A 72,089-nucleotide genomic window follows, 5' to 3' on the forward strand; every position below is an offset into this window, starting at 1 on the left:
TTCACATGAATAAAATAAGGTGCTGTCATATATTGAAATTTTGTGGGCAAAAAGTTCCATTGTCTATTGTCAACAGTTTAGTGATATATGAAATACAGTCACTTTCAAACAAAGCAGTTTTCTGTTGGTCAGTGCGGCAGAACCTGTTCTGAAATCTGCATGGAGAAATCTTTTATCCTCAAGTAAAATTCCTGAATGCACTTATTCCTATTAAAATGACTCAATTTTAATCTTTAAAAAATTGCAAAAAATAAAAAATTAAAACAGTAAATGTGACCACATCTTTATTTCATTTTGGGGTGAATTTAACACTTACCTTTTTCTCAAAAGACACCAAACTAGTGTAATGATCAGTAGCAGTCCTAGCATGGAGGCCATTATTATTGTTGCTAGAATACCTGTAAGGAGAATTAATCTCATAATTAACAGTGTGTTTAATTATTTTAAGAGTTGGTTTAATGCAGCATGCCTTGTATTTGTTTTGCATGACTTTGTAAATATTATGTTTACAAAGTGCCATTTTTGTAATATAATTGTGAACATTTTATCAAAGAATATGATCATAACCCAGATTAAAATGACTTTTAAGCATCAAATGAAAGTCAGTGACACTAAAGTCAACATGAAATGGTATTTGCAACCCATTTGATTTCCATAATGTGACAAAAATCTTAATCTTAATCTAAATAAATATATATATATATATATATATATATATATATATATATATATATATATATATATACATATAATTTTTTTTTTTTGCATTAATGTTCGCTTATAAATCATGCATATGATTGTGTGAAGAATGTTTTGGGTAAATTCTGATTTCATGTTGACTTGACAAAGTTAAAAATAACTTTTCAAATAAGCCCAGATTAGATTCTTTGGTTAGCAGTTCTCAGTATGATTAACAGTCATTTCACACTAATGTTACACAACCAAATTAATCCACAAAAAAACACAAATGTGGCTATGATTATACATGTGGTGTCAAATGAGACACGCATGCACACATATAGGGCACAGTGGTTTAGAGTAAAGATATCTGTCAGGCACTGCTGCACTACAATTAGAACTAAACCATAGATATTCAATGATAAGGTCCTAAAGTCATGCTAAGTGCACAAAAATGCCCTGTCCATATGTTCAATCTTATGTCAACAGCAATTATGTTGTGGTCAAAGACAGTGGTGACGCAACACTGCAGCTACACGTCACTGCATGGCCACCAGCTCCTTGCCTGTGAGTGTCATAACATAAGACGTCACGTCTGTTAGCCAGAAGTGAGGAAGTGTCTGACATCACACACACACACACACACACACACACACACACACACACACATGCACAGACTGGTTTACTATAACATACCCCAGCTCATCCAAGTAAAGTCTCCTTAGAGGAAAGAAAAGAAAACTATGAATTAAGAGGAACGTTTTATGAATATATTGCACATACAAATGATGTGGGACTATTCAAGAAAAACGAAACAAAACAAGGTATATTAAAGTGTGTTTTAACAGTTTTGTTCATAATGAAAGTTGGTAGGGTCCAAAAAAACATTGGACCCCACTGACATTCTTTGTTGGGACAAAAAATATCTTCCGTGCTCAGTAAAAGAAATAAAGCCAAACAGGTTTGATATGACAAGAAGGTAAATAAATAGAATAAACTGGGGATTTTTGGGTATAGGATCAGAAAATGTATTACTGTGGATCATACAAGGTCTAAAGATTATGATAAATGTAAAACTTTTAACTCAATACAAATACAGATATAAACATATGCTATTTTTTAATATTCAGACATCACTTCTGAAAACCATTTAGAATATAAACAGGGACATGTTTGTCCTTTACAAGTGGAAAAAGTGATAAAATTTTAATCGGCATTATGCTTTTATTTTACAATCCATGATCTAGACATTTCACAAAGAATTATATAGACCAAAATCTGAGTCAGTGTCCAAAAAAGGGTTATGCTGTCTGCTGTGTCTCTGGGTTCAGATCACACCCCAAAAAAAGAAGAAAAAACAGTACCACACAGCGTTCTAAAAAGTGAGAATATTAAAATGCTTTAAGTGCTAATTTTGTCCCTTTTAATTTGCGCTTGACTCTTTTCAACCACAGAATGCAATTACTGCAATATACAGCTCAACTTTTCCCAATAAAATGTAAAAATATGCCCTCACCATTGTGGTCTTCTGTCTTTTTGTGCATTGAATATCATAATTAAGATTGTTTGAGTCTCACAAAAACCTCACTAATGCTTAAAACAGACCAGCTTTTAGTCTAGACTAATCATTAGACAGTTAATCTGGATCCTGAAGGCTGGAAATTTTGTGGTCCTGTTGACATCCATCTAGCAAATGTTGTCTAGCATACTGTTGGAAAGTAACTACAGACTTTTCATAATCAGCGGCATAACATATCATGAACATCATTTGCTCAACAAGTCATTTCATCTACTGCAAAAGCAAAACTAGTTTGAGACAAAGACTGTCTGAGTCTCAGAGACAGTGTTAGAGGGGTACTGTCAAACTAAATAAATATCATTCAAGTGACGTGCTAGCCTTAGGAGCTGAGTTGACTAAATATTGTGCGTGACAGCATACTGCAGAAATTTAGGCCCTCTGGAAGGTTTGCAGCCCTCACTGGGTCTAATCTTCCCATTCAACACGTTGAGGTCTGTGGTAAGTCAAGGCCGAGTTGAAGTCCTTTGGGACTGTGGCTTGAGGATGCCCTATGGTGGCTTCCATTTTTGGATTTTTATGCTGGTTGATTTGCCTTCTCATCTTCTTCAGCATGGCTTCAGCCAGTGATTGTTCGAGCTCGGTGGCCTCATCTCGAGATCTTCCTTGTATGAGTTTTCTTATGGTCTGAAGGTCTAGATCAGAACGGCAGTGCAAGTAACTCCTGAGGTTCAACTCAGGAAAAACGACCTCTTTCAGAGTTTCAACCATCAGACCTTTTGCATGGTATCTCTCGAGCTGATGCATGACATTCTCCTCCAGGGATACAAAGCACATCTCTTTACCCGTATCAAATGTTCCCATATTCCATGGTGTTGGTGTGTTCTTCCCAACGGATAAGGAGTAGCCAGAATTGCTTGGCACCTTGTTCTTCAACCACTGCTGTTTCTGAGTTGCCTGGCTCCAGTGTTCCTGCTTCTTGGTCTTCTTCAACTTCTTAACGTTTCCCGATTGGGGACTCAACTTTGGCAGAAGTTGGTAGAGTCCCTCATCGGCCAAGTCGGCAAGGTCACCCACCAGAAGCTTCTGGATGACTTGCTTCCTCTGAAAGGGGGACGCCGCTGAAAGAATACCGTGCAGTCCTGCACCAAACACAATGTAAAGAGGTGTTCAAGCTTAGCATTGCAACGAAGGACTGCTAGGGGTAAAGCCTGACTAGTGCAGGGGCTGGAAGGAAAAATGAAGGACCGACCTTTCTTCTCCATAATTCAGCTTCTTAGGATACATTGCCATGCAGTAAAGAATGCAGCAAGCGGTAGACTGAGATATCGATGGATTGAGCCTTCATGCAAGGATGTTAGCAAACAGCAAGACTGAAGCAGATCGCAAGCCTCAGGCGATGACAGCAAACCCAGACTTCTCTCATAGCAACAAAATGCCTGACATTTAGAAGCAAAATCTGTGGTGTACCAACTCTAAAACCAGGTTTAGAGGGAAAGATTTATGTCAGTTGAAGCATCTAATTTAAAACCCAACATTTGTTTTGAAGGAGCCTGCAGTAGCAAAGGTCTTTCATTGAGGAAAAAAGGTAACAGTGCATAAATTGAGGCCTTACACAGATGTTGAAAGAAAGACAAAGCCAACTTAAAAGCTCATATTCCTATCACTTGTTTGATAGGAAACAATGGCACTTCTGTTCAAGCATTGCAGCAGATATTTAAGCACTTCAGGTTTAGCACTTCATTAGGCTTCCTGGCCATATTATACACAATCAAACAGCAAACTAGACTCAACTTACCATCCTTGAAGGAAACCAGTACCACTCTGTTATCTGCGAGTTGTGGTTTCCGGTAATTTCCGTGAAGCGGCACAGTAGCAGACTCTTGGGCATAAGAGGCGTACAGAGCTGTGGCCAATGCCAAAAACTGCAAAGACACAACAGTAACATTTCTACACACAATATGGACAGCAGAAACTATTGCCTCAGAGTTGCAAGTCACAGACAAAGTGTCAAGGTTTGGCTAGTTAGCCATTTGCAGTTCTGACAACTCTTGGAGAGTTTAACATGGTAATATACATGGCAATGTTAATGCGCTTGGCATTCTTGGTGGAATAGATCTGCTAGCAGCAGCAGCAGCAGAGGAAGTACCGAGACTTGCTACTGCCAATACATCCACAGACATATAAAGCACCCCATCGCAGATCTATACAGGTGGAGCTGGGGAAGGTGGAGGGTTTCTGAACCATTCGGCTACAGCAAGCAATAGCTGAATATTTGAATGTTGAGCAGTAAGCTCATTGGCTGCTGATATGAAAAGAAACCAGCTGAGCCATGTAAACAATTATTTCATTATGTCAGATTGAGTTAGAACTTATTGGCCTTTGGATTTATGGCATAACTACATGTACAAAATCCATTCAAAAGTAACTGTGTATTCTGGTGAAATAAACTTTTTTCCAAGCAACTTGTGAATCATGTCTGCTGCTAATGGATAGATCAGCCTGAGGTATTATAGACCTACCTGGTCATACTAACAAGCTCATTATCTTGCATTGAAGATAAAGAGTATATTTAATAACAGTTTCTCGATTTGATTTCTACTAAACCACCTTTTCTTGAAAGCAAAGCATCACTGTTGACATATAAAGTACCTATTTTTGTGAAATACCTGTTTTTGTGAAATGGTAACTGGTCTCCTGAACACAGTCCATAGCACACTGGGATAGCAGGGCGGTGTGGTCAGAGAACCATCGTAGCGGTAATATTCATCCAAATGGCTTGGTAGCAGCGCATGGATGTTAAATGCTGGGACCTGTATTTTCTGATCTGTTAATTCACAGATTAGCAATAGGATAGAGTTAGCATACTTGTGCACATCTCAAACACAGATATTTGAAACTATATGAAAGTAAATTACCTCTGTACTTTATGCCATTCAGGTATTTGAAGAATTTTTCGAAAGCAGGGTTGAACTCTCCAATCTAAATTATATGAAACACTGACTAATTAGAAAAGAGAATTATGCTGGGAGAATTAGTAGATGTGATTTTCAACCACTTATTACAATAATTTATTACAGGGACGATCACCCTAAAGTGTCAAGAGTTAAATGCCTTGCAGTTCATTGCTTAGTTCTTGTGGGAATCAAACCAGCAACCTTCCGAGAATCAAGCCCGAGCCTTAACCACTACACCACATCAGTCACAGTGGATTGAGGTCTGGACTCACCGCAATGAAAACTCCCAGCACTGCCAGTCCATCATGCTTGTCCACTGCCATTGAGATGTTGGGGTATTTGTCAGAATTGAAGTGTACTACATGCATCTGGATACAACAGAAAAGGCTCGCTTTAATGAGGAATCATTAGTTAATCTATCTATCTATCTATCTATCTATCTATCTATCTATCTATCTATCTATCTATCTATCTATCTATCTATCTATCTATCTATCTATCTCCCTCCATTTGGTTCACTCAGAATGGTCAATAGTATTATGTTGTACACAAATGCAAGTAATATTTACAGTCATGTTTGGTGTAATTTGAATTGTCTCAGGCGACTGGTACAATGGTCTCGATCTTACAAAAGTTGACTTATATTTTGCTTACTGTAATGGGAGTGCCCTTTCCCAGGGTATTCCATGTAAATTAACTTCTGTTCCCATTGAGTCACACAGGTCTGGGACCTGGCTTAATGCAAATTCCAATTGTTAGTTCCTGTCTCCATCTCGGGGGATGTTTGTCTTGGTCTGAGGTACTTAAAGAAATGTTGCAAGAGGATCAGGGCGATTCTGTAGCCAGAAAGCCCGTAGTGTGGTGTGTGTCTCTGCACTCCATACTATGTATTTTCCTGAAGTCAGGTATGCATCCTTTACACTTAGATTTATCCTTAAGAATTTGATGTTGTGTGTTGATTTGATAACTTGAATTGGCATAATACTTACCTGACTGATAATAAATTGTTACATTTGATTTACTCTGACTTACTCTGAAATTATTTTCTCAAGTAGATTAAGTGAAGGCATATGTTACCGCAAATCTGCGTCCAGGGTTAGTGCATACTAAATCTCAGGCTAGATGGAGCACGAGCCACATCAGGTGAGATTATAGATTTCTGACTAACTGCTTGACTTTAATTAAGTTGTTATGCAGTTACATTAACTATGGGGGGCTAGACAAAATGCTATTGGAGTATTAGCATGGTCTGGGCATATTTCATAGTACTAGCCATAACCTCTGGTTATTGTCTCACTATATTCAAGTTGTTATATAATTAGATTAATTATAGAGGGCTAGGTAAAACACGATTGGAATAGCATATTTCACAGTGCTAGCCATGACATCTCATTATTGTTTGAGCTTTAACTAAGTTGTTACATAGGTGACTGTAGGGGGCTAAACAGAACCACTATTTAAAGAATGACAAGCATGAGGCGGCCTAATAAGTTGTTTGTGGTTAACCTTTTGAATAGTGTTAGTAATGGAGTGTTTGTGATGTTTGGGTTGGTGTGTTTGTGGTTTTGGGTTATATGTATTGATCGGCATGGATTATTAATGATGGGGTAAATCTAAAGTAAATAGTTTAATTAGAATAATCAAATATCAGAATAATAATAATAATTAGAGACAGACAATCAACCAATTTGCCTTTCAACCTAAATTCGAGGTCGTATTAAAATGGAGTCAGATTAAATATTAAAATGGAGTCAGATTAGAATTGGATTTAAATTGAATAACTCTACGCGCTGAAAAGACCAAATAGCAAGAAACCTTCAGCCAGCACTGGATACCTTCCTTGGACCGAGTGCCTAGACCTTACAAAGTGGTGAACTGGCGACGTGATCTCCCAAACAGGCGAGTGATGTCTTTCAGTGGGAGGTGAATGGGAGGTGTTTATGGCCAAATAGTAACACACAATTAAACATATCACACCTTATATCAAGCAAATGGCTATGGGGTCTTCATATAGTCTTTAAACAGACTATATTAAATAAACAAACCTTTGAGACCTAAAAACAGTGATTGTGCATTGCATCAGCCCTGAGCTTGCCCAGCTCCTCAACACCTTTTCATTCAAATGAATTGACATGAGAATGCAATTTGTGACAACTTAGACCTTATTGCAGATGGAAAATTTCTGACAAGTTGTGATTTGACCGTGTACTCCAAGTATGCATGCAGTCATTGGATGTTAACAACTTCAGAGTCTCTCATTGGCTTTAAGAAGGACTAGTTGTTATACATACAATGTACATGTGTGTACTGCTGTGATTACATGGCCAAATCACAAGGTCTTCTCCACGACGAACAAATTGACAACTATATTATTCCCAAGACTCGCCAGACACCAGAAATAATATTATTTCAATATATACTATTTTAATATAATATAATTATATTATAAATCAATTTATAATGTACATTATATTATAATCGCCAAGCATGGCATTACATGGAAAAATATGATTTGCTAACCCTTACAATTAAATTTCATTGGTCTGCTACCCAGTGCCCAAAAAGGGAGGAGGTTAGTTTTCATTTCAATAGTGTGGCACAAGCGATAGCAAACCAATTCATCCTTCGCTGAGGATTAGCAATTAAAAATTTAATCTGATTAGAGAGAATGGCTAACATTATTTGGAAATTGAAACATCCAAATTTCAATGCAGAATTCAGACGCTGTGAATTTGCACCTAATCTTGCTCATTAAAAAATAAAAAATATAAACCTTCGGAGGCTGGTTACCTGTTACAGCAACAGGACCAAATTTACATCACAATTGTAAAACTTCCTTTCCTTTGTTTGGAGGATGACTGTATTTACACAAAGCCACAGATGAATGAAGCCACACAACACCATTTGATCTTTTAAATTTACTTGAAAAATAATGAAAGGGGGGTGTAAAATACTAAACATCAGAGCAAAATACCAGAAGTCTTTATGTGCCATAGAGATCTGCATGTGTAAACAACACCATACAACACCGAAACAGGTGAACACATTTCTGCCCACAGATCTGACTGTAATGAGAGCAAATGCAGCTAAAGCTACGGACACTGGTCCATTGGAGTTCATGACGACATGGGTGATAAAAACACCAATTAATCTAAAAAATGTCCCCAGCAGAACTGGGGTCTCTAATGCTCATGACACAGCAGACTGTGAGGGCTTAACTGCAAGAGCAGCATCAGGAGTTACACACTCAGACTGCACTGAAACAGTAGCAGTAACTCAGATCTGACCAACGGAACTCAGTTTCATGTGACATTTGGAATTAAAATTACAATACATGATGATGAACGTAGTTAAAATAATTCCACATGTCTGAATGCGAAACTGATGAGAAGTTCAAAATTAACTGTGGTTCTCTCTGTATTTGTTTCTGTCTCTGGTTGACCACTGCAATTCTTTGGAGAACAGATACCAGGAAGGCGCCTCGTCCCATCTGCATCAGCCAGGACAGCTGAATTGTTAGAACATAACCTGAAATGCGGGAGAGGGAGGTGAAGACACTTGAAGGGGCCATTCACACCTCACAGTAGAACATTACTACACGAATATCTATATGGGCTCCCGGATTAGCACCAGAACTAAATTTCTGCAACACAGATTGATAAAGATTAGACTCCGTCCATCTCCCAGACATGAGCACAAAACACACACCTCCACCATTGCATCACCTCATCTACACTATACAGTCTGAACACTACACATCACAGAAGACAATGATGGCTTAGATTACAAACGTGGTACTCCACTAAAGATCTATTTTCCATCTTCACACTGACAGAACCACATAGCCTCACACACAGGACAATAGAATTAATCCCATGCTAAAATAGACACACAACATACTATTTGCAACTGTCTGCAAACTCATGGAACAACACTGTAACACACATTTGCATGACTAGTCACAGATCGATGGCACAAATTTTGAAAACAGAGGCAGACGAGCCTTTACAATTAAAAATATTTAATCTTTCTGATTGTTATTAGGGTGGTTGTCAAGCCAGAGGGCCCCTGGTTTCCCAACACATCACTAATGACAGAAACAAATGTGAAGTGCCTGCACTTCATTTCTATAAATTAATCATAACATGTACAATTTTACCAAACCATCAACTGTGACTTAGCCTGCATATCAGATACCCATTTACACACACACACACACACACAAACACACACTCACACACACACACACACACACGCACGCACACACACACACACACACACACACACACACACACACACACACACACACACACACACACACACACACACACACACACACACACACACACACCTGTTATTAGGAATTTAGGATTTCCATTCTAGAAAAACTCTTAATCATGCTCAAAGTCATTTCTTAGAAACCCTGGATCTACATAAGTGGTTTGCATTGGAAGATTCCTGAATGAACAGTGAGATTATTATATATACCTTCATAATTGTGATTGGATTATTATTATTATCATATGTTTTAATGATGCATACCATTTTTATAAATATGTGAGTTACACTGACCCCCTTTTTTTTGCTGCTTTTCATTTAAGCCACTTTAGACCAAGCATTCTTAAATTCCATTACCATTAAACTCCATCAGAGTGGTAGTGGGGAACTGGCTGTTTTAAAATGGAACCACTTTACGACATGAGACCTCAAGATACCTAAGACCTAATGTACCATTCGCACCTGCTTAAATGAACCTACCTTACGTTTTTTGTTTTGCTATGTTCTTGTATTGTATCTCACAGTTTTCTTCCCACTTTTAAATGACATCCAGTTTATCATTGTTCAATCAGTGAGCCATTAAGATGCTGTTTAGGTGTCTCACACAAAGCAGTGTGTAACCAGTGAGAACCCTTCACCTGTTGGAGTCTTCCCAGAAATCTGCACAATTGGAGGTGACAAGATTCATCAAAAGAGGCAAGAAAGTCAGAGGGATGGTGTCAATAGAGACAGAAGTTTCTCCATGATGGAAAGACACGTCAAGCGAAAAAGGCCTGGACTGATTCAATGAACTATGCACTCGGGTTGTTCTCAACCAGACAGGTGAAACCCTGAAACCCGTGCATCCACCTGCTAAATTCAAGCTACATGCACCTGTTGAGAATGGTGTACACAAAGGCCTTTCTCAAGGCCTCTACAACTACAAATACTACATCACAAGGACTTCAACAAGTGTCTGAGAAGTGACCCCTATGGGAATCATCTGGATTCATGTGGTCAAAGGGCGGACTGTAAGAATTACAGAACCTCAGACACTTTGATCTTCTGAGACATACAATAGACACACAGTGCATTAACATATAGACATCTGTTCCCATATCTCACTGAGAGAAAATGCAGGAAACGCCTCTCTCACATATGCAACAGTTCCTTCCCCTCACCCATTCTCCCTCCATTTGGTTCACTCAGAATGGTCAATAGTATTATGTTGTACACAAATGCAAGTTATATTTACAGTCATGTTTGGTGTAATTTGAAGTGTCTCAGGGCAACTGGTACAATGGTCTCAATCTTACAGAAGTTGACTTATATTTTGCTTACTGTAATGGGAGTGCCCTTTCCAGGCTATTCCATGTAAATTACCTTCTGTTCCCATTGAGTCACCCAGGTCTGGGACCTGGCTTAATGCAAATTCCAATTGTTAGTTCCTGTCTCCATCTCGGGGGATGTTTGTCTTGGTCTGAGGTACTTAAAGAAATGTTGCAAGAGGATCAGGGCGATTCTGTAGCCAGAAAGCCCGTAGTGTGGTGTGTGTCTCTGCACTCCATACTATGTATTTTCCTGAAGTCAGGTATGCATCCTTTACTCTTAGATTCATCCTTGAGAATTTGATGTCATGTGTTGATTTGATAACTTGAATTGGCATAATACTTACCTGACTGATAATAAATTGTTACATTTGATTTACTCTGACTTACTCTGAAATTATTTTCTCAAGTAGATTAAGTGAAGGCGTATGTTACTGCAAATCTGCGTCCAGGGTTAGTAAATCTCAGGCTAAATGGAGCACGAGGCACATCAGGTGAGATTATAGATTTCTGACTAACTGCTTGACATCGGCCGGCATGATACACCCTGAGTGACATACTGTAGATTCCTAATGAATGAGTAAATCTAAAGTAAAGAGTTTAATTAGAATAATCAAATGTCAGAATAATAATAATAATAATTAGAGACAGACAATCATCCATTTTGCCTTTCAACCTAAATTCGAGGTCATATTAAAATGGAGTCAGATTAGAATTGGATTTAAATTGAATAACTCTACGCACTGAAAAGACCGAACACGCAAGAAACCTTCAGCCAGCACTGGATACCTTCCTTGGACCGAGTGCCTGGACCTTACACAATCGAAAGCAGTTTGATCCTACACTAAAAGTGTTCATAGTAATGGATGAGGTCTCGTCTTTGGGGGTTGAGTGTACATATTTACTTTACCTCTCCAGCAAACTGTTTGCCATTAACAGTGTGTTCTGATCCAGTCAGCTGGTTGGAAGAGCCCCAGTGGAAGTGGAGCTGAGCTGCTGAATATTTGTGAGGGAGGCTGGAGATGTACATGTGAGATGGCAAAGACAACTGCACTGTGGGTACAAAGGAAAGAAATCATAACTTTCATCTTTAAGGTATGGTCACGTGCAAGACAACAAAGGTTTATTGTGGCGGGTGCATTAGATTCTGGTGAAAAACTTAACCTGACACGACATGGCTCTTTGGAGTGAGAGTGAATAAAATAAAAGAGTGTCTTAAGTAAACAATCACAGTCAAGAAATGGTAAATGCAAGAACTTCAGTCTATTTAATGCACTTTTGACCATAAATATAGCTGAAAATACCCATTACCTAGAAAAGTAGTGCCTGTGATGTTAAGACGTTACCTCGAATCACAACTTTGCCCTATTTTCCAGACTAAAATACAAACAGGTTTGTTTTATCATAATAAGCGGGTGATTACGGGAAATTGCTATGGCAGACATGAAAAATAGATCCTTCTATCATTTCCTCCACGTTGACCTTAAAATTAAGCTTGAGAAGAAAGACTATTTTACCTTTATGTGTGTCTCATTAGTTTAACAACCACAAATCCTTTAATCTATTGTAGTGAATGAAAGGTCTGTTTTCACTCAGACATTACAATATGAGATTTAATATCTAAAAATGTACGTTTAAAAGGTGCATAATAGTTATTAGTTGTCTTTAAAAAACAAAATGCTCTGTAATCATACTGCACTGACCAGAGTGTCCATTGTTGCTGAGAGTGAGCTGTTCATTGGTCGACAGGTTGTAGTTCTGGACCTGGATGGGCGACAGGTTTGAATCGTATCTCAGCAGATGTGTCTGGAAGTCAATAGGCGACTGGAATGCCCCTCCGCAAAATGGATAGTTGCTGGACCAGTTGTGTTCTCCATCAGGTCCTGAAAGCAAAAATCAAAGAAAGTTGTGGTTACCCAAGTGTCCTTCCCTGACCGTTTCTTATCTGGTGGTGCATGTTTGAACATTTGATGTGGCCAGAATTGGATGGCATTAAAGTTTTGCTAAGACACAGGCTAAGGTCAGCGGTCACAGAACACTGCCTTACAAAATGAATGCCCTTACATGAATACCACACCCAACAATAAAAGATAATGTTTTGTTGCTTTAGGGGAGGCTTCAAAGTCATTCCAACAGAGTATAAACTTGTCTAAGAGACATTTCTGGTGCATTGTAGAGAAGAGAGTACAGAAAAAGGATTTTTTTTATACGAATATGGCAAAGTTTCTAATTAAAATAATATTTTCTAGGCTTTTTAAATGCAATTATCATTGTTTTCTACTACTGAAACAGTGGCAGTAAAAGTGGTTTGCTGTTGCTGTGGGCTTAAAGCATCATATTAAGGGCTTGTGTATTCTTTGTCAATGATGATGTCAATCATGGTTTTGTGGGCAGCTTTTGTTTTCTGGACTGCTGTAACTGCAAGATTTCAACACAGTGTCTCTTGTAGGAGCTTAACATGTTCCTCCCTTGCGGTCGTAATTACTCGCTGCTCAGTTCATTTCTAATCTGGACTAGCCTCTCCATCATAATCACATCAGGTGCCTGTGGCCGGTTCATAACCCTTAAACCATAACTGCAATGTAGACATAATGAGCAGACCTCTGAGGTCATGCAACTATTTGCAACAAAAGCATTAAGTTAAGACATCCTTAGTGGTGTTGCTTTTTAAATTAAAATAAGTTACTTATTAAATACATTTAATTAATTTTAAATAATAAAATTAAATACATTTAAATACTATTATCTAACTAGTATTATTTAAATAGTAATTTAACATTTTTATATAATAAAAATTAAATTATTTATAAAAAAAATTTTTTAAATAAAGATAACATGAGGTTTGTTGCAACTGACTCCAAGTTCCTGTTCACTCAAGTCCAAGTTCATTCTCAATTGCAGTCCGAGTCCAAATCCTGAGTCCAAGTACCCAAACACTAGTTGCTAGGGTGTTCTAGATGGTTGTTAGGTGACTGCTTACTGACTCAAGTCAAAAAAACTCATCCTAGGTCTCTATGATTTTGACTGAAGTATCATTCATGTCTGTCTGGGATAAATTATTATTAAGATAATAATCTCAGCTAACTTTTTTTGAGCATTTGTGCATCTGTTTTCATCTTAGACCTCAGGCAGTGAGATGTTTGATGTCATTATGCCCCTGTATGTGATTGAAAACGGCCTTGACTCAGCTGAATTCATTCAGACTCAGAATGTCAAGAGCTCTCAGTGTTAGCCGGCACAAAGGACAACACTCATCTGAGTTCTGTTTGAGGGGCATGATAACATCTAAACAACAGCACAAGCACTGCAGTGTTTCTCATTGAGCTATTTTTCATGGTATTTTAAACAGTGGTCAGTTGGACACTTCACTCAATTGTCACATTGTCTGCATCTCAAAATATATTTTTTATGATATACATTAACATTTTAATGGGCAAAAAAATCCCTTTGACTTACATTTTGGGCCAGTTGGGCCAGTATTCAACTACTTAGCAATGGCCAAGCAACTACCATGGCACCCTAGCAACCGCACTGCAACACCCTGGCAACCACCCAAAACACTTTAGCATCATACCTCTGACTTCTGCATGAGTGCCACTCTTGTTTTCTTCAGAAAATCCAAAGATCTAGTTTTAGTAGCAACTAAACTTAGCAATTTGCTTAATGAGGGTGGTTGGGTTGATAATCACATTGTCTAAAATATTTTGTCTACAAGCCTAAATACAGCACATTACAAGGTAGTCTGACTTTGTAGGCACTATAAATTTGCACGCAGAAGTGAAAATTATTTCACAAGTTTAACTGAAGGGACAGAAGAGATTCAGCTTGTAAATTGCAATGAGCCACACACAAAGACAGAATAATATTATGCATTGTTCTCTTCCCAAAATAAAGCCATAACAGCTCTGTTTTGCAGTTGAGGTCCCTTGAGTCGCCTTATATCTTAGTTCAAACCAGCAATAAAATAAATCAAAACAAAACATGTAATTTAATTACATAAAAGTGTTTAATTCAATTATGTGTTACTCAATGAACCTGCAAGAATTCAACCAGGTCTCCTTGCAAAGCCAGTGAGAACATGTGAGTGACAGCGGCATGAGGAGAGAGCTGGGTGGGCAAACTAACAGGAATCACATGGTGAGAATCATTTCAGAGCCATGAGAGTCAAGAGGGGTCAAAACGAGGTCATCTTTGCACCATGAGATCCCATTTTCCAGGAGCAACATGTTCTCTGATACCTCCTTTATGGTTGCCAGAGGGTCTCCGTGAGCACACTGGTATGACATACTATGATTGTTTGAGATAACAGTTAAAAAGCCTGCCCAGGAATAGTCTTGGCTCATGAGGATGGTAACCAGAATCCCGTTTGGTTCCCTAGGTGCAGGCAATAGACCAGAACACTGCGACAGCGGCCGTGATTAAGCATGTTTATTTGAAAGCTCTTCAGCGTGTAAAGAGCACGTTTTGCTGGTCTCTGTAGCAGATGACTGGATGACCTTTACTACCGAGGGGAAACGACTCCATTATAAGAGAAGGCATTACAACTCAATTACTTACAGTCAGTTGATAACCTAAGCTAAAGTTTCATTTCTTGCATTTGATTGGACAAAATCAACATGACCAACGTTTTTTTATTCTTTTTTTTTTTCTACTTTTTGATTGTGAGGAGTCTTTAATAGTGTCTCTCCGTAGCGTGTATGTCATTAGGTTCAATTAATTTCAATTACTTTCTGGAGTAATAATGCTGGAAATTCAACTTTGCATCACAGGAATAAAGTACATATTAAAATATATTAAAATAGAACACCGTTATTTTAAATTGTAATAATATTTCACATTATTACAGGTATTACTGTATTTTTATGTGGGAAGTCTTGGTAAGCAGCATGAGAATCTTCTTTCAAAAATATATTTTTTTCAATTTAATCAATCCAACAGTATGCAGGTAAATATTGCTGTTTATGACAATATAGTGATACATTGGTGCAAAAATATATAACTGTGTTCATTAATTGTGGGAAGCCATTCTTATATTAAACATTTTGAATTCCAACAGTGGTTGTTTGATTGAAATTAAATTTTATATATATATATATATATATATATATGTAAAAAGATCTACTTACCATTATATGACCATTTTGCCCCTGAAAAAGAGACAGAAACAAATTTTTAACGCTTTTAAAGTTCTTTAGGGATCACTCAGTTCAGTCATAAATCAGTCAGATAATGCATTCCATTGCAGCTGGACTCCATTCTTGTTGCAATGCTGCTCTGGTCATTGCTGGCTACTATCGGTCAATCTGACTGACAGGCTGAGCCAGACTCTTGCTGGTCTTTCCCAGAGATTTCTGGTTCACAATGAGATTCCCCTGGAGCATGTATAATCCGTCACTGCTTAAAATGCTAAAGAGCAAGTCACTGGAAATCAAGGCATTCCTTGAATGATTAAAGTTCATAAGTTTAATTAAAATTAAATAACAGATGTTGACACAGAGTCTATAATGAAACGCAAAGCATTTTTGCACAGCTATTTTTAATGTACCATGCATTAACTTTACCCGAGCTATTTGGTCATTGCTTTATTCACAAATGTTAATCTACCTTGCTGCTGTAGGACCACAGGTTTTTCCTGAACTGACCCTTTGGGGAAGATCTACAGACAAGATATTAACAGCGCAGTTAAGTCGGCAGCTGAGCAGTTTGGCATGACAAATGTTTGACCTGTGGTTTTCAATACACTGAGGTCATTCGAGGTCATCTGTCAGATATGTAGACACAGCCTTGCTAATTCAAAGCATTTTGGGGTTCTGCAAATTCATAATTACACATTATGATTTTACATGTTTTTACTTTACTCCCAAGGTTGTTCATTTATGGAAACAGCATTCACCCACTCGTTATGTTAACGACTTAAATGAACTACCAGGAATCTATATTTGATGTTCAATTTTCTTCCAAATTACTGCTTCTACACCAATATGACTATATTGTCCATTTAAAGTGATGCAAAACGTTGCAAGTTTTTACAAAATGTTTTTCCTGAGTCCTTAAAAAATACATTCACAAATATGCATCAGAAATTAAGTGTTTTAAAAGAATGTAATAGAAATAAGATTAAATGTTACATATTTCTGCAGTATAATATGCAAATGTCACATATACAGTCCATTATTCACCAACAAAAACTATAAAATAAGGTATCACATTTATTAGCAAACATTATGTTGAACACATCATTAATAGGCCTAATACACATTTTCCTTTATACTTTTATATGTAGGCAACAATTTTGAATGCACATGACCTATTGATAGGTTATCTGTTTCTGACCAATCAACGGAAGTTAGGTTATTATAAGGAGAGTGCAAGACTCACCTGTGGACGCGAAGAGACACGCGATCAAGATGATGAATGTAAGTGTCATTGCAAGTGTTAAGGTACCGGCTGCTTCTCATGTACCCTCAGAAGTCGACTCAGAAGAGAGAATCCCCGACAAAGCCTAGCTGTCGGAACCAGATTTTATATCAAGCATGCTGCGCTGCGAGTTAAACAAACTGACGTCACGGAGATGACAGAACAGCGCCTCAGATTATCAGTCGCTCGTTTACAGTGAGTGACTTCATCCAAATCTGCGGCTGTGCCTCGAGCGAGTGTGCTGCCTACCCTACCCAGACAGCATTTTGGCCATCAGAGGAGCACAGCTTGTCTTAACTCTGATAAATAGCTGTTAGCCGCAGGTTCTCAAACCTGTCATCACAAAACTCCGCAAACAAGCCTTATCTGATATGAAAAAAAAAAAAAAAAAAAAACCCGGCTTATATGACTGTGATTATATCGCCATATTGCAGCATTTGCTCGGTGTTTACTGTGCCCGCAAATAACATACGTACTGCGTTATTATAGGTGTCTATGTATATTGTGGGCATCGTGTTTATCGTGCAGCTGTACATACATGATCTCGGACAGGTTTTGCTACTATTGCACCATTATTTATCATCTATCTCGCTATACATTTCATGAGTCTTGTTTCGGTTTTCCATTTTTCTCTCAACTATTTTAGCTTTGAGAAGAAAATAAAATAAAGATATAAATACAGGGGGTAAAGGAATAAAAAAAACTAATTAATAAGTCCTAAATGTAAAAAAAAAAAAAAAGGTTTGTGTTTTAATCTTGTTTTCCTGTTGTTTAAATTTTCTTAAAATGTACTTTTAAATCATTTTAAAAACACACATTGCAAATGATTCTGTTTTCTTTAGATAGTATTAAAAATAAATTAGTCAACAAACAGCAGGTTGCTATTTTAACAACTTAATATGCCCTGCTATAGAGGCATGTTGGCACAAATAAATATTCACTTGAGTGAAAAGTGTGATAAGTATAGATTTTCTTCTTTTTTAACTTGTAATATTATGTAAAAATGGTGTCTTAACCAAACCTGACATTATTTGAAGGGGAAAAAATCCATGCTGTAAATAAGGTTCTCACGATTTTGTTTCTGATACACACTGATATACTTTATAATGTCGCTACAATCTAAATTTGTCGAGTCACTTACGTGAATCACCCACTGGAGACACCAAAGGTCAAATGAGTAGAATCCCTCAGTAATTTGCCATCTGAGCCACTCAATGTATGTTACATTTTTAATAGCCTACTTATAAACATGATGGGGCTGAATTATGTTTAAATGTACAGTATGTTCTATAAGGGACGGCCACTGCTGGAACTTGAATCTCCATGCACATCATTTGTGGGGCCTCTTACTGGCACCATGCTGGATACTATTTTCATCTGTAACCTGTGAAGAATTCACCCATACTGAGGTGCACAAAAATGTTCATTATATTAATGTCTTCTGCTATATTTATACACTTTGAATTGAATTTATTTTTTATTTCTGTGCTAGACTAATGCTAATTGCTTTTAAAATTAAACCAAACCAAAATTTTAAATATGCTGAAAATTTACTCACCCTGCAGGCCATGAAGATGTAGATGAGTTTGTTTCTTCAATGGAGCAGATTTGGAGAAATGTAGCATTTCATCACTTGTTCACCAATGGATCCTCTGTAGTGAATAGGTGCCGTCAGAATGAGAGTCAAAACAGCTGCTAAATAAACATCACAATAATCCACGAGTAATCAACACTACTCCAGTCCAATATTTAACAGAAGTGAAAAAGTCATCTCGTCTGAACCCTGAGAGAAATATGCACAGGTCAAGCAAACAAGTAAAAAAAAAAAAATTATAAAAAACTCCTAGTTCTAAACTAATATGTTGGTGGATTTTGATGTGAAAGGACAACAGGGGATAGACTTTTCCACTGGAGGAAGCGTTATTGTATTTTAGCTGGAAGTGATGGTTTACAATTAAACATCTTAATAAGGTTTTTTTTTTTTTTTTTTAACAAACACAGTTTTTCACATTAAAAGATGTTAACTGATGGACTGGAGTTGTATGGATTTCTTGTGGATTATTGCGATGTTTTTATCAGCTGTTTGGACTCTCATTCTGATGGCACCCATTCACTGCAGAGGATCCATTGGTGAGCAAGGGATTTAATGCTACATTTCTCCAAATCTGTTCTGATGAAGAATCTGGGATGGCCTGAGATTGAGTAAACTTTCAACAAATTTTTATTTTTGGATGAACTATATCTTTGAACTTAATTAGCATTTAGTTTCTGGTTGCCCAAATGTAAAAATGCTAGGAAACCATCAAGCTTTTCACTATTTGAGAGATTTAGTGAGTTCATTTTGATGCAAGAGACTTCTTGTGATATTGGCTTCACTTGTCATGAACACAAAGGAGGATTCAGTAGCAAATGTGAAACATAATTTATTGAGAATAGTCCAAGCAATGGAGACGGCAAGAGTCAAATGAAGCATGTGCACATAACAGTCACTTTAGGCAGTGCAGGGATGCAAATGGGCACCCGAGGTCCTCCGAGACAAATCCAGAACAAATTCCACGAGAGATAGGAACAGAATCCACTGGAGACGACGAGCAGGACCAGAGAGACTCAAACAAAGCAGGAACACCAAACTATCTGACAACACAGGACGGATTGCACAGGTATTAAATAGCAGAGCTGATGAGCAACAGCTGACGCTGATGAACCCATCAGCCACGATTACAGACACAGGGACTCAAACACACACACACACACACACACACACACACACACACACACACACACACACACACACACACACACACACACACACACACGATAGAGAGAATGAGTCAGTGAACCCATGAACTGTGACATCACTTCATCTGTCTATGGCAGGGGAGTTCAATTTATTTAAAATATAATAAACATAACAACTGCAGTTTCCACCATTTGAAGTTATAATTTCTTTACACAATTTTAAAGAATATGCTTGACTTTTATTTGGAATAGTAAACAACCGAAGTTACATTCTCATCTTTTCAAGTATTTAGCATTTACTTAAGTCATGACGAAAAAGCATTAACAGCGCTAATTGAGAAAAAAAGAGATCCAAACTTGATATCAGAAATGACAAATAATAAATATATTTAATTAGTTTTAGAACTGTAAAATCCTGTTCATTTTACAGTAAAATACTGGCAGATGTGGTTACCAGAATAATTCTGTAAAATATACACTAAATGACTTTACAAAATAAATTGTAAATTTTAGTTTAAAACTGTTGCAGTTTACAAAAACAATTTAAAACCAGTAAATCCAACCATCACTTTCTGCTGAATTAGCATAACCACACTGGTTCCTGAAAATAAATAAATAAAAATTTACAAATTTACAACTTTACAAACACACAGCCTTTCACAGTGCTTAAATGCCATTTATTAAGTACCGCTTTTAAATAAAGAATGCCAAATAATAAAGATTCACTTTACTGCTTTATAACAGTCTCTGGCAATTGAGTTATTTGAAACAAATCACACTGTTCATCTACAGTCAAAAGTCTGTCGTTCCCTCAGAGTTTATTACTCTTGTCTTGAGAAAGTACAAAGTGCAAATCATCCTCCCCTTCCTGGTCATAATTAGCAAACGTTCATCTACACCAGTTCATACCTGGCTCACTATGAGGGAACTTGGAATAATTTTGTTCATTTTTGCTCTAAACCACAACATTCAAGCCCAAACAACAAAAGCAGGTAAGATTAATAACAACAACAACACATTAAATTGTGTTATGAGTGATAAATAGGTTTATGTCTGGTTTTGGTCTTAGTTTTTTCCTCATTACTCAATCTTGTTAAATGTAGAAAATACTATTCTCGAAGTCAAAAAAATGACCAAATCGCACAAAACACAGCCATGCTTTATGTGATAAAATTATAGTGAAAAATATATAAGCATGACCAAGTTTTTTATGGACAGTGGACGGTCACCCGAAAGTCATTTCGCCGTTGGTAGCAAATGGGCGGGAATAAATATGCATGTATGTATATGTGTATATATTTATATGTGTTTTTATGCAGAATTGCAGTTTATATTTTACTGAATTTTCATACTATTTACAGGAAGTGTCAGTCACATAAAAAAAGTGGTGAAAGAAATGATGAAGATGTACAATTAACAGAGCATGAATACACACTAACAGATTGGGACGAACAAGTGAATAGATTTCACTTTTTAAAAAAAACTGCGTTAACTATATCATGACATGACACTGGGCATTGCAATTGATGTTATTAATAAGAATGAGGCAATTGATTTTTGTCTTTGTTTAGAATTGCAAATTTACTTGGATTTGCTCCACATGCATTCAAAGAGAATATTTAACTGTAACAGATACAAATGAAACCATTGTCTTGAGTTTTAGTAGGCCACTGGCTAGATGTAAAAGCCTAGTAATCGTTAACATACTGTAAAAAAAAGACATTTACAACCATCATAAAAACTAGGTGTGGACTGTTCCAAACTAGTTACACATTACTCATTCAAGATACAAAGATAACTCCCATTTCCATGGTTGCTTCTATTACCTTTGCATAATGTAGAATCATTATATTTGATGCTTTTTATAAATTGTGATTTTCTAAATCTTGGACACAGATGTAATGCAGTGCAAATCACTTTCTGTCTAATCTAGATGTCTGCAGTCTAAACTCAGATGAAGGAACGGGACCTGAAGCCGATATTAAAATTTACATGTACTACAGTTGAAGGGAAGGGATCTGTTTTTGGTTTTGGTTCTTTTGTGTTTTTGGGAATGCAAACCGTTTCCAAACAGAGAAGCAGTGCATGAGAAACTGTTCACACAGAGCTGAAGCACTGTTTCCTATGAACGGTAATTATTCTACATGCATACAACATATGTGCTTTTATATATGAAATACACATTATGATTGATTGATTATGATTCATTCGTCTATTCAGTCTTGCCCAAACAGTGCTTAAAGGGATACTCCACCCCAAAATGTAAATTTTGTCATTAATCACTTACCCCCATGTCGTTCCAAACCCATAAAAAAAGTCTATGGGACAGTCACAGGCCTCCCGGTTTTCATCCAAAATATCTTAAATTGTGTTCCGAAGACAAAAGAAGCTTTTACAGGTTTGGAACGACATGGGGGTAAGTGATTAATGACAAAATTTTCATTTTGGGGTGGAGTATCCCTTTAAGAAACAATGCTTGACTTAAGAAAATACTGCCACCGTGTGGTAGAAACAATATTTCTTTATTTATTTTTCATTTCACTGTTTTTAACAGAAAGACAAGCTTGCACTCTTCCAAAAATGGCAGGGGAATGTGTAGGTCACTATCTCCGTTATTACTACAGTCCTGAGCATCACACATGCAAGTCTTTCTACTGGAGCGGCTGTGTGGGCAACGGAAACTGATTCCTCTCACTTAAATTGTGCAGTGTCTCATGTTACAATGCAGCAGGTATGTGGCTAATAGTGATTTTACCCAGAGATCTATATGCAAAAGCACATGTTAATGTGTGTTTGTTTGAATAGATCAAGGCCTCGAGGACCATTCAGATGAATCAGATGTGCCAGTTGGTAAGTGAAACTTAAAAATTATGTTTTCAACATATTTTAATTTTTTATTCAATGATATTAATGTGTTATTATCCCATCAGGAATGATCTTGGGCATTGTGTTTGGTCTTATTGGTGCCATTATTTTCATTGTGGTGATTGTCTTTGCTGTCAAAAATAAGTAAGTCATTACTATATATATATACTGTATATTTTCTTTTTTGTAAATACATTTTTATCGTGGAATTTTCTAGGCCTAGCTCGAAGAAACGTGGGAAAAAAGAAGGAAAGTCAGTAGAGCAACCGCTGAAAGAGCAGTCCATTGAGATGGGAGGAGGAGAAGCACAGCCTGCCACTCTTGAAGTCTCTACAATCTCTTAAACTTACATTTTAAACCACAAATGTACATTGAAACTTTTGGCCAATCATTTTTTATGTTGCTTATTTACTTAAGCAGCAGTCCATTTCTAATTTGCATTGTTTTATATGTTCGCTAAACTGATCATATCACAATAAACATTTAAATTAGAAATGTCTGTATGGTCTTAAACGCCTTTTTGTGGCATTGCTTCCCTGTCGGTGCTTGGAAAATGAATCCTGGGCCAGGAAACTGTATATAATCTCATAGTGAGAGTCAGTGGATGATGAGAAAGCAGAGGGTTTAAAATAAAAAAATAGCATAAAATTGGGAAAATTAATAAATATATAAATAAGTGAATTTACAAAATTAATGATATCATATTGCTAGCCATCGTTTTATGTTTCTCTACAAAAATGATAAATAATTGCAATAATAAAGATAAAATAAGTGAACATTTACAGAATTAATTGTCATTATAATGTTAGTCATATAGGGTTTTACTTCAGAAATTATAATAAAAAAAAATAATTAAAAATAAGCTGAATATTATATTATATCATGTATTTTTATTATTTAATTTATTTCTAGTAATGAAATAAATACAAGTTAAGATTTACAGAATAGGCTTAAATATTATTATATTGCTATCCACAGTTTTATTCACAGCATCAAAAAGTTTCGGAGCACCTCCAATATAATGACTTTTAAAATATTCACACTATGAGACGTCAACATTTGCTCATATTTCCACTTCCTCTCTCTAATGTTCATGCTGTTCCTACTAAGTTTATTCGCTTTATACAGCACTGATTCTGAATGAATCATGCCTTTTCTCGATTAATACATTAAATGTCCCATTAAAGTTAAGCAAACTCAACACCTGAGATTTTTAGATTGTTTAGTACGCTCCCTATTGAGAATGTGGTTTTGCTGTCTAGGTAGGGCGCTCAGCAGGTTTTGAGACAGCCCGAGTCTGAGCATGTCTGCTCTTTTAAACCATAACAACACCCTGACCTCACTTACCAGACCAACATTACTGCCCAGGCAATTAAACGTTTAAACTCTTGCCTATTAGCACGCACTTTTAGTTTAAACCCCCACAGAAATCACCCAGAAGAGGACAGAGTGGGTGAGCTAGTGCTTCAGCTAGTACACAGACTCATGGAGTGCCCTCACCTCAGCTCCAGTGTCTGTATGACGGTGGATCCGACCCGGTTCCCCAACGGTTCCCCTTCCTCGTGGTGCTGCTCCGGTGAGTTAAACGCGGATCCGGATGATAAAGGACTAAAACCGAGTATCAGTTCGGTCCGTTTCCTGGAAGATACGTTAGCTCGAGCTAGCGGCTAAGAACCGGCTAAGTGCCTCATTGCTCACAGCAGCTCGCGCTTTTGTGCTTTTATACAAATATAACTGAAAACTGAAGAACATATACACATAAATTTACGACGTGGAATGATAATATTCAGTAATTGTGCTTTATTAAATATTAAACCCCAAACCGAGTAACGCTATTCCAGCTAACGTACACACAGCAGTCAAACTTGCTAATTGTTGTTCTGTGAATACATGTTTTGATTTTTAAAAATATTAAACGAACGTCACATTTACTTGACTTTAGTTTTCGCCTGTTTGTTTCTAAAAGTTACGTGGGTTTTTAATTAATTTTTTTCTTAGTGGCTTTTAATATTATATTAGTGTGATTGGCTCTAATTTGTCATTTTCTAACGTTAGCTGTTCATTTAGGATACAGATCTGCTGGTATACAGTATGATTAATATTGATCTTCATATGCAGAGAATATAAAGCAGGCTAGACCTCAAAATAATCCGGAAATAATGCCTGCAAACGTTTTTACAACATTAGTGTAATGTTAATACATTTCCACGTTAATGCATGTTAATATCCATGGCTTTAAATGTGTAAGAAAGTTCTGAAATACAAAGGATCTTTAGTGTAATGTTAATACATTGCCACCCTCACATTTTTTCCCCGATTTGGTCATTTGCTGTAAAACATGAAGAATGGTAATTATAAAAGTGAGGCTACTGTAGATGGTCATTATTCTAAGAAGTGTTGCTTTCTACAGGGGCTTTTTGCTGGAAAAAAATGTTTTTTTCCTGAGAAGATTCGAGGAAGCCGGGTAAAGGTTGAGAGACCTGAAATACAAAGGATCTAAGAAGTTTTTCTACTTTTTCCTCACATTTAAAGTAACCCATTAGGTCTCATGGCAACAAACTTGTGGAAAGAAGTGCAGGATCTAGTGTTTTTCATGTCTAAATAAAAATGAGATAAAAAAAAGTAGGTGTATTAGAGATATTATTTATTGGGGTGCATGATATCGAATTTTGTTTTTATGGCTGGTATTATAAATAGTGGCAGAAGAATATGTTACCGTCTAAAAGTTTGGGGCCAGGTTTTTGAATAGATTTTCTTATGCTCCACCAAGGCTGTAAAATACAGTAAAAAAAAAAAAGCAATGTTATAAATTATTATTACAATATAAAATAACTGTTTTCTATTTTAATACATTTGAAGTATAATTTATTCCTGTGATGCAAAGCTGAGTTTTCAGCATCATGACTCCAGTCTTCAGTGTCACATGATCCTTAAAAAATCATTTAAGTATGCAGATCTGCTGCTTAAGAAACATTTGTTATTATTTTCAATAAAAAGCTTGAAAGAACAGCATTTATTTTAAGTTAATTTTATTGTTAAGTAAACCTTTGTAACATTGTAAATATATTTTCTGTAATTTGATGAATTGTGTGCATCTTTACTGAATAAAAGTATTAATTTCTATTATTTATTTATTTTTTAATTTTTTTAACTTAACAACACAACATTTTGAATGGTAGTGTATTTGGCAAAAAATTGGTTATTTTGAATCTTTACTGAATAAATATATATATATATATATATATATATAGATATATATATATATATATATATATATATATATATATTGTTTATATTTTTTATTTTTTTTTTTTTTTTTTTTCCTCCCTGTTTTTTCCCAAAAATTTATATATATATATTTTTTTTTTCCCAGTTTTTGTTTATTTTTATATTTTGTTTTAAATGTTGAATAAAACACACACCACACACACACACACACACACACACACACACACACACATATATATTCATGAGAATCAACCATTTCTTAGCAACGGCTAATTCAGATGCTTGTTGTTTGCTTAGAGGGAAGGTGATCAAGGCAATTAGAACAAAGTGCTCTCTCCCAGCAGGCCACAACCACAGATAACATTCACATGCGGTTAATATGCCACCTTATCTCTTCTTCACATTGCAAAAGTCTTTATTATACACTAGTTTTCCTGTTTTGAGTATGTGGGTCTGCTTTTATACATCTGTAAAATGCTAAATTATATTTGTAAAATTATTTTAAAAAAATAGTATTTACAACTTATTTATTTGAATCCCAAGATCCTGTGTGGGTCTAGTATAGAGCTTGAAAAAAATATGATTATACTTTTTAATATTTTATTATATGTATATTACTTATTTCATTGTTGTTGTTTTTTAAGCATTTTAACCCTAAGAGAAGCAGCCTATTATACAAGTGTAGGCAAAATAATGTTTTTTTTTGTTGTTGTTTTTTTTAGTAGTACTAATATTCAAATAAATAAAAGGTCTGGTTTTATACATTTTTAATACATGTTGTAGCCTATTGTAATATTTTTCGCCCAGCCTCAGTAATTTACTTATTTTATTATTTTGAGTGTAGGCCTAGCATGAAAATAAAAAATATTTTTTTATTTTTTTTGTTGTAGTAGTATGATGATAATAAATATTTTGTTTTTTTTTTTTTTATTTTTTATAATTTTTTTATATATTGTCTTTTTTTTAATTATCTATTATATTTTCCTTATACATATTATGTATTACTTACATTTTTTAAAATTAATTTATTATTTATTTATTTATTTATTTTTACATTTTAAGCCCAAGAGAAGCTTACTGTTTTAAATGTGTAGGGAAAATCATTAATTAAAAATAAATAAATAAATAAAATACAAATATAAAAATGTGGATGTTACTCATATACCGTATATTTTGATGTTTTGTAGTTTGCCGGTCAAACAAAAGCACATGGGTTTGCCTGACGTGTTTGAATGTGCATTGTGGAAGGTGAGTGCTTAAGTTGATATTTTTAGTCTGTGTGGTTTCATTCTTTATTATTTACAGCAAATATTGCATGTAAATGATTATTTAGATTCAAATCTAATTGATCAATTAGAATTATATATAAGCTGTATTAAAATATTAAAATGTACAAAATCTAAAATTCTCACATATTAAAATGACTTTGCATCTGTTTCCTGTGGCAGGTATGTAAACGGCCATGCCAAAAAGCATTTTGAGGAGATTCAGGCACCAGGAGGCTGTCAAAGGAAGCCGGAGCGAGAAAAGTTGAGCGAGAAGAGTCAGCAGCACTCTGTGTGTATGGACTGTAACAGTTATAGCACGTTCTGGTTGGTTTCCTCCCTATTCGTCCCCTTTTTCCATATTTTTCTTTTCATAAATACTTTTAAATGGACAGTAGTAAGATGAAAGTGTCTCAAAGCAACCCTCTACAATGCGAGTAAATGTAAGTTAATAATTCGCTTATGCATTCATTTACTTTCTTTGTGTGTGAATAAAAAATGTATTTATTTAGTTAGTGGATGGTTAGTTATGCAAAAAATAAATTTAGCTCAGATATAATTTTCACTCCCGCTCAGGCTGCATTTAAAACCCTCACTTAGCTGAAAGCGCCCTCTTTCGTTTTAACTCTCTCACACGCACTCAACGTGAGAGAAAGAGATAAGCTACACGTTGTGTAAAGAGAATTGACGCATTAGATCGTGTTCTTTCTTTACTGTTGCAGATGGATGCAAATTTGCATCTTGTCGTGATAGTGTATTGTCTTCAAGCAAAGACCCTGAGGAGTTTGCGCTCACAAAAGGGTTTCAAACTCAAAATAATAAGAGTGAAAGCGCAGAGAGATTTGAGCTTTCTGTAAAAATGAATACAGCATATTATATCGCAAAGGAGGAATTGAGTTTCACTCAGATGAAGCCACTAATTATGCTGCAGAAAAAAAAATGGCCTGGACATTTCCCCAACGTATGATGATGTCCGCTGCGCTGAACTCATTTCAAATATTGCAGCAGATATACAGGATGTAATGGCAAATAAAGTGAAAAGGTCCAACTACATATCAGTCATGATTGATGGTGCAACAGATTCTTCAGTGACAGAAAATGAAGCTATGTCAGGTATTTACATGATGGGTTGCCAATAAATCATCTTGTCTCTGTCACAGAGCTGTCACATGCTCATGCTGATGGTGTGACTGACTGCATTCAATCGTCAATGTCAAAATTTGGATTAGATGACTGGAAGCAAAAGCTTGTTGGAATTTGTGCTGATGGTGCAAATGTTAACATGGGCCAAAAAGCTGGTGTTGTTGCAAAACTGAGAGTGGACAATCCAAAACTGATAGACATTCACTGTAGGGCTCACAGGCTGGAGCTGGCACTTCTTGGGGTTTTGAAAGAGGTGAGCTTAGTGAGTCGTGTAAATGACACCTTGCACTTGATTTGGAAAACCTACCATTTCAGCCCAAAGAGCCACAGAGAACTTAAGACAGTTTGTGAAGAACTTGAATCTAGGTTCTACAAACCAAAGCCAGTGAAAGGAACACGTTGGGTGCCTCATTTAGACAGGGCACTGGAGGATTTGGCCCAAACCAGTCACAATGCTGACATTGCTGGTAGAGGGAAAAAGGTTTTCAATACCCTGAAGGATTTGCAGTTTGTTGCATTTTATCATTTCCTGGCTGATGTGCTGCAGGAGATAGCAACATTAAGTCAGACTTTACAGAAGGCAGACCTCAATCTACCAAATGCTGTTGCTGCAGTTGAGAGCTGTTTGACCAGTCTTGACTACATGAAAACCAACCCTCTCCCAGATAGTATGCTGGAAACTTTCATCACCCCGTGTCTGGAAAAGCAAACTCCTGGTGCTCATATCACCACTTTTCAGTGCATTGACTTGAGAGGGGAAAGAGAGAGCCTGATGGATAATCTTAGACAACAGATGAAGCATGCATGTTCAGCCTGTGAGAAACACCTTCATGCTAAATTGCATAACCTGCTTGGAGTTAATATAACATCAAAATGCACAAGCTGTGATGTCAGCATTTGCAATATTCAACCATGACAAGTGGCCTGATGACAGAAAACACCTTGAACTATTGTACGGCAACAAGGAGCTGAAGATCTTCACTGAATGGTTCAGAGAGAAGCTTGTTCAATCTGGATGTCAAGTTGAAGAAATCCCTGGGGAATGGAGACGCTTGAAGCAACCCTACAGAGATGAGATGCAAAACATTCTTCATCTTGTTCAGATTCTTCTTGTTCTGCCAATCAGCTCTGCCAACTGCGAAAGAGCCTTCAGTGCCCAAAAGAGAATAAAACCAGATGTCCGCAGCAGTCTCACATCCTCACACCTTTCAGACCTGATCCTCGTTTCAACAGAAGGCCCAGAGCTTCAGCAATATGATCCATCATCAGCTGTGGAGAGGTGGCTGAAGTCAAGCGGCAAGAGAAAGCCATTTGCTAAGAAATGGTAGATTCAATCCATATGTAACCATAAAGAATAATTCAGAGAGAGAAAGTATGTTTTGTTTGAATTTATTATTATTATTATTATTTTGTTCAGTTGCAGTTCATGCATTTCATGTAAAAAGTCTGGCGAGTAAAATAAAAAATGTACTAGCCAATGGCGACTCAAGCTTCATTGTGTCCGTAGAGGGTTGCAAAGGGACAGTGCACACAGTATTATTCAGTGAACAAAGTTATGTGTTAATCTTTCATGATGTTCTTTTTGACCATCATGCCAATTGTTTCCTTGTAGTTACAGATGCGACGAATTTGTAGTGAACGACACAAAACTAGGGCATGTGCAGAGGGTCAGAGAACATCTGCAGAGTTTGGAAAAGTAAGTCTGGTGTTTATCGAAGTGTATTTATCCATTCATCAATCATCATCACATAAATACAATGTTTATTTTATTGTTTTTAAAATGATTTATTCTCTTCAGCTCTGTGTCTAATACCGACAGACAGAGGAAGAGAAAACAGTCAGACAGTTCCTCTCCTGACAGCAAGCTGAAGAAAGACAGCGTGAGTTTAACTGGATTTTAGATATGTGTGTAAAAGACCCTGATGTGCTAAGATATGGTTCGGAATAACTTGAAAGGTCCATCCAGATATCTCATCACATATTTAATTGTTAATAATTACTGAGGGTGTTTTCACACTTGTCATGTTTGGTTCGATTAAAACGGACTCTGGTGAGATTGCTTTGTTAGTGCGATTCAGTTGAGTAAGTGTGAACGCTGCCATCTGAATCCTGGTGCGCACCAAACTAGCGGACCCAGACCAAACATACTCTGATGCGGTTCGAATGAAACTTCTAAACGAACCAAAAACAGGAAGTTATGACAAGATGTGAAGCTATGCGACGTGCTTTTACGATGTGGAACAAGTGGTGTATCCAAAACAAAATGAGCAAATGTGGCAACGAGGAGGTAAAGTGCCTTTTATGAGCTCTTTGTGAGTTTGCAAGTGGTGAAAATAAAATCATAAGTATACGCAGCAATGAGCACGCAGACGGCATTAGGTGTGTGAGACTTAAAGCGGCACTGAGCAGACTGATCGGTGAATGGGTACTTTGATGTCATACATGATCGGTCTGCGCAGCGCTGCTTTAAGTCGAACACAGCTTTTGTTTCAGGTGTTCGGTGAGTTGCGTCGCAAAATATGCTTTTTTTAGGTTGGTTATTTAGGTTGTGTATGTGTCATTATGTTTTTAGGATCAGGTGTGAATGTATCACTGTGCCTTTACGTTCGGTTTCTTTTATGTTCGCTGTGGAAAATGTGTGTGTGGAAGCTAACTATTAAGTGTGAACGCACCCTGAAGGTAAAAAACTTCCACATGCAGTGCAGGTGACTCAGGTTTCATATATATATTTATACACACACAGTGGAGATCAAAATAAGAGCACAATCTATGAATACTTGAATTTTTCTGAAATATTGTTAATCTTCATCGGCCAAAATTTGAAGCAGTATTAGTTGTAGGTATACCACTGTTCTACTAACATGCTTGACAAAATAACCAAGGCATTTCAACAAAACACTTTATTTTGTGGAAAACACAGTGATCAAAATTACAGAACAGTAATCACTGTAGCACAAAAGAAGATTACAACTAAAATTTTGGAGGGTTAAAGCTGTCAAAAATGAGTAGGATAAAATTAGTTGATTGCTTTGAATGACTTCAGCACATCTGCAGCCGCAAAACATCAGTAGTTTCTCACACTGCTCTGGTGTGATCTTGGTCCACTCTTCTTTCATAGTTCGGTAAGTGTAGTGGGTTTCTTAGCCATAACTTTGTCGCCAAGGATTTTCCAGAGATTTTCCCCAGTTCTCCTCTGTTCACACATTCTTTCTGCTGATGAGAGGCTTGGTCACTGCAGAGTGCGCTTTCCATTCAACTTTTCTTAAATGTGCCGAGATAGATCCTTATCCTGTTTAGCGCTGAACTGGTGAGCAATTCCAGCTGCAGTGTTGAACCGATTCTCCATTGAGAGTCTCTGCATTATCCTGTCTTCTCGTGCATTTGTCTTGCGTGCACGAGCAGCCTTTTTGGGGGACTTGAATGAATTCGTGTCAGTGTAAAGCTGCAATATTCTAGAAATCACAGATTTGGAAGGACAAACTTCTTTTGCAATGAGTAGGTGAAATCCCTTTGGAGGACAACCTCCTGTCCAGCTTTAAAAGCGTTTGAAATCTTGCAATCTCAGTGAAAATTGGAGGAATGCTGCCAGTTAAAAGGGTTTGTCATATAATTAAGGAAATTAGCACAAGGTGCCACTTTTTGATCAAAGTTCTTTTTCAAATATCTCATTTAAGTTTTTTATACTGTGCTTCAGAATACAGAAATATGCTTAAAAACTGCCCTTCTACTCCTATTAGGATAACTTCAAGTAGGACTAAGCAGTGACCTTGAAATTTAGGAAATGATATGTTCTCTAATCTTGATCTCCACTGTATATTTTATTTATGTATTTACTTATGTTTTAACATCATTTTATATATATTTATATATATATATATATATATATATATATATATATATATATATATATATATTTAAAATGTATTATTTTTTAAAATAAATAAAATGTAACTATATTGTATATTGCTTTATAATATATATATATTTTATATTATATATATAAACTTATATATTGCTTATATATTTTTTTCTTTAATTTTGTAACATTTTAAGCCCAAGAGAAGCTGAATATTGTCTCCTAGCGTAGAGCTTTAAAATTAATAGTTAATATTTATTAAAATTATAAAAATATCTAAGTATCTGTCTATCTATATATATATAGAGAGAGTATAAAATATGGACAAATTTAGTGTAAGTTGCAGTATAAGGTGACAACACTGTTAAGTACCTGGATTTTTGCTTTGAAAATTTAATTAGCAAAGTGTATACACTCGCTTTTTAATTACAATGCTGTATGCATCATTTGTCAAATGTGTTCTCGTTCCATAATTTTTCTTTAATGTCACCACACAGGACGGCACTGTAGCACAGTCTGCCACAGGCCTCCGCAACTTGGGCAACACCTGCTTCATGAACGCCATTCTCCAGTCCCTGAGGTAAGAGCAGCCCTCAGGACCCTGAGCCAAGGGCAGCCGGCGATGCGTAGCCTGGCAGGGTGTGGGTGGCCCGGCTGGTGGAGGTGGAAAGCCTCCCTGCGCTCTGCTGGAGTCTCTAGTATGTGCTGGCAGGTAACGGTGCCTCAGTGGCCAGTGAGCTGGCTGGAGGAGAGCTTGGTGGGCAGCCAGGGGAAGGATTAGGCCCTCTGCCTGCTCACCGCAGCCAGCCTTACTCTGGCCGGGCTGATGACTAAACCGCAGCGAACAGCTCATGCCAAATATCACATAAACCGTTCAGCCTGCGTTGTTTCAACTACTGAGGGGTAAAATTCATTTCACTGAAGTTACACTACCATTCAAAAGTGTATAGACAGTAGGATTAAACAATAAATACATTTATTCAACAAGGATGAATTAAATTGATTTTACGTCCACAAAAAATCTATTTGAAATAAATGCTGTCATTCTGAACTTTATATATTTTTTTAAAGAACCTGAACAAACTGTATCACGGTTTCCACAAAAATATTAAGTAGCACAACTGTTTTCAAAAGTAATCAGTAATAGGATGAAATGTATATTGTGCTAAATCATGCTAATGCTAATTCATGTTAGAATATGCTAGCAATGCATTAAATCATGCTAGCAGCATTTTAAAACATGTGGTGGTATATGTTAAAAAACAGGCTGGCAATGTAAAGCAGTGTGTTGAATCATGCTATTAGTTTAGTTTTGTATGCATCATCATTTAACATGCTTGTAACATGTTAACACCATGCTAAATCATGCTAGCAATGTGGTAAATCATGTTAGTAGCATGTTATCAATTCATGCTATCAAAATTTTTAAATATACTAGTAATGTTAAATCATGTTAGCAACATTTTCAAATGTTAGCAATGTGCTAAATCATTAGTATGTTAACATGTTAACAAAATGCAAAATCATGCTTGCAACATGTTTAAAAAGGCTAGAAATATGCTAGCAACACTTTAATCAAGCTAGAAACATTACCAACATATTAAAACATTCTAGCACTATGTAAAATCGTGTTAGAAACATGCAAGTAACATGTTAAATCATGCTAGCAAGATGCTAAAAATTGTTTTAAAGATTTTATTGACTTTCTTTGACTACTAAAAACCTTCAAGCTTTTCAAAGTTATTTCAAACTTTCAGACAAGGCTTTGTTAAGCCAACATTAGTTTGTCATCAATCTGTACTATAATTTTAATAACAATTTTAATTGTATTTAGTCTTTCATGGGTCTTTTTTTGCTGAGCTGTTATCGGTTTTAAGGCCTGGAAAAAAAAAACTTTCTATTTACGCACTTCTGCTGGCCATGATCCATGTAAAAGGAAGCCTTGGCAAGTGTACCATAGTATTCTGGCATACTGTTGATGTTAAATTTATATACGAAAGATTCGGAAAGATATACCAAACTGTCATAACTCAAAAGGATTTTACGTCATGTCTAAGACATCTCTGTTTAGTTAAACATTGGTTTCTGTTTCCTGTCTCCAGTAACATCCAGGTGTTCAGCTGTTATTTTAAGGAGCTGCCCTCGGTGGCCTTACGAAGCGGGAAAACCGCAGGAAGGAGAATGTACCACACCAGAAGTCAGGGGGACAGCAGTGTGTAAGGTCCTCTCCACTGAATTTGAAAATGATGTTCTTTATTTTAAAGAAATACATTTATTTTAAAGAAGAACATACTTTCAATAATGTAAGCTCTTACAATATCATATGTCATGTCATATACAATACCATATTAGTCTAAATGTTTATGGAATGGTTATAGTTTTTGTTCCATATAAAATTATTATACCTTGACAAACATCTGCTGTGAAAATGGTGATTTTTTTAAATACCAAATCTATATAAAACATTTAAAAACATGATATTTTAAATGTATTTTTAATTAAAAATAATTGAAAAGCTTTTTTAATAAAGACATTTGGGTTTTACTTTTTAGTTTTATGCAATTTAGTTTTACGTAAATTAACATGAGAAAGGCTTAAAAGGAATTTGTTTCCCTTTTATGTTGAATTTTGATGATACATCTCACAAAACACGCTGTGGTTGACCGTTGACGCAATCCACGTTTATCCTCACTACAACCCATATTTGATAGTCTGAGTCTTGTTGTCACCTTGTTTTGTAGTTTGTTATGGTTTTTGGGGATGAGGGCAGCATATTTATTTTGTTATCCTAAACTCAGAATTATTTGGTGAGTAACATTGTGTTATTTGGATTAAGCATATTTTTTCTCTGCAATCTGTCACCCTCAGAACAGGCCTGATCTATCAGTTTATAATCACTGTACTAGTGTCTCTGATGTATTAGAGTCGCTGTAATGTCCATTAAAATGCCTCTATTTCTCCGCTCTGTTGTGCAGGTCTCTGGTTGAGGAGTTCAGGAAAACACTCTGTTCACTTTGGCAGGGGAGTCAGACTGCCTTCAGCACAGACGCTCTCTTTTATGTCATCTGGAAAATTATGCCGAGTTTCAGGTATCATAAAAATCACACAGTTACACAATCAGTTTCAGTTTTTTCTTAGATTTGTCATGCTGAGATTTTATAAGATGCACTACAAATTTCACCATAATTCAGTTGAATTTGTTTCATTATTCAAGCACTTGGTCAGCCGATATGGATTTTTTAAATGGCCGAAGTTCAGGCTTATATCTCAGAGAGAAATTTAGTCATTGATTGTGAATACCAAGAGGTTCCAGACCATATACAGTTATGCTAAACCAGTGCCTAAACAGCTGTTTGACTATTGGTTAACATTATCCAATACCCCGCACGGCCTCAGTGATGTCATCGGAAAACTATCTGATGTATTTTGCAGGGGTTACCAGCAACAGGATGCTCACGAGTTCCTGCGGTACCTTCTGGAACATCTCCACCGAGAGATGCAGGGAAGCAAGAACGGGTCGCCCAGTCCCGCCCTGTCCCCGGACCGACCCAAACACGCCTCCGAGAGCAAATGCTGCATGTACGAACACATAAATTCATCATTTGTACTCCCCCCGTCTACCTTTGTTTGGACAAACAGGTCATCCTTTCCAAAACTTATGGCACTCGATGAGCAAGAACTCAAAATATTTTGAACCCCTCAAACAAAAACAGCATTTTTCGAAAGAGCCACAGTATTTTAGTATTTGAAAAATGCACAACTTGTCTTCAGTGAACTGCACAGATGGTCCGGGGCAAATTTCTAATTCGAGGTCGGTCTATCTCAGCAGGCCGCCCCTCGTTTCATTTCTTCCCTGCTAGTTTAGCGAGTACGTGGGCAGCAGTGATAAAGATAACTCTTTACGGTGCACAGAGGGAAGTCTTTTTCGTACACAGACACGGCTGTTCCCACATTTGCCTGCTGCTAGAGCCAGAGCCACCCTGTTGTGTTTGTATTAATAGCTGCAGACAAGTGAGGAAGCCCCTCGGCCAAGAACTGTGAGGGTGACCTGACTGGATTTGCCGGGGTTATTGAAAAGGAAGTGCAATGTTGTGGCGTGCTCAGTGGATTGTGCTGAACAAAATGGCAGGTTAATCCTGCTGCGAATAGACGGACTAGACGTGCTTTCACAAAGTCCCGATTCTGTCGAACGCTCTTGGCTCATCGGACTTGTGTGGGCTTATTTAACAATGTAGAACGGATTTTCTTTTTTCCAGAAATGGGACCTCCACTATCGTTACATCTGTGTTTGGTGGCGTCCTACAGAACGAGGTGTACTGCTTGATATGTGGCACAGAGTCTCGAAAATTCGATCCATTCCTAGGTGAGCCATCAATTCTGTCCATCAGCTCCAAAAGCTTTGTCGACTTCTGTCGCTATGGTTACACTAAATCTCTCTCTCCTCCAGATCTCTCATTGGACATTCCCAGCCAATTCAGAATCAAGTTCACAAAAGACCAAGAGCCGGGGCCAACTTGCACTTTAAATGGTAAGAGATGTTATTAGAAACTATTACATGGCTGCATTTTGGTTAATTTTGTTCACTAAGTCACCATGTACTGTCTCTCAGATTGCCTTCAGAGTTTCACAGACCTCGAGGAACTCGATGAAACGGAGCTCTACATGTGTCACAAGTGCAAAACGCGACAAAAGTCCACCAAGAAATTCTGGATCCAGAAACTGCCCAAGGTGAGAGAAGTGTGGAAATATCCTGTTTTGTTTTTGTTTTTTTTTCATCTAGGTTGTAATGGTTATATGGTGTGCTATCTCTGTACAGGTGCTTTGTTTGCATCTGAAGAGGTTCCACTGGACAGCGTTTCTGAGGAATAAGATTGACACCTATGTAGAGTTTCCCATGCGTGGCCTTGACATGAAAAGCTTCTTGCTAGAGGTGAGAGCAAACCATTTGTTCATTTTGTAACAAGTTTACTTGTAACTGAAGAGAGTTTCAGTTATTTAATTAGTTTTTAATACTTGAATAAATAATTATAATATTGAATTATTTTATATAAAGTAATAACTTTAATGTTTGATTATTTTATATAAAGTAATGAAATAATATTCATATTACTATTAAATGAATAACTACAAATATAATTTAATATTTAATAATAATTCAATTTTTAAAGATAATATTTAAATTTTTGATTTTTTTTTATTATTTATTTTAAATGAATAACTACAAATAATATATATATATAATATTTAATAATAATTCAATTTTTAAAGATAATATAGTAATAATATAGTAATAATGTAAATATTTGTATATATTTTTATAAATAATTTTATAATATATTAAAAAAAATCTTATTGATATTAAAGTCAAATATATTAATATAAATATTCTTATTGATTTTATTTTTAATAAGTATGATAAATATATGTACTCTAATATATATAAAGTATAATAATAAAATGCAATATCTAATAATATAATAAAGTAATTTTACTTCAATATAGTAATTATTTTACGAACTCTATTACATAAAATTTGATTTATTAATTGTATAATTTAATAATAATTTATTAATTTTAATGTAAATATTAAGTTATTATATACATTTATATATAGAGAATAGGGTTAAAATAATTATTTCAATATTATATAATTAAATTACATTTTTAGTTATTATATATGATATCTCATTTTATGTAATATTGATTTTTATAACAATTTTGTACTTAGCCTGAAAACAGCTTGCTAGAGAATTGCCTGTATGATCTCGCTGCAGTAGTGGTTCATCATGGATCTAGGTAAGTAAATGCTTGCCTTATGCCATTAATAACAGTATAACATTGTTTTTCACTTCTCACAACTGTAATAGATAAAGGTTTAATTTTGGAAGTACTTCTGTGTAGTATATATCTCATTTACTGTACCAGCCTGAAGTTGGGTTTCTTTGTCCTCCACTAGATGGGGATGTTATATCAGTAGTTCTGGTGATCTTTCCGGTTTAATCAATACACACTCTGTACAGAGAATCAGATATATAGGATATTCCACCTCTATGCTCTCCCACAGCATCGGCTCAGGACATTACACGGCATACGGGCTTCACGAGCACCGATGGTACCACTTCAACGACAGCACGGTCACTCTGGTCAGTGAGGAGGCTGTGCTGAAAGCCAAGGCCTACATTCTGTTCTACACAGAGCTCAGCGATCAAGAGAGTCCAGCCAAGATTTAAGACTTCCTCCAGATCAGTTACTGGTCCTTCATATGTGTGCCGTCATCTGTCTCATGTCTTATGCTATCCAGTTATGATTTTTGTGTCACAAAACCTCAGTACAAACCGAATTGCTGCTTGATGACTTTTCATTTAATAGACTTTCCCAGTTTTTGGTCTTCATACACCACCAGGGGGGATTTTTGTCTAACGAATGAACTCACATTGACTGTAGATTTTTTTTTTTTCTCTCCTCATTGAGTGTTTTTCCGTCGTCTGAAATGATGACAGCTGTCACGTTTCTGTGTCAGACACTGACGTCTCCAACTCACGCCAACGGTCTGCTCACTGCTCCAGGAGAAGTCGTTTCTCTTCAGCTCAGAAATTCATTCTTGTCCTCTGAGCGTGCCGTTCATTGATCGAGGTTGAAGCAGAAGTATATCCGAATTAAAACTTGAATTGAATTGATTTTACGTTACAAAACAGATGTCGATTGTATCACAAAGCAGTAGTTGACTCAGATCACCTCACTAATGTGAAAATGACTTTCGGAGAGAAGGGTCCATTAGCTCACGATTCGTTTTCTTTACGCTTGAAAAACTTTGACCAGATGAACATTTTCTGTCCTTTTAGAATTAAAGGAATGCAGATTGTGCAAAAGTTGGTTTGTGTGTTTATTATACTCTCAAAGTTAAAACATATGAATAATAATTTATTGTATTTACTGGTCCATTTTGCAGGAGCTTATATAGTATTTATGAATATTTTGTTGTTTGTCATTGTTATTAGTTTTTATTTTTAATGTCTATATAGTTTATTTTATGATTTTTTATTCATTTACATCAAATTAAAATGAGAAATGTTCCCTGGGCAAATAGCTGAATTAAAAAAAGTTGAAAGATTTTATGTCAGTTCAATTTTATGAACAAAAGTTTTTTTTTTTTTCTCCATGGTTTTAGTTTTAGTTAATAATAACTCTGGCTCTGACTGAGATATCAGAGGACCAGCCATGGTTTGTTTAGGACCAGGTAAAGCTGAAACCCAGTGATTTGTTCTTCCTCACAATTGTTCATTCTTGCAACCTTGTAAACTTGATTTTGTTTCCAAAAGTTGTGCAAAATGAGCCAATCAGATTATAGCTTGCCAAATAGAGGAAGTGCATGTCATTTGTGTGTGTGTGGTTGTGTGCGTGCAAATATGCATCAGATGGTCCGTGGGTGTGCCGTCTGAGCACCAGCACTGAGACTAGCTGTGCCCCACTTCTGTATCAGACATTGCAAATAGGGTAAAAACGAATAATTATCTCTGTTTAGCCAAAAAAAAAAAGTCCTAGAGGAAGTACGTAAAACTAAGAATGTACCACACTTCGATAAATGTGTTAGTTCAGTGTCTTTCATTGCCAGTGTCACGCCTTTTGTGTTATCAATTCTACGAAAGACTAAATCAAAATGAAGCACTACAGATATTTTTAAAAGATAAATATTTATATTTATTGTTACATATGTATGTACTGTATGTACGTATACAAAATTCTTAGAGGTGTGTTCAGTTCAATACCTTGGATTTTGGATCTCAAAGTTAACTTGGGTGTGTTTTGTATACAAAAGTACATGCTGTTGCTCAATTTGAAGTGCTCACATTGAATTGAATGCTTCTGTACGCACTGTTCTCAAACACGGGTGTGGGTTCAGTCAGAGTGTGTCATGATTTACACAACTGCATGTATTTCCTCTGTTCTGCCCATGTCATTGCTGCAGGTGGAGTAGCGTTCTCTACACTTGTTCTCTAATCTTTTCCAAAGGACTAATTCCAGAGTCACCCACTGTGAGACATTAATGCTGAATGGTTTTTAATGATGTAAACCGCTCCAAAACAAGAGCGTAAAAGGGCGTGCTTCGTTCCTATTGTGAGTTTTTCTTTTCCTCCCCCTCGCTCATTCTATCAATCGTTGCCACCCACACACACACTCCCGCACAAGCTCCCAGGGGCAAAGTAAACACTGAGGCTCCCCATACGCCACGTGCCAGAGGTGTTGTCCCTGACAGGCAGGAAGAACAGCTCGGCTCGCTCACACAGGTGTCTGTCTGAAGGTGTCATACTTCAGAAAAGACAACAAAGTTCATTCTCTCTCTCTCTCTCCTGATAGGTCACAGATGCCAAAACAGATCACGTTGCTTGTGTTATCAAGTGTCATTGCATCCATTGCGTCACATTATGACTCGATGAGAGTGACTCAAACAGTACAAGCTACATTTGCACTTTAGCCAAGAAAGATTGGCCAGGTCTGCTGTGAGTCATCTAATGATATCAGGTGGTGTTGTCAGGTCTAGAGTAATTCCTGTAAGTAGGCAGGAATGCTAGCCTAGCTAATTTAGAAGTACACTTTGTTCGGTGAGCACAAGTCGTGCAGAACTGCAGCTCAGCCTGTACTTTCAGTTCAGTTTTACAGGCTGCCAAAAACGAATGACCTCTTTAATGCCAAAACATTGGTTTGTTTGTTTGAGGGTCCTGACATGCCTGACACAGCAATGATGGCTCAACCAATTATGTGAGATCGGGGTGTGGCTATCTGTTTGGCTGACCAATGGCAAATGAGGGGATGTGTCACTGAATGATAATGGTGTTCTAAAATCAACTCACATTTGATATCCTCTGACTGGTTGGAATCATAAGCTGCACATGGAGAAAAACAGCTTGAAAACAGCTTCAGAGATCACATTTGTCGGCAGCATACATCATCAAGGGTGTAATTATTTTGCAATCTTTGGTGGGCACAGTTTTTGAAATGAGACAGCAATAGTCTGAAGTCAAAAACTTTGGAATCTGCACCCATCATACAATACACCATCTTACATGAAACTCTGACCAAAATCCGCAGACTGGGTATGACTTTAGACAACTATAGCGTTGACTCATCCAGACTGAAACCAGGGCAAAAATCTGTTGTGTAGTGCATTCCAGCCTTTACGTTTAAAATGGGTTTCATTCTGAAAAAATATTGACTAAAATTGACAGCGAGCCTTTTGTGTAAATGGAAGGTGGAAACATAATGCAGGAAAACTGGATCCCAGTTGGAGCCATAGTCTTGTGGGCTGCACTCGACATTAGTTGCAACTTAAAGTCCCTATGATCCCATTCCCTCTGTTCTCTTGTATCACTTCCTGTCTCTACATAACTAAGCCAAAAACTTCCGCAAAAAAATATGCAAAAAGAATTCCTAGCATCATACCCTAGAAGATCTGATGCTGTGAAAGGTGTGTTGTAGCAAAATAAGTTCCTCTTTCATTTATTGTGGTATCTTTTTCTAAACATTTGCATTTGCTGATGAATAAATTTAGCACTTTGTATAGATGGTGAGTAGCTCCTTGGTCGTAATATCATTCCAGTTAAAGGCCATCTTCTTATTTGCATTTTTGTCTATATACAAATGTTCTTCTTTGCTAGACAGCTTTATGTAAATCTCCATCAAATGTGTGTCAGTGAATCCAGCAAAGCTCTGGCAATCTGAATGAGCAAAATCCAACTATTTCGCAGAAAAAAATGATTTGGGCTTGTCCACTTTTAACTGTATTTGAAGGTGGTTGACAATTCAAGTGACCACATTGCATTTATAGCACAAAAACTCATGTCGCTGAATGCATCCGAACTGTGATCAACCTCTTCGCTAAAACATTTTGCCCACTATGTGCAGCTTAAATAAGTGTCCAATTAAAAGAACTGGATTTTTGTTTACTTGTGTGCTTTATCAACACACAGTAACCCAGTGAGATAGTCTGCAGTGTTGCAGTCATGAAACCATGCCCTTGACATCCAATCACAAGTTGTCAGAAGAGATGCATTTGAGCACTTGTGATCGGATCAACCAAAACGCAAGCAAAACCAGGTGTAAACAGGCCTCACTGTGGAAGAGTGTCTCGCCATTCCCCATCCCCCAAGATGCAGGGTGCCGAGTGAAGCCTCTTGCAAGTGATAAACTGAAACTGTCACACTCTAAACATCCCTCACACTGCCTTCTGTCCAGGCGTCTGAGACAGATGGACCGGGAGAGTCCATGTGCCTCACACATTTCCATTTTTGACCGTGCCTGCAGCAGTCCTCCAAAAATAACCCCCATTCCTCACGACCTTATATGTGCAAGGCCTCAGCGAGGCTACAGTCTGGTGGAGAATCACAAATCCAGGTCACACGAGACACGCCGTTGTCCCATTATTGCTTTGTGGTTGTTAGCAGGCCTGTGTCTTGCTATGTATCTCGTAGAACTAGATCAGGAGTGTTTGCTACACCTTTTTTCGTACCTTGACAAGGACAGTCGCTATAGCCTGTCCCTGACCTGCGTACGACTAAGACAGGTCTTTCTGGACCCACAGCTGTGGACGCTACTTCACTTCAGGTCTCCATGCGAGCTGAGGAGGGACAACTATGTTCTGGGCTCTTCGCTAAGGTACCTGGCTGTATCCTGGCACTCGAGCAGGGTCAAAGTGTGCAACATTGAGGACTGGATGAAGACCACATTCCAGAAGGACCTCTGCAGGAAGCACGAAAGCCTCGTCAGTGACTTCCTGGAGCGTGTTTGCCACATGTGAGTGTTTCTGTTTGTCTTGGCATCAACATTCATTTTGTCATTGGTTTGGTCTTGGACAGGTAGATATTTAGACAGATGAAGCAACCTTAATGAATCCCACCTCCACTTTTATTTTTTAGAAGAAAAGTAATGACTCCAATATTATTTTTCTGTCATCGTTAACGGACCATTGTGTTCTGCCAAAGCTTGAAAGAAGAATGTTTACACAGATCTGTCCCATTGTAAGCAATTAACATAAATGTTGTCCAAAAGCAATATGACAAATTTGTGTGAGAAACTGAAAACTGAAGTCGTTTATGCCATAGTGCTTAAATCTCATTTGCCCTTACATATTTTCGAACTTAGTGAATAAAGATGTGTTGACTCTAGGTCATTCGATTTTTGTTTCATAACTGATCACAACCTGTCAAGTTTGATATGCACAAGAGCAAATGAGTTTTGAAAGCTATGGTGGAGGGAATGATTGTCAGTAAACAACAAGTTGAAGTCACCGTGAAATCAAAATGGACATATGCTTATATTTCAGGTAATGCTGTGTGATTTGTTTATCATTAATGTGCATGTCATAATTTTTTTATATCTTTAATCAAAAACATGCACATACTTTCCCCTCTGCAACAAAGTCTCTTCTCTGATGACTTGTAAACTGGCATGTTTGTCTGACAGCCTGACGTGTTCCAATCCATCCCCTCCAGCAACTTACTCCAGTTACTCACATGAGATCGCAGCGATTAGCAAATGAAAAATATCAAATAAATTCCCAATAGACACAATCAAGTCTTACTTTTTTCCTCATTCGAGAAGCCGTTTGCTCAGATATAATTCACAAGTGAGAAGAAAAGACTTATTTTTTTGTCCTGTTCCCACAGACCTCATACTATTTCTATGATGCTTTTTTTTGTGTGTGTTTTCTTAACTACTTGACAACCTCTGATAACTGCTTTTGTTGTATGGAAAAGAGCAGCACAAACGTTCTTCAAAATATCAACTTTTGTGTTCCCCAAATGAAATAAGTCAAACGGGTTGGGAACAATGTTAGGGTGAGAAAATAATGACATTTTTGTAAGAACTCTTCAAGTCACAAAATCAACAAACTATTTTAAACTCAAGGGAAAACAAGTCACAATTCAATGTTTATGAACTCTGTCTGGTTTAGGAAGGAGCAAATATGCCTTTGGCTATGAAATAAATTCATTAAAAATCCCTATATGAAAGACTGTAAATTGAATCAAAGACACTACATTGCAATTTTGAACATTGCCTGCAACAACTGGCCCATTACACCACAGCTACAGGCTCACCGCAGACCCCTCAGTCAACAAGAATCTGTGGGACTATCACCCATATGTTTTACCACATTCATTGTTGCAGCATTACTTTTACCAGGTTCTGTTACGAGTTAAGAAGATTTACATGAGTACAGAACATTCAGGAATTAGAAACGTCTGTTTTTGAGAAACGCGGATACATTTAGTACGTAGCGTGATATTTTTTAAGGAGCAGACGTCAGTGGTGGGAAGCTTAAAAGTGCTTCAGCATGAGCGTTCCTCACATAGCCGTTTAACTCCACCAGTGTCTGACGAATGGGGATCTGCTCAAACCTTCGTTCTTTAAAAGTTCATCCGAAACACATTTAAGCTTCAAGCAAGCACGTCATCACAGTCTTCCACCGATAGATGCGGCTTGTGTTCGAAGCGTGCTAAAGCTGGGAATGCAGTTTGCATCAAGTTTTGAGTGACACGAGGTCTGTGGAGTAGCACGCAGAGCACAGCTGAGTTACCCTCTGGAGTTTTAAGGGCAGATCTGTACAGCCTCTTCCAAGCAGCCAATAATAACGGGAGACATGATGGAGCTCTGCGGTTTCTCCCGCTGCTGTTTTGCACTGTAAACTCACTTATGAGGAAAAAAGAAACTATGTAATTTGGCAAAACACTCTTAAACTAATAAAAAAGTTTTTTTTTTTCAGTGGTTCTTTGCATCACCCTCAGTTAAGAGCCAAACCATACATCTACTGAATATATTATGAAACTTTTTTAGGCAACTCAAATTGGTGGTTGAAGGTTTTGGAGTTTTTTGATGCTATATTACGGGTTCCTCGGGTCAGGGTACTGGTTGGTTCTTTAAGGAAAGTTTTTATGGAGAGTTTTTTGTTAATTGTTTTTTGATAATTGTTTTTTGTTTGGTAAAAATTTTTGGTTTTAATTTTAAGATTTAATTTTAAGTGTGAAGGTTGAATTTGAAAATCTCATGAGGAAATCAGTAGGGTTCTTGAGGTTGTTATATGGCAAATAAAAAATAATTGTTCCAAAAAATAGTTTTCACAGCAATGCCATATAAGAACCATTTTGCCTCTCAATGAACAAGTTCTTAAAAGAACCATTTTTTCTTAGTGTGAAGAACATTTTAATAATCTGAAGAACCTTTTTTCCACCATAAAGAACCTTTTGTGAAATGGAAACGTTCCATGGATGTTAAAGGTTCTTCATGGAATCAAGATCATCGAACATCTATTTTTAAGAGTATTTTTGTTTGTTTTTGAAGAATAACCAAATTCTTTTTGTTCATTATATGTCAGTTTCTGATCTGTCTAAAGAATCAGTAGGACCTAGAGCGAAGGATTCTTTGGAGGCTAAGAAGTTTTTGATGTTACATTATGGGTTCATCAGCATAGTGGCAGTTGTTCTTTGACCAGAGTAAATTGGAGCAACACATGATGAAATTAGAGAGAAGCAAAAATGAGTTCCTCTGAGTGAAGTCCCTCCCTTGTGAGCTCTCCTCTTGTGATTTGCATTGGCAGGTGGAGCCTACAATCAGTTCTTTGTTGATGAGGGTGGAACGCACATGTGCGTGGTGTGTGCACGTGTGTGTGTCTCACTCACTTTCCTACAAAGACAGACACACACACACACACACACACACTTACTGACGCCATTGTGGCAATACATTTCAGCTGCAGGAAAATGTATAAAACACTAAGCACCTGGGAAAGAGACAGTCTCAGATGGTGTCATTAAGTTCAAGTAGGGATCTAGTTTTATTCTTCAAATAAAACTTTTATTTTCTTTCTCTTTCTTGAACACCTTTTGCCAAGTTATTCTTGGCATCTATTAAAATTCAGAAACGAATTCAACTGAAATTTTGATGGCCAAAAATGAATGCACACAAAAATAATTGTTTATTTTCTAATTAAAATCTATCTAAAAATCCTTAAAATTATAAATTTACCAAAGAATTATTAGTTAGTGAGAGTATATATAGATATATAGATAGATAGATCTTTCTCTATACATATTTATCTAAAAGGTTAACGGATGTTTTAAAGATATTTAAGTTTTTTTTGTTTGTTCATTTTTTACTGGACTAATGTTGATGCTTAAACTGTAATATGTCTTAACCAATTTAACATATCTGCATTATAATCTACTTTCCTACAATTAATATTTTGATAACCTCTCTTGAATTATTAAAAATGCTGATGATCAAAACATAGCATCAGTTTAAATGGCTTGTAACTCTCAAAAAGACACAATAATCTGACTGCTTTAATCTCCTGTAGACCTTTGGCTCCAAAACAAGCAACTGAATGAATATGTTATGGATACTGCGCATTATGAATAATGCCATTTCTCAATACAGGCTATTAGAAACCAAAAAAATTAAGAAAATAAAGAACGCAACTACATTTGAGCACATCCATTTGCTGTGTGGAACTTTTTCTGTTGACATTCTTGGCGTAGACTGGTCATTAGTGCCGCTTCAGGGAAAAGAAGTCTCTAGACTCATTCCTATGGCCCTGGACACACCCTTTACAGCGTCCCGAGAGTGATATTAGTCTCTTGAAAGACTACCATCACTGTGATCACTCTCTGAGTTCAAAGAAAAAGCGCTGAATTGAATTCCTGGTAAATGATCGTCATGCCACGTGTGGGATGTCTACAGTGGCCATAGCCACATGGGGAAACCTTCACGGTTTGTGTTATGGAAAAAATTAGTAGGGTTTTGGCCCCCCACACCCAGCCTCATTCTCAGAGGCAAAATAAAATTGTATATTTTTAAATAGTTTTTCATTAAGCCTGTTTGCAAGCAAAGCAAACAAAACATCTGCACAAGAGAAGGGCGGAGCTACCAGAGGAAGGCATGCTTATGTAACCAGAGAAGATGCGACACATATATTTGCCGTGTTTACTTCATCTGGCCAGCTCTGAAAGCTCCTCCCGCTCAAACACAATGCCTGAAAGCTGCTCCAGTAGAAACTATCTAACCAACCGATCCCTGAGGCTTTGAATTCTTGTGAGCCTCTCTCATCCTTCCTCTCCTGCTGATCCCTTTATCAGACCGTCTATGTCACCAATGGCTGTCTGTGATAATAAAAGCAATAGCACGTGTAGTTTGAGATCTGCCCCATGGCCAGGGTTATTGGGACAGTGCTCATAACACTTACAGGCGGCTAGAATGTGCCAGTCTCACATGTGGTTAAGTGGTAAGATTATATAATAGTTTATATAATCTGCATCATAAACGTGAATGACATCTCAAAGCTACAGCTATTAGCTCGCGCCGTGTGAGCGTGTGCGTGAGTGCTGACCCTGTGTGAGTCTACCAGCAGGCTGCGGCAGAGGAGACACACAGAAGGGCGACTCACCAGTAGCCGGTACGGAAGGTTCCTGCTGCCCGAGCTCACTGGTGCGGGCATGAGAAACAGTTCGGCTTTCAGCTGGTGCTATTTTGCAAGAGCACCAGCTGTGTTTATGTGGCAAAAACAGCTGATACAGCAAACACTGACTTAGGGAATGGTTTTTGTTATGCTATGCTTAGTATAATACCATGCAAATGCCTGATGGGGCCACATAAATTTCTGCCTAAACTGTCTTGGGTTACAGTTATTATGTTGCAATATGTGTCAATTACTGTCTATTTACAGCATGTTTATGATACAGTCATCCACTTGATGCATCCCCCGAGGAATAAAAAGCATTTGTAATGCAGTAAACTAGCGTGTTTTCTAACCAGTTAATTACTGGTGGGAGTTTTTCTTACAAGCAATCATTACATATGTGCAATTCATATCTTACTATAATACTTTCTTTGATACCATATATGATGATTGAAGGTCTGGAATTCATGGCAGCTTTCATTGACCAAGGCCCGCCCATGAGGCAGTTTGACCGACACATCGTCACCTTTTGGGTCGTGGAAATGTCGCCACAATAACAGACTGGTGTGTAAAACTCTTGGACGTATTTTAAAGATTCTATGTCGCAAACTTAAAATATCTCACATACTTTTGAAAATCCAGCATTTAGTTAATCCTGATAAGCGCTCATTGTCACAGTTGTAAACATGATGGCTTTCTTCTTTCGTGAGGGGGTTTGGCGTCATGGCATCTTTTTTCCAGATGGAACGTTAAAGAACGCGACACGCACATCTCCTGGAAATCCTGTATAATTCAACCAAATCCAATGATGACTTCGAAACTCCTGAAGTGTTTCCACTTTTGTGTGCCATATGCATCAGACGTTTAGCCAACGGTCCGTGGGCGTGACGTCTGAGGCTGAGACTAGCCTAGGTGTCTTTCTTGATGAAAATACTTTCTTTGATACCAGATTAATATGTTGGGACAACTATAGCTAAGCTGTTTGTTGACTGATTTTCCAAAAAATAAATAAAATAAAAAAGGCTAAAGGCTATTTCGATGGCATTTTCAAAACATTTATCTGTTGTTTGAGAATTCCGACCAGCCTGACATGGCAACATGGGCTTAACTAATGGGGTGTTCGATGTTCCTGAAGGAGCCGACTCCAGTGGTCCCAAGTCCGATGGTCCTGGAGCAGCCAACTCCAATGGTCCCAAGTCCAATGGTCCAGGAAGGCCTGACTCTGGTGGTCCCAAGTCTGGTGGTCCTGGAGGTTCCAACTCTGATGGTCTCAAGTCTGGTGGTCCTGGAGGACCTGACTTCGGTGGTCCCAATTCTGGTGGTCCTGGAGGACTTGACTCCAGTGATCCCAAGTTTGATGGTCTCAGAGGTCCCTAAGCAAGCCGCTCCAGAAAAGCCTGCCATAGAACAGTCCACTCTTACTGCTGCTTCCACGGAGGCCTTCACAGATCCGACTGCTCACACTGATGTTGCCACAGAGTCTGTCACTGAGTAACCTGATTACCTTGTCATGGCCATAGAGGCTGGTACAGAGGCACCTGATCTCTGTTGCTGCCATAGTCAAGAAGGCCGTCTTCACCTTTCACCTCATGGCTGTTCTGCGTGCATGGGCCACTTCAAAGTCCTCTCCAGCTTCCCAGGAGCCTGCCTCAGAGTCCACTCCAGAGCCTGGTCCAGTCCAGGAGTTCTCAGAGTCTACTTCAGAGTTCACTTCAGAGTCTGCTCCAGTCTGGGAGCCCTCAGAGTTCACTCTAGATCTTACTCCAGTCCAGGAGCCTGCTTCAGACTGCTCCAGAGTGCGCTCTGGCCCAGAAGGCTGCTTTAGAGTCTGCCCTAGAGTCTCCAGTTCTTCCCTGGCATTCCATTCCTGCTCCACCAGGGCCTGCCTGTTCAATCCCTCCTGCTCCGCTCTGACCTTCAGCCAGGACTCCAGACACACCATGGCCATCCTGTTCTGTCTCTCTGGCTCCTTTGGTCTGGTTTATTCTTAGTTTTGTGACAGAGCCCTGACACTTGTGTATCTTTTTGTCTTTGTGTAAGCATACGGTTTGAGTCTGCTCAGGTTGTGCGCTCTCTCATCTATGTGTTGTCTTTGTTGTGAACGCACATGTTGAGTGTTCATTTCCTCACTGTAAGCTCTTGTGTCTTCATTGGTTGTTGTGTTGGTGTGACTGGTTTAGCATGTGGCTCATGAGTTCTCATTGGCTGCGTGTTAATGTTATGTTTTGTTTGAGCACATGGCTTTGGTTTTTTTCTGTGTGCCATGTGCTCTCATGTCTATTGTGTAACCCCACCCATCTTGTTACCTGATTATTGCTTTAGTTGCTCCACCTGTCATCCCTCTTTTCCCTCCATGTTTGCTTCCCTATTTATTCTCCCAGTGTTTTCTGTCCTGTTCTAGTTCGTCATCATATGTTCCCTTGTGTTTGCCTTGCAGTTATGTTTTCCCCCATGATGTTGTTTTGTTTGTTTTTGTTGTCATTTATTATTTAATAAAACCTCTGCATTCTGCATTTGAGTCATCACCTCATCCTTACCTCCAAACATGACAGTTTTGTACATGTGGATTGTTTTAAGTCTAAAATCCAAAGACATCCGTAAGTTAGTCACTTGTATATGAATCCCACAACATGTAAACACTGTCTTTCAAAACAATGCTCTTTTTTTTTTTTTGAAAATCCTGACCAGACTGCGTAGCAACACTGACTCAACCAATGGCATGAGTTTGGTGGTGGGGCTATCAGTATAATCGACCAGTGACATTCAGGGGGCAGGTTCTGGGAAACCTGTTTGAAAACAAACAGCACAGAAATTACACACGTCAGATTTAACCTTTTTATTTACCTGTCCAGTCTACACAAATAGCAAACAACCATCTATGCACTGCATATTAAACTTTTCAGTTATTATTCCTGTCTATTATCATGACAAAATTCTGCTTCTTGTTTCTTTAGGTGTCCGAATCTACTCTCGCTGACTCTTTCTGGATGTGGGCACATCACGGACGGCAATGTTATTAACGTGCTACAAAGCTGCATGAGGCTACGTAGCCTTAGTCTAGAAAACTGCGCTCGGATGACTGACTCTGTCCTCCAGGCTGTGGTGAACCACGGCCACAGTCTCACAGATGTGAGAGTGGACTTTTGTCGCAACGTGACCCAGGCAGGGCTGCAGGAGGTCAGGGACAAGAGACCAAAAGTGCACCTGAGCGCATTGCACAGTGCGGATATGATTCCAGACAGCAAGCCTGAGGAGAAAATACAGACCAGGAGAGCTCTGCAGAAGTTCTTGATCTTCTCCTGACAGCTAGAGGCTACCTAGAGACTTCAGGTTAAATTGAGGATTATAACACTGTCCAGTCCTATTATACGTTTTTTATTCACTATTTCTTTTAGAATTCCTTATTTTGTCATTTCAGAAGTTTCCATGATAGACAGACTTTATCTCCTAAGTTTTCATTCCAATATCATTTGATTTAATTTTCCTTGTTTACATTCAGTCCTCCAACCTTTCTACTATTTTATTTTACCAGCAAATTTATTCTCCTTTGCAAACTCATTTTTTTGTTTTTTCACTGGGTTGTTTTTCCATCTGTTTGTTTGTCCATTTGTCTCCATGAAATGACTCTTTGGTCAAGTACACAGTACAAAGACAATGTATTCAGTATGCAGGGCAGGCCAGTCCACAAATTTCAACCAAATCTTAAGTTTTAATAATAAAACATTTGCAAACTCTCTGAAGGGCAGTATTTATTAAAAGCACAGCATGTTTTGGTTGTATAATCTAGGTTAGTTCTGGAACAACTCATAGCTGGTTATCCTCATCGCGGGTTTTGGACTTCCTCCTAGTTATGCAAGAGCAATATTTGACAGAGCACAGGTTTACAGCCTTGCTGCATGACATTTATTAAGCAATAACATGTGAGAGACTGTACTATATTGTGAATTATACAATATATATAGGGACAACACACCAGAGGTACAATATTCACAATACACAATGGCATCAAGTACCTTATTGCATTAACATTTATGCATTTAGAGGATGATTTTATCCAAAAGATGATTTCATTAAGCAAATTTATTAATTCATCTTTCATTATTAAAGAACAGTTGGTTTCTGATTGGTCAAAACAGCACTGCAGCCATACTAAAACACACAGTGAAAGAAATCCTAGCTACCCATAGAGACGTAATATTAAACAGTTATATCAAGGATTTTTTTTAGCACAATGATGTAACTTAATGAATTTGCTTAATAAAGTGAATACTGTAGTATAGTTAGTTTTATCTGTTTTATAACATTATTTGCAGAATTTGTGCAGAGGTTTGGATATAAATTAAAAAGCTAATATATGATTTTCTTTTTAGAGGATGCAAGAATGAGCTGTGGCTATCTTGTCTTAACGGAGAGTTATGACCTAAAACCTGCAAAGAGTTATTTGAGGCCATGTTGGACATCTTCCAGCGTTGTGATTAGAAACATATTATGTAAGAGCTGTAGAAGTAGTTTTGCCAGTGTCTGTGTTGTCCATGTGACCATGCTATTTTGCATCGTAATTGCAGTGAAAATAGATATTCTTGCCTCTTGGAGTCAGAGAATTTATTCTATGCCTGTTTGACCTTTTTCAAGTAATCCAGTCAAACACACAAGTACAGTTTCCTCAAACCCCCAGGGCATCATCAAGGCTGTATGAAGAACAATCGCACATTCTGTCCCTAAATAGTCCATAATATTATTGGAGATAAATTTAGAAAAATAAAATAATTTGTAATGAGTCTTAACAGAAAGTCCCTTGTTTTAAAGCCAGCGTTCTCCACAGGATGTTCCCCATGATGGATTGAAGGCTGGAGGGTGAAATAATAATAGGATCATTTTTTTCTTTCCCTCTCATTCCTGTTATCTGTATCTCTTTCCAACTCTCGCTCTCTTTCTTTTGTTCAAGGTTTTGTACTTTTCAAGTTACGTAAGTAAATGTCTGAAGAAGAAAAAACTCAAGTAATGCCTTTAATTATGTAATATCTAATCGTTGTAAAAAAAAAGTCTGTTATTGTGTACTTGAAATGAAGACAGTGAGATAACGTCTGTCTGATCAATACTTTATAAAAATTCCCATGACCAGGACAACAAGGAGGGCATGTGACTCATGGTCCACCCATAAAACTTTCGTCCCGGCCCTGTGAAATCATGAAATGGTACTGGCCGTGACATTTCGTAAGACTTCGCGAGGTCAAATGAGCAGAGCAGATTTAGGCAATCACAGCATGCTGATCATGTTTTGCCACTCATTTCTTTGTTGCGGATGTCAATCCACTCCAAGTGGTTATGTAATCTGGTTAACATTTCCCAAGTATTTCATAATGTCAGGGGTCCAGCAAACAGATTTAGAAAGGCAGAAAACATTAGACACTATTTATGTGCAACGTGTAAGCAATTAGCCAATGGAGCCAAGAAACTGTAGTAGCTTTTCAAAGAAAAAAAGTTTTCACGTTACTAATGCCAGAGTTTAGACCTTGTATTTTCTCAAACAGAGAACTAGTTAACACCCTGGGGCAACAGTAAGGTTAGTGTTGATTGGCTGTAGACAGCAGTGGGCCTGTAATGTATCTGATCAGCCTGAAGCTACACTGGTTACAATTATAAACTGGATCTGTGTAGTCTACTATGAGGAGGGCATAAAGCATGCTGCACATTTAGTTCAACATAGTTTAAAAAGATAATATTGTTTTGATAGAATACAATCAAACACAATAAACACCCCTCACCCACCTTAAAATGTTGTAGGCAGGTAAGTTAGTAATGGCAGTAAAAAAGTTGCTAGATATTGCAAAATATTCATTATTTTACTCAGACAACAAGGTCAAGGTCTAAAGACCTTCAAAATGTAGCTGTCTCAATATGTTGCTGTCTTTTGCGACAATCTTGAGAATCCCTGACGAAGGTTGTGAGTCTGAAAGTTGCTGTCTCAATACATTGCTGTCTCTTACACCATTTTTACTGTTCAAATGCCTGATGGAGTTAAAAATACCAAAATCTTGCTTTCTCAGTACTGAAAGGCTGCGTCTTAAACCCTTTGTATGAATGCCTGATGAAGCTGTTGAGGCAAAAATCTTGACATTTTAATACATCGCCGTCGTTTAACAAATACATGAAGTCCACGAGTTTTTAACAATGCTGTATTTGTATTGCCTCCTTTTACGACCTTCTATGAAATGTCTGAGAAATTTCACAAAGCCAAAAGACTGATGTCTCAATAAGTTGCCATCTTTTATGACCTTTTTAACAGATGCCTGAAGTTCGTAAGTTTGTAACATTGCTGCCTTTAAACATTGCCTTTTTTACGACCTTCTAACAAATGCCCAATAAAGTGTGTAAGACCGAAACATTGCCATCACAATATGTTGCTGTCTCATACAACTTTGTTACAAATGCTTGACAAAGTTTACAAGGTCAAAAAAAAAAACAAAATTTATTTCTCAAGAATTTGCTGTTTTTAATGAGTTTAAAAATGTGTGACAAAGTTCAAAAGACCTTAACATTGTCTCAATACATTTCTTTCTTTTGCAACCTTTATAAGGCATTCGTAAGAAGGTCGTTAGAGAAAGGAAGGTATTGAGCTATTAATTAAAATCATTTAATTCCAGATTTTGTCATGCATTCATAAGAGGGTCATCTCAATATTGTACATCATCACCTCATTGTCAAATGCTTAAGAAACGCTCAATAAATATTTGCAAGATACAGCAGTATGTGGGACTTTCTCTTGCTTCTTTGTCCAATTATGAACAAATACATTGTAAAAGTTACTTTTAAGTTGCTGAAGAATTGACCCCCCGCCCATCATCAAATAAAAAAAGTCCAGACCAGAATTTGTTCTCAGATCAAGAACTTCAATGCCTTACAGCAATTTAGACAAACTTCAAAGCAAATTGCTTAAAATGCATCAAAGCAATTTTTGCCAGGTGCAGTCATTCATGTGGGATTATGAGGTCGGGCCAGATGCTTAAACATATAAGAGCCAGTTTCCTCCAGGCTGCTTATAGAAATGAATTATTAGCCTGCATCAACTTGTGTCTCCACGTGTCAGTTCTTGACCAACAGCTGTGTATATGTAAGCCAGAAACATATGCATTTGACAGGAAACCAGCAAGACTGGTTGCTGCAAACAGTGGCATTGGTGCATATATGCAAAGTCTTGGGTGACTTCCGTTTTCTCAAGTTCTGGTCCTGTAAAGTATGTTTGTGTTTAAGCCCATGGCACACCTCTCCTCATTGCTGGGAGAACATCACATGTTGTACATATGCATGGCCTCACGTGCTAGTCCTCATATAAACCAACGGTTATGAGGAAAGCTATAAAACAAACTGCAAAAGGTAATAAACTATATTGAGTATTTTCACCGGTTAGACTGAAGCACATGAGCAAGTTGTGACATAAGATCTGCACATACATGAGCAACATAGAGTCTCTTTCTCCTTCTCTTTCTCTCCCTCTGGGTGGAGGAATGCAAAGGCAGCTCAGGCCACGAGCTGTTTCGTAAAAACTGTGGGAGGGAAGTCACGTTGTAGTGAAATTCACAGGCTGAGCGGAAAAGAAGGGGAGGGGGAGTTGATTTATGTCATCCAGGAATGTTTGCTGGTGTGCTGGCTTCTCTTTTAGACCCCAGCACACATCCGTAGTCATTCCTACGGCATCTCTCATGTCCTGCAATGCGTATTTCCTGGGATTTTTGCAGGTCTTTTATTACTCATAAAATGTAAAATGTGTTTTGAGCTGATGTGCCTAAAGGAACTTCATTAAAAAAAGGTCATATTGTACTTATATATATATATATTATATATCTATATATATATATATTATATATATATATATATAATATATATTATATATATATATATATATATATATATATAACTTCATTAAAAAAGGTCATATTGTACTTAATATATATAATATATATTTCCTACTTTATTTTATTCATTTTTTTAACACTGTGCTTCAACTGTGTTATGCTGCAGCCACATTTACCCATATTAGCCAAATTTTTGTGTTCAAATAGAGTCATTTAAATAGGAATCGAGGCATGTGGGAATTTCACTTGAGGGTGAAAAATTTCCCAAACACATTTTGCATCGGTTTCAAGATAGTCATGCAATTTAGCTGCACTGACCAGCAGAATGCTGTTTAGTTTGAAAGTGATTTCTTTGTGTCCTATGCTTAATACATTGCTACATCATGTACAATAGATTTCTCACCTTTTTTCCACCTTCAAAGTTTTACAGATTTTTATAGAGGTCATTTCACCACGGCAGCCACAATTTCACTTAATTTTAAAGTGGAGCAGATGCCTAAGTTCAAAGCAAGTTTACTTCATAATATTATACACTGTCCAACATATCACGAGTGGCTTTGCTATATTTAGTGTTAGGCAATAAATGTCTTTTAGTCGTTAAACTAGTAAATTTTTTTTTAAAGTGTGATAATTAAGTGACAGACTGTATTATTTCATGTGTTATGTCTGCAGTCTGGAGGACTTGTTGTTGAGCGTTTTAGTACCAACTGAACTGAGATGGCCTTCTCAGAAAGCTACAGCATTGAAAAAGGTGTTTAATGTTCAGCATTCAGGTTTGAAAGAATCTTGTTTATTTGAAAACATCAAGGAGTGTCACGGTGCCAGATGTTTTTTTCCACTCGTGCTTTCTCTGCCTTCTTTTCCATTTCAGTTGAGGAAAACTGATGTAAATCAAACAGGCGTCTAGCTGTCCTTAAAGATGCATTCCACATTAGCTCTATGCAGGTTTATTCACTGGCCGATACAAACATAACAAGAGTTCCACAGACACTTCCCCTTTATCCGGTGGAACTTCTGAGGAAATTTATACGCTACAGAGTAATCTATACGGATTAAGATGTTTGCATAGAAATTTTTGTCATTTATAGCAACTTCACAAAGCTAATGAGAGATCAGTTCTTACTGTTAAAGTCTACTTGAAACAGTATCACAACCCAATTTACTTCCGTAAACTGATTTATTTCCATGAAAACATTATATTTGTGGATCGTTCACAATAGGACCAGGAATGTGTATGAAGAAAATAAATGAATCAAAGTAAGTCAATTTTGATGTCATGTCAAGCACAGATCAGTAAAAGCCAATAAAGCAACAGCAGTCATATCCACAGCAGTTGTAAAACAAGGTAAATGGTTTTACCTTATTGGAGTTTATACATGTACATCAACTTGTCAGTTATAAGAGCAGCATGCTGGAAGACAAAAAACAAAAAACAGATGCACTTCCACAGATGGATGAAACAGTTACCTCTTGTTATATGCAAATGAATTGAAGCAAACAAGTTTTGACAACAGCTAGTCGTTATCCAATTTACTCAGATTTTCATGGAGGTCATTTTACCACGGCAGCCACATTTTTCACAAAGTACATTTCCCCCTTGGATTTCCTCTGTGCGAAATGGCAGCTCAAGCCTCCTGGCCGTGTTCATGGCTGCTCATTTTACAGAACTTGTTTCCAACAACGGCTCTTCATTTGAAAATCAAATTGAGCGGGAGCAAGCCTCCAGGCGCTGGGAAATTATGAACAGACTAATCGCTCTAAATCAGTTGTTATACAGTATGCAAAGAAGACTGCATAATGATTATGACCCTGCTACATTCGAGTTTAAATGTTCAATGAAACATGCTTATTTGGGTCCCAAGTGGTGTAGTTACATCATGTGCTAACAGACAGTAATGGGGTTATGCAAACCAGCATGGAAACTTTTGTTTTGTTTTTACTTCCTTTTGGGACCTTTAAACCTTACTAAGGGGGTCTAAATGCATGTGCATCAGCATACTCGCATGATAGCACTGTGCCAGGTTTAAATACATTTCCAATAGTTTGAGCCAATCTATAGTCATCAATATCACAGCTGAACAAAAACAGCTTCTCTTCTTCAGTGGATAATGGTAAAGAACAGGATGTTGATGCTAACAAAGAGATGAAGTGTGTATATGTCTAGATGTGTGTTTATGCAACACTGCCAGGGACTTTGGGAAAGTATGACGAAAACTGTCGGAGCCATTAAGATGAGCCACCTCCTGATTTATTCATAATGTCCATTTGTTAAAGTATACAAGCATCTGCTATAGATTTTCTTAATGGGGGAGTGAGTTTGATTGTGAGCTACCCTCAATTTTTTATTTTATTTTTTTGCTCTGCTTCAATTCCTGCAGTGCTGGGTTTCATTATGAGGATTTGTGTGGCAATATGAGAGAAATACAGAGAGATATTTCCACATACAGAGCTGGATGGAGATGGGTGGAGGTTGGACCGTCTTTTTATAATCCTCGGCCAAGAATGGAGAATGGATCGAGGGTGTGTTATCTGATCTTTCTGTAATCTCATATGTCCACAGAGAGGGAACATCAATACCAGGTCTGTTTTTTTTATTCTTTTATTCTGTGTCTGAACAGGATGGTCCACATATCATCTGATAGCTTACTTAAATGCATAATGTCATGTTGTCTACAGGCCCTCAGACTTTTCTCAACGGCCAGATCTGGGAGTTGCATGAAATACAGTCTTGTATGCACAACAATAATTATAATGGATATTCTATTTTTATTATTATTATTTAATTTGCTGAAAGTAACAGATGTTGAATACAGAATGTCAATTCCAAAATTATAACAAAAACTATGTAGTGTTTGGCGGCCAGTCCCTGTCTTATTCATTCAAATGATTCGTTCAAAGCAGCTGCTTCATTTAGAAATGAAGCAAGCAACTGTCTTTATGCATAGATCATTAAATCACTGACTCAAATGATTAATTCAAAAACAAATTAATTTAGGAATGCACAAATGTTTAGCTCTATTTTCATTGGTGGAAAAAAGAGCATATTGTATCTTAAATGTACCTTACTAAATATAAACTTCTAGTTTTTTTGAACTTATAAAATTAATATTACATCCAAAATCATGCTTGTATGCCGATATTCAAGAAAAAGACACACTTACTTGTGTGACATTGCTTAACAATATCACATTGTATAAATATATACAACAAAAACCCATACGGTGTGCTTTCATAACTTGAATTATAGGGGCATTTTAACTGCATTCTTATAGGTTTCATTACGCAGTCAATGCTTTTGGACTCTCAAGACCATGCACTCATACATACTCTATATTGTCAGCTCACCCATTTTTAAAACAGCAATTATGATATTATTGTAGATGATAAATAATGCACACCCCTAATGGCCACACTCAGAACAACCAAAAATGTAGTTTGATCCCAAACACAAGTATGAACTTAACTTCACTCCTTTTGTTTTCAGTAGACTACATTCATCAGGCTGGGTTTGGACACCCCCACGTCTAGACTACAAAATCCTAACGTATCATAATTCCCCATAATTCCTTGCAGTATAAACATGTGATTCATTTAGACGCCTATTGCAAAATATAGTAATTATATAATATAGTCATTAGAAATTGGCCAGTGAAATAGGTCGTGTCTGCATACTAGACTAAATTAGCATGTCTGTCTTCCTCCAGCTGCATCTTCAGTTCTATCTTTGCCTCATCTTTATCTTGCACCTGCACAGTGTGTGTCAATCACTCGGCTGTGAGTGTACTGGTATGGACATATACGTTCATGCATTCGCCCACATGTGTGTTTCTGCCCTCGCTGCGCATCTGTTGTGTCTCCTGCCGACTGTGCAGGTGTCGAGGAGGCTTTTAATAATGCACAGTAAGACTGCTTTGAAGCCGACTGCTCCTGGTGCACAATATTCCTTGGTTCCCTGTGGATCTCCCTGTCAGTTTCTCTGCCTGGGGCCGTGTTGCCTCAGCCATCAGCTCTCCTGTCAATCACTCTCCTGATGAAGCAATACTCAGACACCACAGGGTGTGAATTAAGGAGCAGGGCATTCAGTGCACTTCATATAAAACCTGCACGGCCATGAGATCTTGTTTGTAAAATGTTTACGTGCAATAGATATTGTGCATTAAAATGTAATAAACTGGTTTGATGCTGGTCATTAGTCCACCCATGTTTTCTTCCAAAATAGGGGTGCAACTTAAAAATTAAACAAAGAAAACCATTTTAAAAAACAAAAAAAACAAGTTTAAATGTGTCTGTTTATTTGTACGTTTTTGCATTTGTATTTTGGAATTTTGAAATCTTATCGCACCATTTGAATGTACTCAAGTGCAAATGAGATTTGAGAGCTAAACAGGAGGAAGATGTTTTCAGTGAATATAGATTTGAATTTTCACCTTTTGTCATTGTTACCTAAAACAAAAACTATTAAAATAATTTTTGCCAATTGAAATATTTAATATATACAAAAATAAGATGGCAAAAAGCACAAAACAATATGACTAAATCTTAAACAAAAATTAAAACAAAAACTGAAAATATAAAATGAAAAGATTTTCATAAGTACTATCATAATACATTGCTCTCTCTCTCTCTCTGTCTTTCTCTCTCTCTCTCACAATTTAGACTTTTCTTCTCAGAATTTTGAGTTTGTATCTCAAAATTCAGAACTTATTTTTCTCAGAAATGTGAGACACAAACTCAGAATTGCAAGGAAAAAGTTGCCATTAATTATTATGATAATAATTTTTTTATTCCATGGTGGAAACGGGCTTCCATGAGTAACACATTGAATTAAACATGAACTTTTGAAGTAGTAAAACTGAAAGAAAACTAGACAGAGAGCCAGAGTGCTAAACTAAGAATGTATAAAACTATTAGAGCTAAATTAAGTCAGCCACTGTTCCACAGTATCATTGCAGACTTTCTTAAGGGTGCATTGTCAGCTTTGCCAAAGTCTGTATCCCCTGAAAGAGCAGCTAGCTGGAGTTCATGCAGTGTTTATTTTTTAATCTGCTCGTGGTAACCTGAGACACGACCTTCAATGCGCTTTATCCTCCCCTGTACAGCAGATGCTGCTTCATGGAAGTCAGACACTATCTTACTGTAGACACTACATTCACATAAAGCCTGCTCACTTAAGCAGGAACAGTCACATTGTGGGCAAGGAGTGGACAAAGCACACACACAGGTATGTGTGTGTGAACACAAGGTCGTCTCAAGGACAGCTGCGTCGTCTAGGCAGAAAAGCCCGTCTGCCACAACGTGATCCGCCTGCCAAACAAAACAAGTGAAGAAACACACAGACGGCCCGGTGATTCACCCTCACAAACACCCACATATCACCATAACACAGACACAGGCACGCACACCTCTTATTTTTCTGAAATCTCAAGACCAAATGTAATTTATAATAAAACTCAAAAACAGAGTGACGTCAGAAGATCTTAAAGGGACAGTTCACTCAAAAATTAAAACTCTGTCATCATTTAGTTTTAAACATTGTTAGGGTAAAAACTAAAACTATTAAAAATAGATTTCAGTTATTGGAATAAAGCTGAAATAAAATAAAATATAAATATTAGATGCCTTGGCAGCTAACTCAAGTTGAAGTACTAAAATAACTAAAACTAAAATTAACAACGGCCAATAATTATTATAATTGTAAATAAAGCTACATTAAAAAAATTAAATAAAAGGAAAGTTAAAAAATAAAATCTTTATGTAAATATTTTCAGTTGATTTTATTCACTGAAATGTCATTACGAGAAAATGGCATGATGAGAAAAGTCCAAATCTAAACCAAATATTCAAGACTTTTATGTTTGAATTAAAATATGGATCATTACGATATGAGTACTATTGTAACAATATTGTGAATTATTTATGGTTTAGTTATTCATTGTCTGTGTTTTAGTGTGTTTTCTTACGAATCAAGTGAGTGAATTAATTCACCATCCATTCACCAAAACATAAAACAGCTACGAGATCAACTGCTCTTTGACATACACGTGAATGCAAGTGTCAAGCCTTATACTGTAGTTGATTAAATTGACATAATTTTCATCTTTGTGTGTGCTATTCCTTTCATTAAAAAAAAAAAAAAAAAAAAAAAAAAACAATGCTTATATACTTGTGAAATTGGCAAAAAGAATTAGATCCATCCACAGCAGTGTGATCCCAGGGAGACAGGTATTGTAGTTTTTATTCTCTTGCACAAAGCAGCAAACTCCAATTTGATTCGAGCTCAAGGTAGTACACAATACTGAAATCCAATCTCTTTTGGTGTGTCATTCACAACCAGTCTTCCACATCTATATGAAGAAAGCTTCTGTTGGATACATAGAACTAGGAAACTTTATACCTGCACTAATCCCTACTTGAGTGGTGATCTGAGCCGTGTTTTGTGTGAGTTTCTGAGATTTAGGTTAGGAAACGTTCAGCCTATATCAGTGTGATATACGCATGATGCTTCCTGTGAGAAACTGAGGGCAGAAATGTAATCTCAGTGCTGTCTGTTATCTGAAGCCTGGAGGAGTCAGAGGCCTCATCTTTGTATGCGGCTGAATCTCTGCTCTTTGTAACACATGAGAACTTTGTTCTTGCACCTGGCGCTTTCTGTATATTGTGTGCCTGATATACAAACTAAAACCTGAATAAGAACAGTCATTTTGATTCCAGAGCAAAAGATGGATTATTAAATTGTATATTTTTACTTGTAGTATTCTTGTTATACAAAGATAGAATTTAAAACAATACTGCACCTAAAAATGAAAATTGGTTTTAATTAAAATTATTCAAAATAAAATTGACTCACTCTTGTTATTCCAAACCCATTTGATTTTCTCGTTTCTATGGAATTTGAAGAAATTTCCAGTGCCGTAGTGCCTCTTTTAATATTGCTTTCTCCAGTGAAAAAGTCTGTATCAGGAGAGAAATATGCACAAATCAAGCAGCGTTTACAAGCACAAACAGTCCAGAACAGTTCTAAACAAATATGTCTGAGGATTTTGGTGTGACAGGAAAACAGGGGATGGGCTTTTTTAATTGGAAGAAGCGATACTATGGGTTATGTCCCTAGTACTTGTGGGTTATTGTGTGTTTTATCAGCTGTTTGGACTCTCTTTCTGACGGCACCCATTTACAGCAGAGGATCCCTTGGTGAGCAAGTAATGTAATGCTAAATTTCTCAGAATCTCTAGGTTCAGATAAGACAACAAACTCATCTGCATCTTGAATGGCCTTGGGGTGAGTATATGCTGTATTTTCAGCAAATTTAAATTTTTGGGTGAACTATTCCTTTTTATGGATTTTGGATGCATATATTGGCCAGAATTGATGGTTTAAAGTTAAAACGCCTTGATTATGGATTTGTTTCTTACACACATGCACATGTTAATTGATGGTCTGGAGTGGTGAATTACTTGTGGATTATTTTGATGTTTTTATCAGCTGTTTGGACTCTCATTCTGATGGCACCCATTCACTACAGAGGATCCATTGGTGGGCAGATGATTTTATGCAAAATTTCTCCAAATCTTTTCACTTATTATTTGACCTAAAAATGCTTGTGCACATTTGTGCTACTTGAATTAAATTTTTTTTTTTTTTTTTTTTGCTTTTTTGGAGCTCAACAACATCTGCCCTGTTCACTTTCACCGTATGGAAAAAGAGCAGCCAGGACAATCTGCTAAACATCTGCTTTTGTGGTTCACAGAAGACAGTATGTCACACGGGTTTGAAACAACATAAGGAGTCTTACAACTTCACAAATATCTTGTCTCTGTCTTCCTATTCAAGTTTATGAATTCCTTCCCAGATGTCTTACCTGAAATGAACCTATTTTTGTCGCTTTTTTTGAACAGTACTTATTTATTCATGTGTCTTTTTCATTTTTACATTGTGTGTGTTAGTAGGTGATTTAATAATTCCTGTTTTAATTTCCCAGTGGTTCCTTTGGCTTGGGGCACAAGCAAAATGAGAGGTGCTTGTGGCAAAATGGGACTTGAATTCTCCTGTGGATCCAGAAAACGGGTCTGTTTGTAGACCTGTTTCTTTCTCCAACCGTCTGTCATTCCATGCATCATAATTTTTGCCTAGATGCAGTTCAGACAGTTCAGACCAAAAAAATAGTGCAATGAGCCACTCAAGGCTGCGCGTTACAGTGATTTCATAAAACTACGGCAAGAACAACATACCAAAAGACACAGATTTTCAATGAACAGAATAAAAACAAATAACAAAATTCATCTTAGGATTTCAAACAGGTGCCTAGTGCCTTTTAGCACAGAAACGGGTGTTTGCAGGAGCTTGCGGAGGAAAGAGGAGGGTGAAAGGGGTTTTGGTGTACTCTGTGACCGCCTCCAGTGCTTCATGCCGGTCGGATGACTGAGCGCTGCTGACGCGATCGGTGCGGGAGGAGGACAGAGCAGATGCCATGTGAAAAAGAGAGTGGGAGGATAAGTACAAAGTGCACATGGCCAAGACACCACAAGCACACGGGATCCTGAACGTAATGAAAAGCAATGATAAGGGCCTCATCAACAAACACTGTGTTACTGGGGGACGGGAGACGAGGGTGAGAGGTGGGGGGACGGGGGTCAAGGTAACCATGCTGAGACTGAACACGATTATATTTCTTGAGAAACTGTTATGAGACTTAACCCTTTAATGGAAATGAAATTAAAATGTTTACTGAGTAAAATATTCAGTCATCATTTACTCACCCTTTTCCAAACCTGTATGACATAAAAGAGATATTTTGCTAAATATGTTTTTGTTTTTTTGTTTTTTAGTCTACACAAAAGTAAACTGTTTGGTTACCAATATTCTTCCAAATCTCTTTTTTGTTTTCCAAAGAAGAAAGAAAGTTATACAGGTTGTGAACAACATGGTGGTGAGTAAATGATGACAGACTTTTTCATTTTTGAGTGAATTATCCCTTTAACCCTTCACAGGAAGCTATTTTTACTTAAAACGTTCTTGTGTCTACTGAGTAAAATATAACTGAAAATGTCAATTCTCCCATCATTTACTCACTCTCATGTTGTTTTCCAAATGACCTACTTTCTTCTGTGGAACATAAAAGAAGATATTTTGAGAAATGTCTCAGTTTATTACTATATGGACAAAAAAACACTTTCGTTACCAACTTTCTTCAGAATATCTTCTTTAGTGTTCCAAGGAAGAAAGAAAGTGATACAGGTTTGGAATCACATGATGCTGAGTAAATGATTTTCATTTTTTTTTGGGTGAAATATTCCTTTGTTATGCAAAACATTTTTCTTTATAAACGTCTTTGTGGTCTACTGAGAAAAATATATAATTGCATATTTTCATGAATGAAAAGCAGACGAAATAAGCTAACCCTCATTACATTTCAAACCTGTATGATTTTTATTACCAAAATGATATTCTGAAAAATGTGAGTCAATGGAATCTATTGTTTTGTTTGGACCCCACTGACTTTCATTGTATGGACAAAAGCAGTTTGTCTAAATATCTTTTGGAAGAAAGTCAGTCATAAAGGTTTGAAAACATGAGGGTGAAAAAATGGGTAAACAATCTCTTTAAGAAGACTTTCAGTAATAAGTCAATTTCACAGTCATTTTTTCCTTAGTGAAACTATGGTTGCAATTTCCATTGTTACCAAAATTCTGCATTTCCCGAAAACAGTTCCAACAAGCATTTGCAAACAGCATTGTAGACTTGTGTGGTTATAACTCCAGCTCTTGACCTGTGGTTAGAAGAATTGTTTCTTGCTAGTATGGCATATGGAATTTTTTTCAGTGAAAGATAATGGGGTCCAATGTTTTGTTTTAGACCCCATTGACTTTCATTGTGTGGACAAAATAAGTTTGTTAAAATATCTTCTTTTTTGGTATAAGAACAAAAGTCAAATAGGTTTGGAACATGTGAGCAATCTCTTTAAGAAGATGTGTAGTAAAAAAAAAAAAGTTCAAACAAGACAACAATTAAAGGTCAAATGAAACACATTTTTTGAAATTCATGTTCATGGCCTCATTGTGCATGATTCATCAACACATACTATTCCAAAGAAAAGACAAACAAACAATACATTGTCACAAGTCTTCATTATCTGTCATCAAAATTTAATAGCATGCTCTGCTTCTTAAATGAGTTTTCTTTGATGTCACCAACCCCTTCACTCCAAACAAATGACTCACAACCCAATCAGTCCTCAAGAGCTAAAACCAAGTGCCGCCCTACAGACACAATGATGTGGTTTGCAGGGGTGTATTCTACATCTGTCTCTGCAGCCTAAGGCTGAACATGTTTCTGTTAGTAGGTAGGGAGGAGAGATAAGAATCTGTGTGTGATATACATCTTACTGGCTGATAGGTTAAAACATTTAGCGCTGCTCTGTTTAGTCTTGCGTCACTCTATTCCCTTAAGCTCATGGCTGATGGGAAAGGAAGTGGCCGGGCAGAGGAAGTGGGGCACCAGCTAAGTCAATGACATTTTAGCAAGGCCACACAAACTGAACTGGACAATCCAGTGGAACCGTTCTGGTCCAGTTAGTCACTCGGTGAAATGTTACCTTGATCTTTACATGTCCAGAATATGTTCTTCATAGAAGTAAGCTCAAAAAGCTGCAAGAGCTCAAACTGTATCTTGTTACTATCTAACATGTCAGGGATTGTCAGAGGTGTCGAAGGTCAGGTCAGGAGACGCTAAAATAGATTGCTTGGGCATGCAAACTGTCAGGTTTGGTGTTGCTTTAAAGCTTATCAGCCTTTAAAAGGAGCCTGATGGCTAACAGTCCGACCCCTTTGAAATCGTTTATAGTGTGAACTCGGCATTAGAGTAAAGAAGCCTACAACTACAATGATAACAACATTGAGGAACTAACTTTTTTTTTCAGCTGATGAATGATAAAAACATTGACAGCCAATCAGAATCCACACAACTTAAAACAGTAGTAAGCAGCAGACAACAAAACCACAGCATGCACTTATAACGAACACATTGTTATCGTCTGTTGGTGTGGATGCTAATATAGTTTTTCGCTATAGTGACCATTATAGTTAACTGTGTTAGTGTGTATATAGCGTGCCTACATAGGCAGCTCACTAAGATCTGGAACAGAGTCAGTGTTTCGTTATCGATCACGTGAGCAAGGCATTTATCCCAAGGTTGTTTCAGAAGAGCTGTCTGAGTTTTCTTTTAAATGTCGTAAATTATTAATATTATGGTAAAAACAGATTTCTATTGTGATTAAACAATTGTGTATTCTGAGTATTATGGTACAGATGCCGTAGGTGAGTCATGATCCACAACTGCTTTCCTGTCACACAAGTGCTTCTTTAATGTTGTTGAACGGCTGAATGGACAGATCATTATTGGATGTGGTAAGACTTGCAAGTCCTCGACCTTTGACCTCCAGATCATAAACCATTAAGAGTGCTAATAGTCAGCTTTCTTACCATTATCTATTAAATGCTTTTGTACGTTTTTGTATTTGGCAGAGTTAACAAACACAAAAGCACGGTTACAATACATGAAAGACGCAGCAGTCAGATTGGTTTAAATCCTTTTCTTCTTTGTTCTTTGTGTGAATGCACAGATCCTTTCACAAGTAGCCTCCACACATTTCCTCTGGAAATGAGATACTCCTTATCTCCGTGTAATTAGATGTCCTTGCTTCCTGTGCTTTTTTCCCACGCTATTCTGTGCATCTGCAAATAACAAACACTTATAATTTTAATATTACATTTAGCATCATAAATGTCCAGGCAATTATATATTTATATAATTTATTTAGTTAAAATAGTATATAAATAAACATGTATATTTAAAAATATTATAAAAATGTATATCACATATTTGTACATTTTAAAAAATGTTTGATTTTACCACTTGTAATGTTTAATATTACATTAGCATCTTAAATGTCCAGGCAATCACATATTTATATAATTCATTCAGTTAAAACAGTATAAAAAAATTATTTATGACGATTATAAGATTATAAAAATGTACAATATTATTTCACATATTAGCATATTTTAAACATAGTAATCATATGTTATACAAATAAAAACAAATATTTAAAGAATGTATTACCAAGCTAGATGCAATGACTTATGATGATGCCTTAGAATTTGGCCATAATAAATATATATAAATAAATAAAAACGATATATATATATAGATATATATATATATATATATATATATATATATAAATGTATAAATTAATGACAAAATATACAATAATATAGTTCTATATACAATATGAATTAAATAGTAATATTTAATCGCATAATATTTGAAATTATATACTATATATATATATATATATATATATATATATATATATATATATATATATATAGTTTATTTAAAATATAAAATGTAATAATTATTTATATAAATAAACAATGACATTTATAGTGTATAATAATATATAGAGTATATTTTAAATAAGTTTCTATAAATGAAAACATTAAAAATTTTTTATATGTTTCATTTTGAGGTGACGTTTACAGAAGAAATTTTGAGTGCTTTTGTTATCAGATGGATTGTATCACGCAGTTATACAGGTTACCGTGGTGTACAGTTACAGTTAAGCTTATGATGAACTGTGTAACAACAATCCCTCAGAACAACTGAACTTTCCAACGGTGTCTCGTGTAATCCTGCGTCATGCCGGTTTTGTTTAGAACAGGAAAAATAGGCTTTGTCTACTCAAATTCCTGCAGGGTGTACTTAAAATCTGACTGTGTTCCCTGCTGAGGCTGCAGCTTCTGGAGCAAATACACACACACAAACCACACAGAGTCACAGAAAGGCTGTTATCTCTCCCAGACACTCACATGGAAACAGTACACACACTCAGGCGTTTATGCCTACACACACCCACGTACACACACTTGCACACACATGCACAAGCACATTTCTGGCACGGGCTCATTGACGTCAGAAACCCCATCCCCCATCACTCCTTCAGTATTTGCTATTCTTTACAAAGCAATGTTGGCTATTTGGGTCACCTGCAGCTTTATGTGTTGATTTAAATCTAGTGACCCTGACCCAGCTGACCTGACCCCCACAATTAGGCTAAAAGAATCAGATTACAAAGTCAAAGTTTAGCCTCTCTCTCACACTTCATTTCTAACATTTAGTGAACTGAAGCGTGGAATTTCCACCGCACGTGATTTATGATTTCAGCTCAGCCCTTTGCCACCTCAAGATAACTGGCAGAGACAAGATACAAAGTACTCAGCAGTTTTCATTAAGTAAATGTTTCGCCAGAATTTCTTTCAATCATCAAAGTGGTAAAATAATCGCTAACCTCATGTCTTTCTAAACCTGTATGACTCTATGCTACTTGCGCAAGAATTACACACTACACCTTTAAGAACTGGAATCTTATCAGTTCATTTTGTAAATATTAATGATTCAGTGGAAGTGCATTCTCTCTTTCGAATAAAAAATAAAAAGTTAAATGTAAGATATTGTTTAAATTTAGAAGTAAAGTCAGTTGTGAGAAGAAAAGGCACATTGTGACATATAAAGTCACACTGTGAAATATAAAGCTGTTATTGTTGCCTTAATGAGATATAAAGATACATTGTAAGATATACAGTCGCACTTGTCAATTTTAAGTCTCATTGTGAAATTTTGTCGCAGTTACAAGAAAAAAATATAAAGACATATACTTCTTCTTACTTCTTCGATGACAAACCATGCACGCAGCAGCCCATGCTTGCTTTTCTGTTAAAAATAACAGTGGTTTGTGAATGTTGATGCTTAGCTGAAATAACAAATATTGTATTGGGGGTGTTTATGCTGGGATGTTTTGGAGCTTAGGAGATGTTACAGAACCATTTCATGTAAATTTCTTCGATTTACTGAAAAAAAATCGATATAGATTACTTTTATGTGGGACTTCTGCGGGTGGGAGTGGGACCAAAAAATCCGTCCCGCGCAGGTCTCTACCCCCCGAGCATCCAAGATGTAGGTGACTTTGTTTCTTCAGTAGAACACAAACAAAGATTTTTAACTCAAACCGTTGCAGTCTGTCAGTCCTATAATGGAAGTGAATGGGAATCAAGGGTTTGAGAGTCAAAAAAACATCCACAAACAGAAAAAAATTAAACCCTGCAGCTCGTGATGATACACTGATGTGTAAAGACACAAAACGATCGGTCTGTGCAAGAAACTGAACAGTATTTATATAGTTTTTTACCTCCGATTCACCACAATGTCCAGACTGTCCTGAGCACGTTCTCAATAGCAGGCACGTTACGCGTCTTCTTCTTGCTTTACAGCGGATCGCAGACTTATTAGTGCATTTCCGCCACCTATCTCTCAAATGGACCATTAACACTCTATCTACAATCTCAATTAGGAGTGTCAATGGTCCATTTGAGAGATAAGTGGCGGTTTACACATCAATGTATCGTTATGAGCCACAGGGTTTAATTTGGTTTTATTTGTGTATGTTTTTTTTTTTGTTTTTGTCTCTCAAAGCCTTGATTCCGATTCACTTTCATTATATGACTAAAAATCTCTGTTTGTGTTTTACTGAAGAAACAAAGTCACCTACATCTTGGATGCCCTGGAGGTAAGCAGATAAACACAATATTTTCATTTTTGGGTGAACTATCCCTTTAAAGTCACATTGCGAAATTTAAAACATTGCAAAATTTCTCAACTACTGTGAGAAAAAAAGTTACCATAATCAGATATAAAGACACACAAGATAAAAAAGTAGCAAATTACAAAAAAAGTTGCCATTATGACATATAAAGACATAAAGCAAGCTATAAAGTTGCAGTTTGCAAAAAAAAGTTACCATTATGAGATATAAAAACTCACATTGTATGATAGATAAAGATAAAAAGTCACAATTACTAAAAACATTGTTGCAACTACATAATACTGCCTAAATTTATTTTTTTTTTTTTTTTAATGAGATGAAAACATACTTTGAAATGATTCCTCATTATGTAGAAGTGTATTGTAGTTTTTAATTCATTTTCATTTGAGGACTAGAACTGTGCTTTAATACGTTTACATTTTTGTGGTTTTATTTTGTCAGCCCACCAAAGCTTTTACTGACATGAATCTGTCTTTCTCACTCTGAAGACAGATGCGTCCTAATCCCAAATGACTAATTCTCACATTCTCCTGGTACAGCGCTTCTCCAGAAATGAGACTTGACTAGGGCCAGACTGAACCACAGTCCATCAAAACCAACCCAACACAGTCCCCCCCCCCCAGTCCATCAAAACCAACACGGTCATCCTACAGACTCATGCAGAACAAACTTAAGCAGATCCTGAACTTTATAAGGATGGAAAACCAAAGCTTTGTTATCGGCTCAAGTCCTCTATGATTAACTGTGGGCTCAAACATTCCTGCTTGGTCTGCGGATGACTAATTGGTAGCGTAAAACCACTTGCACGTCAAGTTTTGGCAGTCTACTGGGGAATGTTGACTTGTGACTAATGGAAGGGTTAATGTAAGGAGGGTACAGGGTGAGGATAAAATTAGGGACGTAAAGAAGGGAGTTTGTCCTTACCTTGGGCAACAAGACCAGACCCCAGCAGCAACGGCATCCCCTCCCCACTGACCTTCAGTTTCCTTTTATGCTCTGTCTGCAACTTCTGGGACAGCTTGACCTAGTTGGTTAGTGTTTTTGGAAATGCTGGGTCGCAGATCTGAAAGTGTACGAACAGGGTCCAAATCTATCTATCTATCTATCTCTCTATCTATCTCTCTATCTATCTATCTATCTATCTATCTATCTATACACACACACTGTATAAATGCATACATATGTATATGTATATATAAATAACCTATAAATGGAATAAATGTAAATGAATAGATGAATAGAAATGTGTGAATGAAAGAATGAATACATATAATCTATATATAAATGATACAGTGGGTACACGTTTCGATGTTATAAACCTTTATAATCTGCGCTATTTAAAAGACTAGCAAAACAAAGCTAGGCGTCTCAGGCTGGTAAAGCAAATGTGGTATACATTAAGTGAACTAATTTCTTCCAAGCTGTACAAGTTTAACATTCCCTGGCTTCACTCAAACCTCTGATGTAGTTAGGCACCAGTGAGGCTAGTGTGCTGGTGCTAGCATAGCATGTGTGTGTGTGTGTGTGTATGCATGTGTGCACTGATTTCAGTCAGAGGAAAGTCAGAGAGAAAAAGATAAACTGGGGTAAGAAGGAGAGAGCAGGGGGAGGAAGAGAGGGGGAATGACTGAGACAGTGACCACATGTCACGTGTATCTGGAGAAAGCGCATAACCCCTCGCAGGGCTGTCCCTAGACACAGCATGAGCAGAGACAGAAACTAGCAGACACGTCTGTTACGTCTCTCCACATGCGTTTCAGGCTCACGCTGTCCTAACACCTCCCCCTGTTCCGTTTTGTCTCATTCAAATCACTTGAAGCAAATCACTGTGGAATCAGATGTTTCTCCTAAAATGATGCTCTTATCCATAAAGTGACAGTAAA

The 72,089-nt window shown here is 37.0% G+C and overlaps 3 protein-coding genes and 1 pseudogene across 4 annotated transcripts; 3 read left to right on the plus strand and 1 right to left on the minus strand.

The window, feature by feature from the left end:
* Positions 1-1,446: 1,446 nt before the first annotated feature.
* Positions 1,447-17,471, minus strand: LOC109050756 (carbonic anhydrase 12-like). 2 transcript variants are annotated; one of them, XM_042715552.1, is made up of 9 exons: positions 17,115-17,463; positions 15,863-15,883; positions 12,440-12,619; positions 11,647-11,789; positions 5,424-5,519; positions 5,113-5,176; positions 4,864-5,021; positions 3,993-4,119; positions 1,453-3,336 (listed from the first exon to the last, which is right to left on the minus strand). In XM_042715552.1, exons 1-9 carry the CDS (start codon positions 17,161-17,163, stop codon positions 2,663-2,665), a joined length of 1,512 nt encoding a protein of 503 aa, XP_042571486.1. In that variant the 5' UTR covers positions 17,164-17,463; the 3' UTR covers positions 1,453-2,662. The 2 variants fall into 2 exon arrangements, with proteins under 2 accessions (XP_042571487.1, XP_042571486.1); XM_042715553.1 differs by lacking the exon at positions 5,424-5,519 and having other exon boundaries at positions 1,447-3,336; positions 17,115-17,471.
* A 3,291-nt stretch (positions 17,472-20,762) lies between these two features.
* On the plus strand, positions 20,763-23,256 carry LOC109051005 (annotated as a pseudogene).
* Positions 23,257-23,935: 679 nt separating this feature from the next.
* On the plus strand, positions 23,936-39,118 carry LOC109050759 (ubiquitin carboxyl-terminal hydrolase 3-like). Its single transcript, XM_042715554.1, has 15 exons — positions 23,936-24,333; positions 27,173-27,233; positions 27,434-27,577; positions 30,006-30,089; positions 30,192-30,273; positions 32,747-32,829; positions 34,352-34,465; positions 35,225-35,338; positions 35,682-35,828; positions 36,506-36,612; positions 36,697-36,777; positions 36,859-36,977; positions 37,066-37,179; positions 37,978-38,045; positions 38,314-39,118. Exons 1-15 carry the CDS (start codon positions 24,243-24,245, stop codon positions 38,477-38,479), a joined length of 1,575 nt encoding a protein of 524 aa, XP_042571488.1. The 5' UTR covers positions 23,936-24,242; the 3' UTR covers positions 38,480-39,118.
* Positions 39,119-39,352: 234 nt separating this feature from the next.
* Positions 39,353-54,435, plus strand: LOC109051006 (F-box and leucine-rich protein 22-like). The gene is made up of 2 exons (XM_019068534.2): positions 39,353-43,037; positions 50,649-54,435. The coding sequence occupies exons 1-2, from the start codon at positions 42,256-42,258 to the stop codon at positions 50,995-50,997; spliced, it is 1,131 nt and encodes a 376-aa protein (XP_018924079.2). The 5' UTR covers positions 39,353-42,255; the 3' UTR covers positions 50,998-54,435.
* Positions 54,436-72,089: the final 17,654 nt, after the last annotated feature.

The sequence above is a fragment of the Cyprinus carpio genome, chromosome A25 (genome assembly GCF_018340385.1).
Source record: "Cyprinus carpio isolate SPL01 chromosome A25, ASM1834038v1, whole genome shotgun sequence".
Lineage (NCBI taxonomy): Eukaryota > Metazoa > Chordata > Actinopteri > Cypriniformes > Cyprinidae > Cyprinus > Cyprinus carpio.

Coding starts and splice junctions, on each gene's coding strand:
- LOC109051006 (XM_019068534.2), top strand. CDS start 42,256: ATGCCCTTGACATCCAATCACAAGTTGTCAGAAGAGATGCATTTGAGC. Junction 43,038..50,648: donor CTGGAGCGTGTTTGCCACAT/GTGAGTGTTTCT, acceptor TTGTTTCTTTAG/GTGTCCGAATCTACTCTCGC.
- LOC109050756 (XM_042715552.1), bottom strand. CDS start 17,163: ATGACACTTACATTCATCATCTTGATCGCGTGTCTCTTCGCGTCCACA. Junction 15,884..17,114: donor GTGTCTCTTCGCGTCCACAG/GTGAGTCTTGCA, acceptor TCTCTTTTTCAG/GGGCAAAATGGTCATATAAT. Junction 12,620..15,862: donor GGCAAAATGGTCATATAATG/GTAAGTAGATCT, acceptor TTTTGCTTTCAG/GACCTGATGGAGAACACAAC.
- LOC109050759 (XM_042715554.1), top strand. CDS start 24,243: ATGGAGTGCCCTCACCTCAGCTCCAGTGTCTGTATGACGGTGGATCCG. Junction 36,613..36,696: donor AAAATTCGATCCATTCCTAG/GTGAGCCATCAA, acceptor TCTCTCCTCCAG/ATCTCTCATTGGACATTCCC. Junction 36,978..37,065: donor GGATCCAGAAACTGCCCAAG/GTGAGAGAAGTG, acceptor ATCTCTGTACAG/GTGCTTTGTTTGCATCTGAA.